Below are 72,089 nucleotides of genomic sequence, written 5' to 3'. Positions count from 1 at the left end.
CATTTACAAGAACACCCAGTTTCCTCTGCACAACTTTAATCTGCAGTCTTTGTTTTACTAATATTCTGCTTTTCTATTCATCTTACTAAAGTGGATAACTGTACATTATTCTCCCTCTGTCATATTTTCTATCCAAATACTTAACCAATCCATATCCCTATTTAAATTCTATGCATATTCTATAGTATTCCCATCCATCTCTGCTTCATCGACAAATGTGGTCACAATGTACTTAGATACTTCTAAATACTTAAGGCTCCAGCACTAATCCCTATGACACCTGGTTAATTGCAGTTGCTTAACCCAAAGATGTAGTTTTCTTGTAAACAACCTGGGTTTTTTTAACCATATTCTGTGCCTTTTCATCTCTCTTTACTCATTTGAGGGCAATAGAAATGTGAATAGACCAAAACAGACAGAATCTGGATTGACCATGTCAAATGGCGGCCTGGATTTTCTAATTAGCAGTGAGCTCGTTATCCTCACCACTCCGTTTTAAACTGAATCCAAAATTATCTTGCTCACATTCTAAAGTGGGAATGTGCTGGAGGAAAATCAGCCGAATTCTCAGTTGCAAGACCATGGTTGACAGCAAGATCATCCACTCATAAATCCCATCATTAGGCGGGATGGAGCATGGTTTGCAAGATGGGCAATACTGCCTGGAATTTGTGATCAGCACAAGCCAGAGTCATCAGACATTTCAAATGGAACTATTGAACCTTTTGCCTTTCCTTGCTTTCACTCCCCAGTAACTGAAGATTATTTCCGAGTCCCGTGGTTGAGTTACAGAACATGGTGACTGGAATCCTCCCCTACCTTCCAAACTGCTGCCTGCACCTTCCTTTCCAAACCTTCCATCGACACCATCTTTAGAGCTACCATCCAATTCTTTGCAAGTTTGCCCTTCAAGTCCAATGAAGTACATTCATAACATTTGGCCTGAAAGCATAGTCAGTTTTCTCAGATGCTTTGAAGTGATTTTATCTTTGACTGTCAGTCAACCAGCTCAGCTCAACTTCCTTCCACTCGCTCTAACCCCCCACCCCCCACTGACACACCACACCTTTCCCACCCAGTGCAGTCATTCTGGAGCCAATCGGTTTCCTTTGCCTGGTTTATGTTTCTTCTTCAAAATATTACCTTGAGGCTAATAATAATTTTAATAACATAGTTTGCTGAGGACACCAAATGCAACCTTTTCATTGCCACCTCAATTCACCAATCAGTTGCAACCCAGTTAGTAGCACTCTTATCTGGGTTGAAAGGATTTTATGTTCAAAACCTCTTAACCAAAAGGTAATCAAAGCTAGCTTCATAGTAAACAAATAAAAGAGTACATGTTGCCAGGCCCTTCTTGATGCTGCCTGACCCACTGAGTTACTACACTTTGTGTTCTGTGCAAGATTCTACCGGTGCCTGATAGATTCCAACCTGAAACAGTCACCTGTCCATGTTGCCCGATCCAAAGTACTCCAGTACTTTATGTTCTATGCAAGATTCCAGTATCTGTTGCTCAGTGTTTCTACAGTCATGTTTGAGAGAGCGGGGGGGGAAGGGGGGAGGGGGGGGGGAGGGGGGGAGGGAGGGGGAGAGGAGAGGGGGGGAGGGGGGGGGAGAGGAGGGGGGAGGAGAGGAGAGGAGAGGGGAGGAGAGGAGAGGAGAGGGGATGAGAGGAGAGGAGGGGGGAGAGGCGAGGGGGGGGAGAGGAGAGGGGGGGGAGAGGCGAGGGGGGGGGGGAGTGGAGAGGGGGGGGAGAGGAGGAGGGGGGGAGAGGAGAGGGGGGGGAGAGGAGAGGGAGGGAGGAGAGGCAGGGAGGGGAGAGGAGAGGATGCGGGGGAGAGGAGAGGAGAGGTGGGAGAGGAGAGGAGAGGGGGGTGAGAGGAGAGGAGAGGGGGGAGGGAGAGGAGAGGGGAAGGGGGGGAGAGGAGAGGGCGGGGGGGGAGAGGAGAGGAGAGGGGAAGGGTGAGAGGACGAGGAGAGGGGAGGGGCCGCGAGGATAGGAGAGGAGGGGGGAGAGGAAGAAGAGAGGGGGGAATGAGGAGAGGAGAGGACGGAGGGGGAGGGACGAGGAGAGGAGAGGGGGGGGGAGGAGAGGAGAGGGGGGGGACGAGGAGAGGAGAGGGGGGGCAGAGGAGAGGAGAGGGGGGGAGAGGAGAGGAGAGGTGAGGAGAGGAGAGGGGGGGGAGAGGAGAGGAGAGGAGGGGAGAGGAGAGGAGAGGAGAGGAGAGGACGAGGAGGGGGGAGAGGAGAGGACGAGGGGGGGAGAGGAGAGGAGAGGAGAGGAGAGGAGAGGAGAGGAACGAGGAGAGGAGAGGAGAGGAGAGGAGAGGAGAGGAGAGGAGAGGAGAGGAGAGGAGAGGAGAGGAGAGGAGAGGAGAGGAGAGGAGAGGAGAGTAGAGGAGAGGAGAGGAGAGGAGAGGAGAGGAGAGGAGAGGAGAGGAGAGGGGAGGAGAGGAGAGGGGGGGGGAGGGGAGGAGGAGAGGGGGAGGAGGAGAGGGGAGGAGGAGAGGGGCGAGGAGGAGAGGGGGAGGAGGAGAGGGACTGGAGGAGAGGGACTGGAGGAGAGGGGGAGGAGGAGAGGGGGAGGAGGAGAGGGGGAGGAGGAGAGGGGGAGGAGGAGAGGGGGAGGAGGAGAGGGGGAGGAGGAGAGGGGGAGGAGGAGAGGGGGAGGAGGAGAGGGGGAGGAGGAGAGGGGGGGAGGGGGAGGAGGGGAGAGAGAGAGAGAAAGGGAGAGAGACAGCGGGGGAGAGAGAGAGAAAGAGAGAGGGATAGGGAGAGAGAGAGGTGGGGAGAGAGGAGGGAGAGAGCGATAGAGAGTGCCTTTTTACTTCAACCCAAACCCCCCAAACAACCATTTGCAGGCAATGCTTTTTTACTTCAAACTAACCATATTTTCATTTTCAAACCACATTAAGGGTACTCACAGCTGTGTAGACATTTGTTCAGTGTCATTCAGAGCTCAGAGTGACCTCCATCTTCATGAGAGACTGATTGAGGCACACCACTTCCTGGTTTTATAGTCCCTCCCCCTCCCTCCAGCAGGGGCAGCAGAGAGAATGGTGAATTTTTTTAAACATTAATTTCTCTCTGATTTTTCATCGATGGGAAAAATACTGTGGTCCAGGAAGGCAGACATGGGCTCTGATCGAGGTGGCCAAAAATGACAGCCATAGGTGGCGGCGTTCTCTCAGAAATCGCAGCACAGTGGGCCAAAAGCGGTCAAGATCAGACTTTTAGTAATATAGATTTATGTTATAACATCGGATGGAAGCTGCATACCAAATCTCGTTGCGCTTATGTGCAATGACAATAAAATATATTATTATTATGTGATTTTTCTGGTCAATATCCTTCTTCAAACTCTGAAGAACATCTTAAGAAGGGCTGTGATCCAAAACGTCACCCATTCCTTTTCTCCAGAGATACTGCCTGACCTGCTGAGTAACTACCACTTTGTGTCCATCTCATTGTTTGGTTAACTGGTTTCATTAACAATTTCCAAAAAAAGCAATAATACTCAACGGCAATAGGAAGGACAATCAAGCTAAGAGAGCTTGAAGGCATTCCTTAACACATTGTGCCTTGTTATTCACTTGTAAATAAACTAAATTGGTGCAGTATCAGATGGTTTTGCCAAATGAATCAATGCTCTGCAGATAACTGCAAATCAATCCATTTATTAAAACTTAACATAGTTGAACAAAGATTCCTTAACCCAGTAGGTAAAATAAATAAACAGGTGACTTGTCTCTGCATGGATACTAATGCTGAAGCAAATATTTTTATTAGCAGCATCAACAGGTTCCTAATAAATACATTTTAATGGGTAGGAAGTACATGTACATCCCATGCATCCCCTGCCCCACCCACCACACAGACACACAAATTACCATCTATAACCCCAAGACCAGCACACAGAATCTGGTGCTCTGATTGAGGTGCACTTTAACTATTACTGTCAACCCAGATTTAAGGCACAGGTCAAACACCTGAAGTCACAAGAAATGTCTTCAATGCCAAGGAAAATCTTCAGATGGTCAAGCATCACTAGCGGACATGCTTAAATGAATGGGCAATTTATGGCAAATGGACTTTAACAAAGGAAAGTAAGAGTCTTCAAGCAAGGTTAAAGAAAAAATCAGAATGTTTCCTTGTGTAGATCGGAATGTTTGCTTGTTTAGAACATAAAGTGCTGGAGTAACTCAGCAGGTCTCCAGCACTGTGCTCTCTACACCAGAGTCCAGCATCTGCAGTTCCAGAATGTGTCCTTAATCTTTAAAGAGATTAAGGAATATGGAGACGCTGAGGAGAAATAGGAAGGAGAAGAGGTGAAATGTCTTTAGTCAGAGGGTGGTGAATCTGTGGAATTCTTTGCCACAGAAGGCTGCAGGGGCCGTCAGTAGATATTTTTAAGGCAGAGGTAGATAGATTTTTGATTAGTACAGGGGTTATGGGGAGAACGCAGGAGAATGGGGTTAAGAGGGAGAGATAAATCAGCCATGGGACGAATGGCCTAATTCTACTCTAATCATTTATGACCAAAGATGTCGGAGTGCATAAATCACAATCTTATAAAGGACAGTTACACCCAATAATAAAAAATGCAATAAAATGTAATAAAAATGAACTGCAGATGCTGGTTTATATCAAAGGTAGACACAAAATGCTGGAGTATTAACGGATGAGGCAACATCTCTGGAGAAAACGGATAGGTGACATTTCGGGTCGGAACCATCTTCGAACATGAAAATATCAGTGTTGATCTTTTGCAATGTTGATCTTCCGAAATCAGAGGAGAGGGTTCCTTTTAGTCGCATCGAAACTAAGAGTGTACCGCCTTCAATGTTGAGGACAAACCTTGGGTACTTAAATTCAGATTCGCCGAATCAAAGCCATAGAGGATGAGGAGTACTGACAGCAAACTGTGATTAAATATATGTTACGGATGTGTGTGTGGTTAGCTCGCCCCTTCAGAAGCCAGTGGCATGCTTCTGACAGAATGATATTGCATCTTATAATTCAGAGGACATTTGGACGATATCAGTCTAAAGAAGGGTCCCGACCCGAAACGTCACCCATCCTTTTTCTCCAGAGATGCTGCCTGACCCGCCGAGTTACTCCAGCACTTTGTGTCGATCACTTATAGCTCCTGGAGTTTCCAATGCCGACACATACCAAATAGCAGTGCTTAGAAGAATACATTCAGAAAGTCTGCCCACATAAAAATCCTTTCCTCTGATGAGTAATCGCATTCTTCGAGTGCAATGGCGAAAGTAGGAAGGACATTTATCAAACGGAGCAGTAGAAACGTGCATTGCGTTCCCCAAATAGTAGTGTATGCCAAGTTAATAGAGACTTACTGGGATGCCACACCTCACAACAAGAAATACTGTAGAAATATCGAGTGAGCGCACGGATCAACTCCCCTTCACCTGAATGATTTCTGCCACCGCGCTATACCACCGCGTTTCTACCGCCACCCTACGAAAAGGTTAACTGCAAGCTGTTTCCAGGTGACTTCTGAGACCATAACGTATTGAACGCGAGTTTGATCAGGAAATGTAACCAATTGTAATTTCTAGGGGGTGGAAGTAGTTCCTTGCAGCATTCTGCGTGTTAACTGAGAATCGGGTACAAGACAAGGAAATAAAACAACGTTATGAAGGGTCGTTGGAGGAAGAGGCAGTTTCATTATGGAGAGATCTCTTGCAATCGTGAAATATGTACGCCAGCGACCAGGTCCCATCTCACATTGGACATGTGTCGCGGGATTATTTACCCCGGAAAGCTATTCTTGGCTGGCTGTAGCTAGATTCTTCATTTGCAAGGTGTACTATAACAAACACTAACCCTTCATAGGACATGTTTAGTACAGAGATACAGCACTTCGGCCCACTGAGTCCACGCCGACCATCGGTTACCGTTCTGTGTGTCCCACTTTCACATTCACTCCCCAAACCAAGAGCAAGTTTTACAGTGACATTGACCATCAAACCCGCCGTCTCTGAGATGTGTGTGGGGGGGGGGGGGGGGGGGGGGGCTCGCTGTCACAGAGAGAACTTGTAAACTCCACACAGATAGCACCCGAGGTCAGGATCTAAGACTCGATGCTGGAATCTTGAGTAAGTGCTGGATCATGTGAGATCATAAGTGATAGGAGTAGAATTAGGCCAATCGACCCATCAAGTCTACTCCGCCATTCAATAATGGCGGATCTATCTCTCCCTCCTAACCCCATTCTCCTGCCTTCTTCCAATAACATATGACACCCGTACTAATCAAGAATCTATCCGCTGGAGTAAACATGCGGGCCAGGCAACATCTCTGGAGCACATGGATAGGCAACGTTTCGGGTTTGAACTCCTCCTCAGACTGATTGTTGTAGTAGGGGAGAGAACTCGGGTCTCTGACACTGAGGTAGCAGCCAAGAGACTGATAATGAAATATCAATGTTCCTATCTTCTTTATCCACAGCTGTGCGCGTTCGCCTTGGGTGCCAAGCGGAGTGGGGTGATGTATTGTATTTTCCACCATCCCATTATTGACAGTCGGCAGCGGACCAGCAGTAAGTGGGGCACGACAAGAACTGAACCTGCAGACTACTTCAATCAAAAGTAAACTCCTCTGCGGTTTTACAATTCTTGACACCTTTTTGCTTATTCACGCCGAGCGCCTGCCTGAATTATTCAGCTTCCCTCGACAGGTCATTAACGTGCATGCCACAAATCTATGCCCCAGTCTGTTTCTCCGATTAGTTGAAATGTAACGCAAACCCCGCTCTGAAGGATGTTTCTCATTGAAACTGACCATGGACAAAGTGGAAATCTAATATTATCATCGCCATGGGTGAATGCTGTATTAACCTGCAGGTTGTGGATCCGCCGGGCTCTAGCTGAGCTGCCGCCGTGGTTCGCGGACATAGAATGATACAGTGTGGAAACAGGCCCTTCGGTCTAACTTGTCCACACCGGCCAACATGTCCCAGCTACACTTGTCCCACCTGCCTGCGCTTGGTCCCTCCAAACCTGTCCTATCCATGTACCTGTCTAACTATTTCTTAAACGTTGGGATAGTTCCAGCCTCAACTTCCTCCTCTGGCAGCTTGTTTCATACACCCACCACCCTCTGTGTGAAAGGTTATCCCTCAGATTCCTATTAAATATTTCCCCCTTCACCTTGAACCCATGTCCTCTGGTCCTCGATTCCCCTGCTGTGGGTAAGAGATTGTGCATCTATACGATTTATTCCGCTCGGATTTTTTTTATAGGAGTTCTGCCTATGAGTCTCGAACGCCCCCCCCCCCCCACCCCCCCAAAAAAATGCCTCGCGTTTTAAAAGAAGTGCACCCAGGATAAACATCTTTGAATAAACGTGCTCCCTCCCATGTTAGAGGGGGTTCTGCTGCCGAACTGAAGAAGTTGTTGCTGTTGCCAGCCGCTATCTGATTTCCAACAGCATCACAAATCAGGAAACTGTTTCATTGCACGGCCGACCGGCGTTTCACTTCAAGAGATTTGCAATTTCAGAGCGAGGTGCGTTTTATTCCGAGTCTGCTCACCCTACATACACTTCGCTCTTGCTCCCTCTGAAAAAAAAGTTTGAAATTCACGCGTCGCGCATTGCCTTCCACGGTTCTCTTTAAACGTGAGATTAATAAAACAAGTATTTTTGACATGTTCGCTACCAGGCAAATACCAGCGAGTTTGAACCCAAAGCATAATGTGGTCGGGTCCCAATTGAACCCATCGCACGGGGTGAATACACGAATATATAAACCCCGGCACACCATTCTACCCAGTAAGTCAATGATCCACAAACAAAAAAGGTTACATTTTGTGTTTATATTAGAATTTAACCTGGTTCCCGGCAACAGGAATCCTAGCATTACAATCATTGAAGTGCTGGCGGCGCAAACCCTCACCTGATGTGCGGGATAACAAGTGTTCCTCCGATGTCAGTCAGTATATCTCCGGGTCCCGGTGAATCCTCCAACCCGTTCCTAGGTCGGACTGCGCTCTAGTGGGATCTACACCTGGTCCCACTTGCGTTCCCGAGGTCCATTCCCGTTCACCGGCAGTCAGCGACAACTTACTGCATATTAACTCGGGCGGGCAGCCGTCTCTCAGCGCCGCGGTTAAAGCATAGTAACAGAAGGTCCTCTGTCCGGCAGCGGGCTCCTCAGGACGATGCTCCCCGAGTGAAAGGCTCCCGTTACATTTCTTAAACGCGGTCCCCGATGTAAAGAGCGCGAGAGAGAGAGAGAGAGAGAGAGAGGAGGCGGATCTAGGATTAGTTTCACAGTCGAAGCTGCGGCAGAAAGCCAAGAGCAGCAAAGGTAGGATGTCCTACAACTTATCTTCCTCCATAGTCTGGTGACCACTTGACAAGGTCCAACTAGCGCTGCATGTTTCCCACTGACTGTTTCTTGTGCGTGTTTCCCCCCCAACCCCCTCCTCCTGTGTCTGCGCGAAGCAGTGAATCAGCAAGACTTCTGTGAATGAGATGGCTGAGGCTGCGGAGAGAAGAGTCTAAATGATGTGACACCGCCACTCAGCGCCGGTACTTAGTACATAACAGCTCAGCGCTGAATCCAAACCACAGCAAGTTACAGCAGCCTAGCGAGATATAACCCATTTTCTGACTCGACCCATACATAACTCGGTTAAGACCATTCTTTGGCTAAGACGAGGCCATTTATAAACATCAAATTAACAAGGGCACTAAACGGTTAATCACATTTACTTAAGCAGCACCCCGATAGCACTAGCATTTCGCGGTAAAATAAAAGACAAGACAAGGAGCAATTGGAATGCAAGAAAATTGCTTGGAATTGCAACTTAACCGGCGTTGACGTTTTACTCCGTCTGTAAGTAAAGAATGAAACGCCCCGGCTTTGCTAATGCCTGAAGGCTGATCGGCTCTTACGAGAGGCAGTCCCACTAGGAGTCGCGTACATTAGCCTGAAAATTGGATCGATCAGGCAAGTCATGCAACATCAATTCAACGCAGCATAGACCGTGAGTACGGCCAGTTCTGGCTTAATTCGCGCCCAGTGCACCGCGCTTCGCTATTTTTTTTCCGTGCAGAATTGGCACTTTTGCCCTTACCGGTACAAATTAGAGCTCAAAAAGGTACGATTTGTGAACGATGTGGAACAGTTGCAAAAAAGCTGCGAGCACATGTCGTTTAGTTTTTTTTATATTGTTTTCCCCCAACATTTAGAAGGAGTCTGCTGCAATTGGGACATCAGTCTGTGCACCTTCAGGCCCGACTGCGAGTAATTTAAAATATATCCAGCGCTCACCAAGTGTGCTTCAACTGGCACTCTCTCCACCAATAATGCTGCCTTCGTAGTCATTGGACATGCTTACAGCTGGTCATGTAGAGTAGATAGGGGCAGAAGACGAGGGCACGCATGCTTGTGCAGAGACACAGTGCACTGCCTGCTCCTCTGAGCAACAGTGTTATGTGGAGGTGGCCCGCCACCCCCCCATCAGTCTGAAGAAGGGTTTCGGCCCGAAACGTTGCCTATTTCCTTCGCTCCATAGGTGCTGCTGCACCCGCCGAGTTTCTCCAGCATTTTTGTGTACCTTCGATTTTCCAGCATCTGCAGTTCCTACTTAAACACAGTGTTATGTGGAGGCTCGTTTTCTAAGGCGGTCATCACTGAGATATGTGACACTCCGTGTAAAAAAAAGTGACCCCATTACAGATATAGATTCGCCCCTCGATCAAGGTTAAGGTCAAGGGCATCCTGACACAGACGGAAGAGTTCAAGTTCAAGTCCAAGTGAGTTTATTGTCACGTGTCCCTGTATAGGACAATTAAATTCTTGCTTTGCTTCAGCACACAGAACATAGTAGGCATTTACTACAAAACAGATAAGTGTGTCCATATACCATAATATAAATATATACACACATGAATAAATAAACTGATAAAGTGCAAATAACAGATAATGGATTATTTATAATCAGAGTTTTGTACGAGCCAGGTTTAATAGCCTGATGGCTGTGGGGAAGCTATTCCTGAACCTGGTTGTTGCAGTCTTCAGGCTCCAGTACCTTCTACCTGAAGGTAGCAGGGAGATGAGTGTGTGGCCAGGATAGTGTGGGTCTTTGATGGTGTGCCAGCCTTTTTGAGGCAGCGACTGCGATAAATCCCCTCAACGGAAGGAAGGTCAGAGCCGATGATGGACTGGGCAGTGTATACTATTTTTGTAGTCTTTTCCTCTCCAGGGCGCTCAAATTTCCGAACCAAGCCACGATGCAACTGGTCAGCATGCTCTCTACTGTTCCTGTAGAAATTAGAGAGAGTCCTCCTTGACAAACCAACTCTCCGTAATCTTCTCAGGAAGTAGAGGCGCTGGTGAGCTTTCTTGATAATTGCATTAGTGTTCTTGGACCAGGAAAGATCTTCAGAGATGTGCACGCCCAGGAATTTGAAGCTCTTGACCCTTTCAACCATCGACCCGTTGATATAAATGGGGCTGTGGGTCCCCCTCCTACTCTTTCCAAAGTCCACAATCAGTTCCTTGGTTTTGCTGGTGTTGAGTACCAGGTTATGGTGCTGGCACCATATGGACAGTTGCTCGATCTCTCTTCTATACTCTGACTCATCCCCATCAGTGATATGTCCCACAACAGTGGTGTCATCAGCGAACTTGATGATGGAGTTTGTACAGCAGGGAGCTGAGCACGCAGCCTTGAGGTGCTCCCGTGCTGATTGTTATCGAGGCTGACACATTTCCACCAATATGAACAGACTGTGGTCTGTGAATGAGGAAGTCGAGGATCCAATTGCAGAGGGATGCACAGAGACCCAGTGCTGCGAGTTTGGTAACCAGCTTGGAGGGGATGATTGTGTTAAATGCCGAACTGTAATCGATGAATAACAGCCTGACATATGAGTTTTTGTTCTTCAAGTGGTCCAGAGCGGAGTGGAGGGCCAGCGATATCGCATCCACCGTTGATCTGTTGTGGCGGTAAGCGCATTGCAGTGGGTCCAGGTTTTTGTCAAGATAGGAGTGGATTTGCTCCATGATCAACCTCTCAAAGCACTTCATCACCACCGGCGTTAGTGCCACTGGTCGATAGTCATTGAGGCACGTCACCTTACTCTTCTTGGGCACTGGTATAATTGATGCCCTTTTAAAGCAAGTGGGGACCTCAGACCTCAGAAGTGAGAGGTTGAAAATGTCCGTAAAAATTCCAGCCAGTTGGTCCGCACAGGTTTTTAGAACACGACCAGGTATACCATCAGGTCCAGGCGCTTTTCGGGGGTTCACCCCTCTGAAGGATTTCCTGACGTCGGCCTCTGTGACTGAGACTGAAATACCTTCACAGCGAATGGGGGCTCGGGAAGACACATCAATATTCTCCCTATCAAAGCGTGCGTAAAATGCATTGAGCTCGTCAGGGAGTGATGTTTCCCGACATTCGAGCTGCCTCCTGGTTTCACCTTGTAGGAGGTGATTGCATTCAGGCCCCGCCACAGCTGCCGAACATCTGTCTCATCCTCCAGTTGGAGCAGAAGTTCCTTTTGACCTTTTTGATGGCCTTACCAAGGTCGTATCTGGACTACTTGTAGGTCAGTATATCATCAGACGTGAGTGCCCTATGTCTGGACTTCGGAAGAGTGCGGATCACAAAGTTCATCCAAGGATTCTGATTAAGAAACACTTGGAAGGTTTTTGTCGGGATGCAGTCCTCTACACATTTCTTTACGAATTCTGTAACGACTGTGGCGTATTCTGTGCGCGATCTGAGGGGTCCAGATCCGAAAGTTCGCCTGTTAACATAGAAACATAGAAACATAGAAATTAGGTGCAGGATTAGGCCATTCGGCCCTTCGAGCCTGCACCGCCATTCAATATGATCATGGCTGATCATCCAACTCAGCATCCCGTACCTGCCTTCTCTCCATACCCTCTGATCCCCTTAGCCACAAGGGCCACATCTAACTCCCTCTTAAATATAGCCAATGAACTGGCCTCGACTACCCTCTGTGGCAGAGAGTTCCAGAGATTCACCACTCTCTGTGTGCAAAAAGTTCTTCTCATCTCGGTTTTAAAGGATTTCCCCCTTATCCTTAAGCTGTGACCCCTTGTCCTGGACTTCCCCAACATCGGGAGCAATCTTCCTGCATCTAGCCTGTCCAACCCCTTAAGAATTTTGTAAGTTTCTATAAGATCCCCTCTCAATCTCCTAAATTCTAGAGAGTATAAACCAAGTCTATCCAGTCTTTCTTCATAAGACAGTCCTGACATCCCAGAAATCAGTCTGGTGAACCTTCTCTGCACTCCCTCTATGGCAATAATGTCCTTCCTCAGATTTGGAGACCAAAACTGTACGCAATACTCCAGGTGTGGTCTCACCAAGACCCTGTACAACTGCAGTAGAACCTCCCTGCTCCTATACTCAAATCCTTTTGCTATGAAAGCTAACATACCATTCGCTTTCTTCACTGCCTGCTGCACCTGCATGCCCACTTTCAATGACTGGTGTACCATGACACCCAGGTCTCGCTGCATCTCCCCTTTTCCTAGTCGGCCACCATTTAGATAATAGTCTGCTTTCCTGTTTTTGCCACCAAAATGGATAACCTCACATTTATCCACATTATACTGCATCTGCCAAACATTTGCCCACTCACCCAGCCTATCCAAGTCACCTTGCAGTCTCCTAGCATCCTTCTCACAGCTAACACTGCCCCCCAGCTTAGTGTCATCTGCAAACTTGGAGATATTGCCTTCAATTCCCTCATCCAGATCATTAATATGTTCATGTATTCCAAATATGCTGCCTGACCCACCGTGTTTCTCCAGCACTTTGTAAACCAACATCTGCAGTTCCTCGCATCGTCTTGGCTCTCAACTGCCTCACATAGGATTCAGACAAGCGTCGCACTCACAAGGACGAAGGAGACGACTTCAATTTTCTGAGGGGCTGGAGATATCCTGGATAAAGGAACTTTTCTGTATTAGTGGATTCTCATGAGCGAAACACAAAGTGATGGGGGAACCCAGAGGATCCGGCAGCATCTCGGGAGGGAATGGATAGGTGACATTTCGGGTCTGGACCTTTCTTCCACCTGAAATGCCATCTGTCCACACTCTCTGCTGTTTGCACCCCCAGCTGCACCTTTCAACACCGAGAGAGCAGTCCCTGAGAACATGTTTCCTCATTTCAGTTCTAAATGGCCTACACTTTATTCTTCAACTATGTCCCCTGTTTCTGGACTCCCCCAACATCGGGAACATGTTTTCTGCTTCTAGCATGTCCAATCCCTTAATAATTTTATATGTTTCTATAAGATTCCCTCATAATGACAGAATGGGCAATATAAACTCTCACAAAAATGTATCTTTCAAAAATAGGTGTGCTAAATAAGAGACCTCAATAGAAGTAAATCTTTCTAGCATTCCTTTAAATCAGATGAGAATTCCAAAATGACACAATATTTCCTCATGTCACCCTGTGAAATATTAATTAATAAATCCCTGATCTAGTTACTGAGGAAGCACGCTAAACTTTTATCCCCAGTAGACTCAAACTCATTGTCATATCTTGAGGGAGACATGGCATTTATTTTTGCATTTCTTTAATGTGTGATAATTGATGAAATTCTTTTTTTTGGTACATGACCCAGGTCAACCAGGTTGAATATTCACCTTGCTGAAAACACTGGGGCGAAATAAGATAACACAAGATTAGGCACTGGGGTACATGTAGCACATGCACAAGTAATCTGCAGATTAATACATTAATCACATGGGTGGAAAACAATCAGTATCCTGTGATACTTTAGCTAATCTCATTTGGAATTGGTATATAGACAGGAGGATTTGGATCTCAGCTGCTTACTTGCCGGGTAGATTTAATACGGTGGCAGATATTAGATCTCGTAAATTCAATGATCACACTGAGTGGATGTTAAAAAGTATTCAACGACATTATTAATAACACCTGATATTGATTTGTTTGCCTTCAGGCTTAATCACCAATTACCAAGATATGTAGCATGGGAGCCAGACCCAGGGGCAGAGGCTATAGATGCATTCTCTTTAGACTGAGGAGGGAATGTTCTTCTATGCTTTCCCTCCATTTTGCCTCGTTGGACGATGCTTGCAAAAAATCATGCAAGACTTTGCTTCGGGTATTTTAGTAGTGCCTAACTGGCCTACACAACCATGGCTCCCTTTACTGTTAGAAGTGCTAACGGAACCACCCATGGTTGTTCATAAACACAATTATTTGCTTATTCATCCCGTCTCTCGGGAACCTCATCTGCTACATCACAGAATCAACCTGTTAATTTGCAGAATCTGAGAAAGGTCTTTCCTGGGGCTCGAATTATCCGAACGGATGGAGGATGTAATCACTGCAGCTTGGTGGAACGGCACTAAGAAGCAGTACATTTCATACATTAAACAATGGGAAGACTTATGTGTCAATACCCATATAAGTTACGTTACGGCAGATATAGCCGATCTGTTGGAATTCCTTTCAACCCTAAATTTTGGCAAAAAATTGAGTTATAGCACTATTACCACTGCTCGTAGTGCTTTGTCATCATATTTGCTGCTGGGATCTGGGCACCATTCTGTCAGTTCTCACCCATTGCTTTCTAAATTTATGAGGGGTATTTTTAACAAAAGCCCTCCTAGGCCCAGATATAGGGAGGTATGGGACATTAATGTAGTATTAAAGCTACTTCGTAGTTGGGCACCAGCGGCATCTTTATCTTTGGTCCAGCTCACCTATAAATTAGTCATGCTCATGTCGCTCGTTTCAGCGCAACGAGCCCAGTCATTACAGAAATTAAGGCTGGATAAGGCAGTTATATCCAATAATAGGGAAACATTTTATATAGATGAGCTAATTAAGCAAAGTAGATCAGGTGCACTAGGGTTTAAATTGGAGCTTTTGGCATATCCACCAGATCACAGGTTGTGTGTCATTACCTATATTAAGGAAGATATAAAGGTTACAAAGGACCTTCGAGGCAGCGAACTGGCTGTCTTCGTCAGTCATAAAAAAACACACAGAAGGGTATCAGTGCAGACCATTTCTAGATGGTTGAGACGGGTATTAGCTTTCGCAGGAGTGGACACTGATGTATTCAAATCTCACTCTACCAGGGCTGCAGCCATGTCGGCAGCAAGAATTATGGAAGTTCCGCTGGACCACATCCTAGCGACAGCAGGATGGGCGAATGAGCGAACTTTGAAACATTTTATAATAAACCAATTACCAGGCCTGGTTTATTTGGTAGCAAAATTTTAAGTTCTGTTAATTAAATCAATTGTTTATCCCTGATGTGAGGGGACCATTATTATTATTTCCATTAAAAGCATGGACATGTTTAAGTTAACATCATGTTTCAATGATGTATGTCTCTTCAGCTATGTCTGGCCAACTGGGCAGTATGTCTGCATGGAATCTGGTTCACTGCATGAAACCACAGAGCTTTGAAGTCTTCACGTAGTCACTCACGTGACTTCGATATAAAATAGGAAGATTTTAGATGAGAATTTACCGTTTGAAGTTTGATCTTTATTTTATGAGAAGTTGAAGTGAGGGATTACGTGCCCTCCATTCCCAACCCTACTTTTCATAAAGATCATTCGGTAGTTCTAAGGTCGTTAATCTTCCTATAGCTTAGGTCAACAACTATTCTTTGGTTTCATACAGCTGCTCTAAAGTTTGACGCGCATGCGGGCTGGCGGGCTCTTCACGTAATCCCTCACTTCAACTTCTCATAAAATAAAGATCAAACTTCAAACGGTAATTTCTCGTTTAATCTTCCTATTAAATGTCTTAGCCAAATCTACAAATCTCAGTTATACGAGTGGCAGCTGCGATTAACCAGAATTGAGTAAAGGTAGTAAAGTAAAGCTTTGCAATTTCAATCTGCAATGTAATTTGGTCTGCGGGGGTTGTTGGAAGGTAAACCAATAACTGGCAAGAACATCTCACTCAATTTTCTAATGTATTTCAGGAAGCTTTGGTCCATGAGATGGAGCAAGTGGTTTTGTTTTGTTTCATTGAGAGAAACAACATGGAAACAGGTCATTTGGTCCACCAAGTCAGCACTGACCAGCGATCACCCATACACTAGTTCCATGTTATCCCAGTTATGCATTTCCTCCAAGTGCTCCCACTAACCCCTCTGCAATCCATCTCTATGATATACTTGACCTCTCCCTCTTGAAGATACCCCCTGTCCTATCCATCCTTCCCCAAACTTCTCTGCACTCTAAATCTATCTATATATCTAAACAGCTACAAGATTAGCGCAGTCACAGATATATTGGAGAGCTCGCAATCCTCAGAAATACCTGCATCAGGTCCATCTGCAACTCCCTGCCCAAGGAGTAGGAAGTAAATTCAGGAGTCATGGAACAGAAGGCTGTTGCCTCGCTGGTGCAATGCTGTGCAGAAAATCACAGCAGGTTACTGATGTCTCCAATGCCAGTTTGGAAAGTGCCAATATTCAGTGCCTTCCAATGCCATTGCCAAAGAGGCTCTGCAGGTATATACGTGGCTGCGGGCATTTTTGCAGGAGCCAAAATGGAATCTCCTCAAAAGTTGCTACCCAGTCAAGTTCATGTAGGGAACCACTAAGAACAAAAATTTAACGATTATGACTTCCCCTGGGAAACCTTCCCTCCCTCTCTCCTTTGCCAGTTATGGTTTGAAGGATATTTTCCCTATCATGAAAGTGTGGCAGTCTAACTACCAGAACGCCATGTTGAGTTGTAAACAGTCTGATATAAAGTCAAACTCTGTCTGTATTCTCTGACATGTCAAACTTGGAGCAAAATAATGTAATCGACGCAACTGACAGAATGATATAGTGGAACACCTGGTTATTTACTTTACAGATTCCAGGACATCCGAGATACCCTCATTCTTTAGTGAATGGGGGCTCCCCTCTCCCATTACAGATGAAGCCCTCACTCATGTCTCCTAGGTCCTCCATAGCTTCGTCTTTGCTCCCCCTCACGCTAGTTCATTGGGACCATTGGATCATTGGGACCTCATTTGTGGAAGGTACGACCTGTACAAAAAGGATGGGCTGCACTTGAACCCGAGGGGGACCAATATCCTGGTGGAGAGATTTGCAAAGGCTACTGAGGAGACTTTAACCTAGAATGGTTGGGGGAGGGACTCAAATAGAGAAAGCTAGTAGACAGTGTGTGAGGCAGGAGGCAGAGAAGGAAAGCACTCAGACCCAACATGTAGGGGGGAAAGAAGAAAACAATAATAAACAGATAATAAGAGGTGGTAGGGGTTTTTAAATGTGTGAGCAGAGAGACAGAGGGGTGTAAAATGGGGGTGGAAGCAATAGGTAGCAAGGTGAAAAGTAAAAGTGTCAGGCAGACAAATCCAGGGCAAAAATCAGAAAGGGCTACTTTTCAACATAATTGTATAAGGGGTAAGAGTGTTGTAAAAACAAGCCTTAAGGCTTTGTGTCTCAATGCAAGGAGCATTCGTAATAAGGTGGATGAGTTGAATGTGCAGATAGCTATTAATGATTATGATATAGTTGGGATCACGGAGACATGGCTCCAGGGTGACCAAGGCTGGGAGTTGAACATCCAGGGATATTCAATATTCAGGAGGGATAGACAGAAAGGAAAAGGAGGTGGGGTAGCGTTGCTAGTTAGAGAGGAGATTAACACAATGGAAAGGAAGGATATTAGCTTGGAGGATGTGGAATCGATATGGGTAGAGCTGCGAAACACTAAGGGGCAGAAAACGGTAGTGGGTGTTGTGTACAGGCCACCTAACAGTAGTAGTGAAGTTGGGGATGGCATCAAACAGGAAATTAGAAATGCGTGCAACAAAGGTAAAACAGTTATAATGGGTGACTTCAATCTACATATAGATTGGGTGAATCAAATTGGCAGGGGTGCTGAGCAAGAGGATTTCTTGTAATGTATGCAGGATAGTTTTCTAAACCAACATGTAGAGGAACCAACGAGAGAGCAGGCTATTCTAGACTGGGTATTGAGTAATGAGGAAGGGTTAGTTAGCAGTCTTGTTGTGCGTGCCCCCTTGGGCAAGAGTGACCATAATATGGTTGAGTTCTTGGTTCTTGGTTTCTTGGTCCTCCAAAATATTCCAAATAGAAATTAAACTGGAGGTGGTACCTCATGGTGGTACCCCATCTCCCCCCTCCCCCACCCCTCTCTCCTCCCCCTCTCCATCTCCCTCTCCTCACCCCTCTCCCGCTCCTCCCCCTCCTCCTCCCACCCCCATCCCTCTCTCCTCCAACCCCCTTCCCTCTCTACCCCACCCCCTTCCCTCTCTCCCTCTGCCCCCTTCCCCCTACCCCTCTGTCCCTCTTCCACCTATCCACTACCCCTCCCTCCCCACTCTTCCACTTCTCTCCGACTTACACCACTCCTCTCCCTCTCCCTCCCCATCCCTCCCCGCTCAACCCCACCACTTCCCCTACCCCTCTGTCCCTCTTCCACCACACCCCCTACCCCTCTGTCCCTCCCTCCCTATCCACTCTTCCACTTCTTTCCCCCTCCTCTCTCCCTCCCCACTCTCTCCCCTCTCCCCCTCCCTCCACACTCTTCCCCCTCCCTCATTCTTCATTAGGATGGAGAGTGACATTGTTAATTCAGAAACAATGGTTCTGATTTTAAAGAAAGGTAACTTTGAGGGTATGAGACGTGAATTGGCCAAGTTTGACTGGCAATTAATTCTTAAAGGGTTGACAGTGGATATGCAATGGAAGGAATTTAAAGACTGCATGGATGAACTATAAAAATTGTTCATCCCAGTTTGGCAAAAGAATGAATCAGGGAAGTTAGTGCATCCGTGGATAACAAGGGAAATCAGGGATAGTATCAAAGCAAAAGATGAAGCGTACAAATTAGCCAGAAAAAGCATCCTACCAGAGGACTGGGAGAAATTCAGAGACCAGCAGAGGAGGACAAAGGGCTTAATCAGGAAAGGGAAAATAGATTATGAAAGAAAACTGGCAGGGAACATAAAAACTGACTGCAAAAGTTTTTATAGATATGTGAAGAGAAAGAGACTAGTTAAAACAAATGTAGGTCCCTTGCAGTCAGAAACAGGTGAATTGATCATGGGGACAAGGAGATGGCGGACCAATTGAATAACTACTTTGGTTCTGTCTTCACTAAGGAAGACATAAATAATCTGCCGGAAATAGTAGGGGACAAAGAAGATGGAGGAACAGAGTGAAATCCAGGTTAGTCGGGAAGTGGTTTGGGGTAAATTGAATGGATTAAAGGCCGATAAATCCCCAGGGACAGATAGGCTGCATCCCAGAGTAAATAAGGAAGTAGCTCCAGAAATAGTGGATGCATTAGTGATAGTTTTTCAAAACTCTTTAGATTCTGGAGTAGTTCCTGAGGATTGGAGGGTAGCTAATGTAATCCCACTTTTTAAAAAGGGAGGGATAGAGAAAACGGGGAATTACAGACCAGTAATTCGGTAGTGGCGAAACTGCTAGAGTCAGTTATTAAAGATGGGATAGCAGCACATTTGGAAAGTGATGAAATTATTGGACAAAGTCAGCATGGATTTACGAAAGGTAAATCATGTCTGACGAAACTTATAGAATTTTTTGAGGATGTAACTAGTAGAGTGTATAGGGGAGAACCAGTGGATGTGTTATATCTGGATTTTCAGAAGGCTTTCGACAAGGTCCCACATGAGAGATTAGTATACAAACTTAAAGCACACGGTATTGGGGGTTCAGTATTGATGTGGATAGAGAACTGGCTGGCAGACAGGAAGCAAAGAGTAGGAGTAAACGGGTCCTTTTCACAATGGCAGGCAGTGACTAGTGGGGTACTGCAAGGTTCAGTGCTGGGACTCCAGCTATTTACAGTATATATTAATGATTTGGACGAGGGAATTGAATGCAACATCTCCAAGGTTGCGGATGACACTATCCTGGGGACAGTGTTAGCTGTGAGGAGGATGCTAGGAGGCTGCAAGGTGACTTGGGTAGGCTGGGTGAGTGGGCAAATGTATGGCAGATGCAGTATAATGTGGATAAATGTGAGGTTATCCACTTTGGTGGCAAAAACAGGAAAGCAGACTATTATGTAAATGGTGGCCGATTAGGAAAAGGGGAGATGCAATGAGACCTGGATGTCATGGTACACCAGTCATTGAAAGTAAGCATGCAGGTGCAGCAGGCAGTGAAGAAAGCGAATGGTATGTTAGCATTCATAGCAAAAGGATTTGAGTATAGGAGCAGGGAGGTTCTACTGCAGTTGTACATGGTCTTGGTGAGACCACACCAGGAGTATTGCGTACAGTTTTGGTCTCCAAATCTGAGGAAGGACATTATTGCCATAGAGGGAGTGCAGAGAAGGTTCACCAGACTTATTCCTGGGATGTCAGGACTTTCATATGAAGAAATACTGAATAGACTCGGCTTGTACTCGCTAGAATTTAGGAGATTGAGGGGGGATCTTATAGAAACTTACAAAATTCTTAAGGGGTTATACAGGCTAGATGCAGGAAGATTCATCCCGATGTGTTCAATAAGGAACTGCAGATGCTGGAAAATCGAAGGTACACAAAAGTGCTGGAGAAACTCAGCGGGTGCAGCAGCATCTATGGAGCGAAGGAAATAGGCAACGTTTTGGGCCGAAACCCTTCTTCAGACTGTTCCCGATGTTGGGGAAGTTCAGGATAAGGGGTCACAGCTTAAGGACAGAGGGGAAATCCATTAAGACTGAGATGAGAAAAAAAAAATTCACACCGAGAGTGGTGAATCTCTGGAACTCTCTGCCACAGAAGGTAGTTGAGGCCAGTTCATTGGCTATATTTAAGAGGGAGTTAGATGTGGCCCTTGTGGCTAAAGGGATCAGGGGGTAAGGAGAGAAGGCAGGTACGGGGTACTGAGTTGGATGATCAGCCATGATCATATTGAATGGCGGTGCAGGCTCGAAGGGCCAAATGGCCTACTCCTGCACCTATTTTCTATGTATCTATGTATCTATAGTTGCAACAGAGACAGAGTCCCCCTAGTCACCTTTCACCCCATCAGCCGTCGCATACAATACAGTCCTCTGACATTTTCGCAACCTCCAACAGGATCCCAACACTAGTCACATCTTCCCATCTCCACCTCTTTGGGCTTTTCGCAGAGACTGTTCCCTCTGCAACTCCTGGATCAACTCATCCCTTCCCACACAAACCATCCCCTCCTGAGGTAGCTTCCCCTGCAACCGCAGGAGATGCAACACATGTTGCTATACCCCCTCCCTTGGCTCTGTCCAGTGACCCTTACAGTCCTTTCAGGTTAGAAAGAGGTTCACTTGCACCCACTCCAACCTCTTCTACTGTATCTGTTGTTCAAGACGTGGACTTGCACATCAGCGAGACCAAACGTAGACTGGGCGATTATTTCACTGAACACATTTGCTCAGTCCACCTGAATCTACCAGATTTCCCCTTTGCTAATCACTTTAATTCTCCTTCCCATTCTCACACATACCTTTCTGTCCTAGGTCTCCTCCTTTGTCAGAATTAGGCTAAATGCAAATTTTAGGAACAGTATCTCATATTTCGCTTGGGCAGCTTGCAGCCCGGTTGTATGAATATTGATTTCTCGAACTTCAAGTAACCCCAGCATTCCCTCTCTATCCCTTTCCCACCCAAGTCGCACCAGCTTCTCGTTTTCACCCAACAAATAGCTAGTAGTGGCTGGTTTCCTTTATCTTCGTTACTTTTTTGCATATCGTTCATTCATTGCTCTTTATCTCTCCACATCATCATCTATATCTCCTGTTCCCCTTTTCCTAGACTTATCTGAAGAAGGGTCTCGACCCGAAACGCCACTCATCCCTTCTCTCCAGGGATGCTGCCTGTCCCTATGAGTTACTCAAGCTTTCTCTATCTTCGGTTTAATCCCGCATCTGCAGTTCCTTCCTACAACTTTGGAATGGACTCTTTTTGATGGTCCACGCTGACCATCAATCACCAGTTCACACTTAAATGTTATGCCACTTTCGCATGCACTCCCTGTACACTCGGGCCAATTCACAACAACTAATTAACCTACAAACCCATATGTCTTTGTGATGTGGATGGAAACTGGAGCATCCGGTGGAAGCCCATGTGATCACAGGGAAAATGTGCAAATTCCACACAAACTGCACCCATGGTCAGGATCGAACCCAGGTGTCTGCAGCTATGAGGCAGCAGCTCTACGAGCTATGCTGCTGTGGTTCTGTTGTGACCTCTGCTCCAGAGACCCATATCCAATGATCTGTGTGGAGTTTGCATGTTCTCAGTGTGGCTGCATGGGTCCACCACTCCATTTCATTGGTGTTCTGGTTTATTCTGACCTTTCAAAGGCATGTTGGGTAGTTGGATGTTTAATTGGCTGCTGTATATTGCCTTGGGATATAAACGAATGCTTGCTGATGAACATGGGAGAGGGAATAAAATGCAAGGAATTAAGTAGGTGAATAGGATTGGTGGGAATACTTTGATTATTGGTTTCGACACATTCCTATATGGTAAGAAAATATTGATGTTAAGTATGAAAGTACAAAATGTTCATAGTCATTGTTCCCACGCTGTGATTGTTCTCAAAATGAATAACTGGAGACCACTGACCACAGGCACCGAGTATTTTTTTTTTTATAAATCCATTTGTGCTGCTATTTTAGTTGGAATGTAGGCTTGGGACTGCCATGCAGTCCATATTCCTGCTTAGAGGTATGGTGTACAGGGACTAGATTAATATAATTATGAGCATCCTGGCTAAAGAAATCTGAGCTAGATCAGTAGAGGACCAGTTACATCACTTAATATGATATTTTTATTATGCGCTGATATTCATAGTATACACAAACTACACAACATACACAGAATAGCAGTCATGCAAGGCAGCACAGTGGCACTGCAGGTACTTCACAGCACCAAAAACACAGATTTCATACTGACTTTGGTTACAATCTGTGTGGGGTTTGCACCTTCTGATTGTAGGGGCTTCCTCCAGGTCCTCCCACATCCCAAAGAACTGCAGGTTTGTAGGTTAATTAGCCTCTAAATTGCCGTTTGTGTGTAGGGAGTGGATGCGATAATGGGATAATAGAACTAGGGTGAACAAGTGATCAATGGTTCACGAAGGGCAAATATCAACACTGCATTTTTCAATCAATTTCTGCAACATTTTGCAGCAGACTCGGGTGAATATGTGCTGTTCTGTTTGTTATGTTGTATAGTGCTTTGTGCACTCTATCAGTCACAACGTGGCATTTAGTCCTTTTCATTTTTCATACAATTTCAATTTATGAAATCTTAAATAAAAGCAAAAGAAATCTCTGAAAAAAATCTCCCATCATTCATTCCCTGTCGGACCACATTCCTGCCAGATTCCATCTCCTTCCCGAATACAAAATCAATTCATTTCAGCCAGGAGTGTAATCCTGGAGAAGTAACGACAGCCGAGGATGTTCATCACATCTTCGTCCTCTGACCCTGTGGTTAAGCATCTTGGTATTAGATACCTCAGCTGATAGAAACAACTTCTCAAAGCTACTTCAATTCCCTTCGAACATTGATTTGTTTCAATAAGGTCATATCTCATTTGTCAAACTCCACAATAAAAAAAATAGACTACTATAGATGGGACATTTTGGTCAGAATGAGCAAGTTGGCCAGAGGGGCCCATTTCCATGCTGTTTGACTGACTCCAACTGGTCCCTTTGTCTCCATAGAGGATGACACCCTCATCCCAGAAATCAATCAACAAAGGCAAGTACAGCTTTGTGCTTGTTCAAATCTGCCAAAGCAAAACATTGTCAGCCTTTCAAAGTTTCAAGGTCAGTTTATTGTAACATGTACCAATTAAGGTGCAGTGAACTTTGAGTTACCATACAGCCATACTAAGTGAAAAGCAACAAGACACACAACCATATAAAAGTTAACTTAAACATCCATTACAGTAGATTCCATATTCCTCACTGTGATGGAAGGCAATAAAGTTCAAACTTCTTCCTCTTTGTTCTCCCGCAGTAGGGGCAGTCAAACCATCTGCAGTCTGGGCGATTGCAGCCTCCAGCAGCCGATGATCAAAGCCTTGTCAAGATGATCGAAACTCCTGCGTCAGGGCGGTTGAAACTCTCTCCGCGGCATGGAGCTCCCGGGAAAGCCTCACCAGAGACCGTGGGCTACACGATGTTAAAGTCCACAAGCCCCGCTGTTGGAACTTCGATCCCCGGCAAAGGGATCGCAAGCTCCGTGATGTCAAAGTCCCACAGACCCTGTTGTTTGGAGTACCGGGTCGGTCTCCAGGAAAGGCCGCCAACTCCACGATGTTAGGCTGCAGTGGGGACGGAGATACGATATGGGAAAAAATCCCCAAACCACCCACCCCCCCCCCCACACATAAAACAAACCAAGGAAAACTAAAACATACTTTTAACACATACTAAAAATAACAAAAAGAAGAAAGGACAGACAGACTGTTAGCGAGGCAGCCACTGCTGGTGGTGCCACCCATAACATAGAATGAAATATTTTGTCACCTAAAATAAGATCACAGAGTTAGGGCAAAAGCAAACATGTTTTGGCGACAGGCGACTTCGTGCATCCATGCTTCGTTTGCTCCACTGTGAAATCTCCTCATGGTATGTCTACTTTGAAGAAGTTCTCCTCCTCTCTCCAATGAGAGTTCTGCAAAATGTTCTCTCGCTGCTCCCCCCCCCCCGTGATTCCTCACCCATTCCTTCTTTTCAGAGATGCTGCCTGTCCTGCCGAGTTACTCCAGCATTTTCTGTCTAACATAGAGAGCACATAACATGCACAGCAGATTTTCACAGTCCTGTGCATGTGCAGATAAACTACCATCTTCACATACTCTAAGTCCCTTACATTAAAACCTAATATCCCATTTCCTATCATAATTGCATGCTATATTTTTATGTTATCTTACCAGCAATCCAAGATCCATTTGCACAGCTAACCTGCTGATTTATTACTATTTTAAAATAGATAATTTGTTTTTCTCTTTCAAGGTAAAGTGGATAACTTCAGATTTTCCCACATTGTCTACTAGTTTCCTGATACCCAACATATATCCTTCTCACATCAGTCAACCTGGATATCTTATTTTGTTTCATCCAAGTCATTGACATGGATTGGAAACAGATGAATTCCCAATGTTAATTTGCATGATATCCCACTAGCAACCCACCCAACACACAGCTCTTCATTGTGCAGGAAGGACACTGGACTATTCCTGGACTCAGTTTTCAGAGTTTCATTCTGTCGCCAAAACATATTTGCTTTTGCCCTAACTCTCTGACCTTTTTTTACGTGACAAAATATTTAATTCTACGTTATGAAAGGCTGAAAATGTGTTGTTTTGGCAGATTTGAACAATATCTCTCTTCCGTGATGGGCAGCTATAATGTAAGTTGAAATTCAATAGATTTGCAGTATTGCCATGAGATTTTCATGCAAGTACCTATGTGAATGTCACATTATTATAAATATGACTGTACTAGTAATAAGCTATTTTTCACCTTCAGTGGAGGTCTCCCACTGTAAGATTTTGGAAAAACAACGGAAGTAAAAAGTGCTGATGCAAGGTCTTCAATTTGAATTATTAACTCTTTTTCTGTCTCCATGGAAAAAGCCTGACCTACTGAGCTTTCCCAGCTCTCTGTTTCTATGTCAATGTGACAGCTGCTGCCTTATCCCATTACCAAAGTAGTTTTATTTCCTCACAGGGCATGTGTCTGGTACAAACCAGTTATAAGTTTCTTCATTTGCAGGGTGTTTGTGAAAGCTTGTTACACCATTCAGTCAAAACACAACTAGCACTGCCAACCAGTTTATTTGAGCACACGCAAGTCTTATAGAGAGACACAAAATCCTGGAGTAACTCAGCAGGACAGGCAGCATCGCTGGAGAGAAGGAATGTGTGACGTTTCGGGTTGAGACCCTTCACCTATTCCTTCTCTCCAGAGATGTTGCCTGCCGGCTGAGTTACTCCAGCATTTTGTGTCTATCTTTGGTGTACACTAGCATCTGCAGTTCCTTCCCACACAAGTCTTATAGATGCAGTGTGTCAGGACAATTTAAAATCCCAGCTTGTACACTAATGGGCCTGTTCCACATTCACGACCTAATTCACGACCTCTGCCGAGATTGCCCTTGACTCAAACTTGCAGCATGGTCGTCACAAGGTCGTAGGAGGTCGTAGTAAGTCATAAGAGGTCATAGGTAGGTTGTGATGCTTGTCTTAAGTACTCGTGGCATCAAGTAGGTCGGGGCATTTTTCTAGCCTGATGAAAAATGTCCACGAGTATAAAAGGTTGTGAATTAGGTCATGAAAGTGGGACAGGCCCTTTAGAATGCAGCACCTCATAGACGTTTTGTCAAACAATCTTAAAAACATTGCTTTTTGTTCAATCAAAAATTAGATCCCTGCCCTTGATCAATACCCTGATCATATTGAAACAGTCCTTTGACACAATTAATAAGTTAGGGTTAAATTCTAGAAATCATTCTATCCAGATGCATCAAAGCTTGGTATAGCAATTGCACTGCCCAAGACAAGAAATTGCCAAAATTGAGTGAGTGACAGTACTGGGCCTGTACTCACTGGAGTTTAGAAAGATGAGGGGGGACCTCATTGAAACTTATCAAATAGTGAAAGACTTAGATAGCATGGATGTGAAGAGGATGTTTGCAATAATTGGAGAGTCTAGGACTGGAGGCCAAGGCCTCAGAATAAAAGGATGTGCAGGAGGTGTGGAGGAATTTCTTTAGTCAGAGGGTGGTGAATTTGTGGAATTCATTGTCACAGTAGGCTGTGGAGGGCAGGCCAATGGATATCTTTAAGGTGGAGATTGATAGATTCTTGGATAGTGTACAAAACAAAGCTTTTCACTGTACCTTGGTACACATGATAATAATCCTTTTTTTTTTTAAATCATGACTATTGGGGTTCGGTAACACTATCAAAATCAAAATTATTCGTTTGTACCACCTGGCTAAAGGGTAAGGAGAGGCAAAATGATTATTGCAAATGAAGAAATACAAGGGAGTGAGACAAATGTGCACCCTGAAAATGCTTTTGATGAAGGTGGCATAAACCTTTGATCAGTATGTGCAGTCAATGCAATTTTGAACCGTGAGGAACTGGGTTCAGGTTCCAACCTTCAGGGCACTTTAACTGTCAGTCTCAATTTCATTGTCCTATCTGGGACACATGACAATAAACTCTCTTGACTTTTGACATGACTTGACTTGCTTTCCCTCACCTTACAATGAAAGGTGAATGGAAGAAATTGGTTGCAAGGCAAACAAGTGTCCTCCAAATTGTCTACCGCAAAATTTAGAGAAATCGCTTAGCGCGAGACCCAATTGCATGGTGGCCAAATCTGGTGTATCATCAATTTGCAAGAAGACAATGAAAAATTTCAAAATTTAATACAGATTTAATCATTAGCTTTTAATATGTTGTTCAGTAACATTAAGCGATTGTAGTTGGCATGTGTGAAGATTATAATTCCAAAGCCTCCTAAATTCTATTGATTACTAGACTAAGTGGGACCCGTTGGGTCCCAGCATCACACGGGAGGTCTGGTCACCAACACAATATTACACCTCTCCACCAATTCCAATATTGCTCGCCAGTGGGGGGGCTGTCTGTTGTACAAGTATGCGTGTTGCGGGCCGAAGGTACTGGTTTCCAGAGGGCTAGTATAGACATTGTGGGCCGAATGGATTCTTGGGCTGGCATCCAACTGTTGCAACGATTTTAAAAGTCAAGCCAAGGCAAACAATAGGGCTGCAGCCACCTGCCAACCAAAATTCATTTTGTGAACATAAACTTTTAAAAAAGGCGAGGCAAACTTTACAGCCGCATTGAGGGGACTCACCGTGGAGTAGACGTGCTTTCAGTGTTATTCGCAGCTCAGAGAGCCGTGACCCTCTCGCTTCCTGGGTCTGGTAGAGACTGAGTGAGGCACTACACTTCCGGGCTTTATAGTCCCTCTCCCTGCCGCCAGCGGGGGCAGCAGAGAGAATGGGGAATTTAAAAAAAACATTAATATCTCTCTGATTTTTCATCGATGGGTAAAATCCTCTGGTCTCAGAGATGCGGAGGGTGGCTCTGAGCGAGGTGGCCAAAAATGATGGCCGTTGGTGGCGGCGTTCTCTCGGAAATCGCAGCACAGTGGGCCAAAAGCGGTCAAGATCAGACTTTTAGTAATATAGATTAAAAACACACTTTCAATTTCTTGCTATTTTTTTTTATCTTGCAGACTGAAGGGTCTCGAACCAAAACGTCACCATTCCTTCTCTCAAGAGATGCTTCCTGTCTCGCTGAGTTACTCTAGCATTTTGTGTCTATCTTCAGCATTTTGTGTCTATCTTCAGCACTTGTGTTTGTTTATTATCCATAGGCAGAGTCATACAGCATGGAAACAGACCCTTCAGTCCAACTTACCCATGCCAACCAAGATGCCCCATCCACATGAGTCCCACCTCCCTCTTTCCTATCCATATATCTGTCCAAATGTATTTTAAATGTTGTGATAGTACTTGCATCAACTACCTCCTCGGGCAGGCCGTTCCATATTCCCAACACCCTCTGTGAAAAAGTTGCCTCTCGGGTTCAGATTACATTTTTTCCCTCTCACCTTAAACCTAGGGCCTCTGGTACTCAAAGAAAACAAATAGATAGTCAGCTCTTCTTCACCACTATCTCATGAAGAGATGAGCATGCATGCACATTGAAACAGAACTGTGATGGGTCATCTGCAGTGCTTGAGTGTAAAAACCCATAAGCAGTTGCAACAGCTTCCACTGAACTTCCACTCTGGCTGATCGCCAATCTATACCATTCACTGAGGCAAATGCTATCTCCAAACTCACTCACCCCTCATTCATGGAAACGCCTCACCCTCCCAACTACTCCACTACCAGGATGCCCAAGTACCTTTGCTTTATTTGTGTGAAAAGTAATTAATTGCTAGTCAGGTTGAATCTATTGTCATATACAAAAGTACGGGGAGGTACAGGTATAATGTACTTCCTACTTGCAGCAGCAGCAGCAGCAGCACCACAGGGAGGTAGACTCAGACAACAAACCGAAGCATGTATCACACAAGACAGTGAAAACAAACACTGCACACAAAAAAATAAAAAAATTGTACAAAACACAATTGGGGTGAAAAATAACAAGTTCACATTAGTGTACCATACTCATTAGTGCTAATACTCTCCATCCACAAACTGGTAATAATTCTCCTGCGAGGTGAAGATGAATAAAAGAAAATCAATAAATTTCTTAATCCAGGACACTAAAGCAGTCAGGACAGCATTAGATCAATCTCCCAGCCTCATCAGTTTTTACCATCGTAAGTGCATCACCACAGGTATCAATCAGCCACATTATTTTTTCTGCTGGATAATCATAAGAGTTCGAGCTATACAGCACAGAAATAGGCCCTTCAACCTAACTCACCCATGCAGACCAAGTTGCTTAACCAAGCTAATCCCGCTTACCCATTCCTGGCTCGCATCCCTCCAAATCCTTCCTATACATGAATCTGCCCAAATATATTTTAAGTGCCATAATCCACCCATCTCTACCACTTCTTCTGGCAGCTTGCTCCATGTGTGAATCAGGCTCTGAAAAAAATTGCCCCTCAGATCCTTTTTCAATCATCCCCTGCTCCCCTCACCTTAAACATATGGTATTTTAGATTCCCCTACTCTAGAGAAGACTATTCACCTTAGTTATGCCCCTCAGCTTCCTACATTCCAGAGAAAGACCCAGCCTATCCTCAAAACACAAACCCTCCAGACCCATTAACATTGAAAATTGTTCACACTTTTCAGTTTATTGACATCCTTTCTTCAACAGGACAACTGAAGCTGTGCACAGTTCTCCAAACGCAGCTTCATCATCCTGTACAGCTGCAATGTTACTTCTAGCTCCTGTACTCGAAACCCTGGCCAATTAAGCCAAATATGCCAAACCACCACCTTTACTGCAAAATGAATGCAGCTAGTTTTGAGGCCCAGTTTATTGTGTTGTTATTGAGAAAACAAATGCAGAAAATAAAGAGTCAGATAGGATGTGCGTGTTGCAAATTATGCGGCAAAGAAGCACTGACTATGGTACAAGTAGAACTACTCAGTGATTAAGACTAATAGGACAGGTGAAGCAGCATCTATGGAGAGAAAGAATAGGCGACGTTTCGGGTCGAGACCCTTCTTCAGACTTCTGCTGGCGTTTGAGGCAGCAGAAGGTATGTATTGCCCGCCAGGCGTTGTAGCCAGTTCAATGTGCTGTTGTCGAGGGCTGTGAGGTCTACCTCTCCACCGGGGGGGGGGGGGGGGGGGCGGAGGACAGCGCAGTTGAAAATGACGTGCTGCGCTGTTTGCCGGTCTGCTGCACACACGCAGGCTGCTGATGAACGCAGCCCCCAGTGATGCATGTTGGCATTGAACTGGCTGACTCCTGTATAGAGCCGGTTCGGGGCGACCCACTCTTTGCGGGGCAGGTCCGAGCCGGGTGGGGCTGTGGTGTTCGGTGGAACAGTGAATTGCAGAGGTCATGCAGTCTGTCCCCAGCTAGTGTGTTTATTTTAAGTCAAAATTGTGCAAAGGGTTCGCATCTGAGCTGTTGGCTACAAGTGGTAGATAAAATGTTGGTATACTGTATCTTTAACTTCACTTGTTTTCTTTCCCCTCTACCACTGACTAAAGGGAGAAAAGCTCAAGGTTAGAAATATGACAGGAGGGAGGAATGTAATTAGGTGATACATGCTTAAACTACCTGTAGCTTGCAAAGCAGAGGAGATTGTGGGAGGAGAGGAACGTGGGATGCAAGAGGGAGGAATGGTTGTGTGAATGCTTTCATCTTCCATCATTTCAGCCCTAATGCTGACATGACCTCAATATTAACTGCACAGAAGATGACAGGCACCATCTCCTCCATACAGCTTCAATCATGTGTCGCTAATGCAGAAAGAGTTTAATTATAAAGCATGTATGCTGTTGTACCAAAGTAATTATGCTGCTTCACACTTTTCATTGCGAGAAAAACTGTACACAGGATAAATATCTCTATGTGCGTTGAACTAATTAAACTGCACTCAACACAAACCAAGTGCACTGTACTTTAGTGTCAGGCACCTGACCTGTGTCTCTCTCCAAAATGCCTCTTATCATCTCTAATTACTAACCTTGTTGACCTAAAGTAAGGAAAGTGACAATTGTTTAATGTGATTGAGCGATTTTTTCATTTGTCCTTTTTACCAGTGTGTGCAAACTAAACTAAGATGTGGGTGTGAGGTTCACATCAAATATGCATAAACCGCCAAATGATAGGTCTGATAAACATGTTAATAGTTGTGCAGAGACTTTGCATTAAGCAGTGTGAAGCCGCAGGTTATGGAATTGAAGGCAAATTCTGACTCGACTATTCATGTAATATCAAGTAAAATGAGGGGGGACCTCATTAAAACTTACCAAGTAGCAAAAGGCCTGGATAGAGTGGATGTGGAGAGGAAGTTTCCACTAGTGGGAGAGACTGCGACTAGAGGTCATAGTCTCAGAATGAAAGGGACGTACCTTTAGAAAGACGAGGAACAACTTTAATCGGGGGGGGGGGGGGTCAATCTGCGGAATTCATTGCCACAGAAGGCTGTGGAGACCAAGTCAATGGATAGGTTTTAAGGTGGAGATTGATGGATTCTTGATTAGTAAGGGTGTTGGGGGTTATGGGGAGAAGGCGAGAAGAATAGGGTCGAGAGGGAAAGATAGATTAGCCATTGAATGGCAGGAATAGACTTGATGGGCTGAATGGCCTAATTCTGCTGCTACAACTTATAAAATTATAATTGAAAATATTTCCAGTAATGCATTTGGTACTTTGCTCCTGACATTGTCAAGACTCTCTTGGTTCTTTGCAAATAGACCACAATTCTCCATTCCCCCACTTCGAGGTGCAGCATCCTCTCTTCCATTGCATTCTTTAATAACTTTTGGCTTATGCCCAGAGCACACATTAAATCCCACATTCACAATGCCCTCCCTTTTAATAATTTGCAGGTTACGGTTGAAGTAATGTAGCCTAGCTTATGTGGTGCTTGCCATTCATGATCTTGGCCTATTGCAGGGGCATGCAGCCAAGGAACAGTGCCATTAACACAAGCTACAGGCACCTAACACTGTCGCACTATGCTAAATGAGCAGGCAAATTAATTTTATATACACCCTGCATTTGGAACCAACAGGAGGGGGTGGGTAATTGAGAATTGCAATCTCCACGCAAATTTTACAGACTTTATATTTAGGCACCTTATTGTCTTGACATAGAATAGGTTTGAGCCACAAATCCTCAACACGTCTGATGATCCTTTGAAGGATTGACACTAAAATGGCAAAATCATTCAAGAGACATGATCAGAATAGAGATGAGAAAATAGAAACATAAAATCACAGCTGTATACTACGAGCTGAAATTGTTTTTCATTGCCAAAATTTAGTCCAGAATGCGTAAGTACAATGTGCTAAACATCATTGAACCTGCATCAGGTGCAGAGGAATCAAGACAAGATGGTCAGTATTCCTAGCAGTGTGTAGTGAAGGCCTTTAAGCTCTGATGTTAAAGAATAACATTAGAACAAGTGGAAAATATAAACGTGAAATGGCATAATACAAAAGCATTAGCAATGTGAATGTTCCACATGCTCGAGTGTAATTTCAACTTTGAACAATAACAGATGTTGGCAAATTAACAGCAATCTTTTCAAGAAAATTGGGCGAGATGTACTATGGATACTAATTTGTACTACCATTTTAATGATCAATTCAATCTCATCTGTTTCTTTCCTTGTAATAAATGTTAAGAAGACCCCCTTTGCACAAACTGTCTTTCAGCGTCTGTATTTCACCCTGCATCTTTCCCTTTGACTTGATTGTATTTATGTAGATCATGTACACTATGACCCAATTCGATTGGATATCGTGCAAAACAAAGTTTTTCACTGTACCTTAGTACACAGAGTCATACAGCATTGAAACAGGCCCTTCAGTCCAACTTGCCCACTGACCAACCAACATATCCAATCTACATTAGTCCAACCTGCCTGCGTTTGGCCAATATCCCTCTAAACCTGGCCTATCCATGTACCCGTCTAAATGTTTAAAGATGCAATAGCATGTGACCATAAAGCTAAACCAAATCAATTAAGCACAACAGTTTTAACATCATTTACTGATGGCCCAACTTTATGCTTCATACCCCACCCTATTCATCAGTCTACACTCCACCATCTCCGGTGTCTTTTGGAAACATGACAATGCCTACAGAACACACATTGTGCTGCAGTTATACAATTGCAGTTTCACATGTGAAAACAAAATCTGTTCCAGACCCGACCGCATACTGCATGACAACCCTCCAACTAAATGTTGTCAATGACAAGACTGTTAAAATTGTTTTTTTCTTTTGAGTTTCAGGATGGCAGAGGTTGCTTAATTAATCCATGAATATTGCCTGTGTCCATTCCTTCAAAATATTGAAACTTTTCCGTGAGCATTCTTTCCCTTTCGAGCCCCTGATCCACTTGGATTGACACAAGCATTGATATGCATCCCACCAGAAAATTCAATGCAAACTATTCACGGCAACATGGATACTATAGCAACTGCCTCCCCTGACCTTGCAGTACATTTTCCAAGCAAGCAACAAAACCTATCAACAATTCTCTCAGCCACAATCTTCAACCTGCATGTACACCCTGCAGGTTCCAAATCCAAGAGCAAAAACCATACGATACCTGCGATCAGCGTTAAAACATTTGCATGGTATGCTCCTCTTCACCCTTGTTGCATGCATCATCAAATTTTCTCTATTTTTCCATTGGCTGCACTCTGGAGGTATGAATGAGGTAATAATTACACAAGCAAGTTTGTGTGTTTGCACCACCCCTGCATGAGTGTAAAATTACTGATACTATAGTGCAGAAACAATCAATCATAAGGTCATACGTGATAGAAGCAAAATTAGGCCATTTGGCCCATCAAGGACGGCACAGTGGTGCAGTGGTAGTGTTGCTGCCTTACAGCACTTGCAGCGCCAGAGACCCAGGTTCGATCCCGACTACGGGTACTGTCCGTATGGAGTTTGTACTTTCTCCCCGTGACCACATGGGCTTTCTCCAAAATGTTTGGTTTCCTACCGTGCTCCAATGACGTACAGGTATGTAGGTTAATTGGATTGGTGAATGTGTAATGGGATAGTGTTAGGGTGCAGGGATCACTGATCGGTGCGGACTCGGTGGGCCAAACGGCCTGTTTCTGCGCTGTAATGTAATTAAAGTGAAGGCAAATCTACTGTATTTTCATTTATATGCCGTCGACGTACACATAAAGGAAACCCCCAATGATGAAGGGGAGATGTAAAGTTTGTATTTGTCATCAATATTAGGATTGAAAATAGTTTGTTATCCATGTTAAATTGATTAAAAGTTAAATTTATTAGTATTGTAAATAGTTTGTATTGACCCCAACGTTGAAGGGGGAGATGTGATGTAATTAAAGTGAAGGGGAGATGTGATGTAATTAAAGTGAAGGGGAGATGTGATGTAATTAAAGTGAAGGGGGAGATGTGATGTAATTAAAGTGAAGGGGGAGATGTGATGTATATGCAATGTAAATGCCAGTGCCGCTTGAGGCCAAGAGCAGAAGCTGGCAAATGTGTCTGTGCCTCGTGACTGAGGTCAGGTGACCTTCTAGAAGTTTCCTGGATGTGCAGATTAAATCCTTCTTACAAGATGTCGGATGTGTATTCATTGTGCTAGTCACAACAAGGTCTTACAGGAGACATTACATGGTGTCAGAGGAAAAAACTAATGAAAAGAATGTCTGGACTCAAGCCACCGGGACCACTCTCCGTGCAAGGGAACTTGGCCAAGAATTATAAGGACTGGATAAGGGCATTCCAGCTGTACGAGACTGCAACCAAACTGATGAGTAAGCCAGATAAGATTCAGTGTGCAACATTTCTGCACGCAGCAGGGCCGGCCGCTCAGCAGATTTAAGAGAACTTTCAGGAGGAATGTGACAAAATACAACCGCTGAAGAATAAGTTTCAGACATACTGTGAACCAAAAAAAGAACTTAACTGTCTCAAGATACATCTTAATACACGTAATCAGTGGCGAGGGGAGACCTTCTCCAGCTACCTGACTGCAGTGAAGTCTTTAGCTAATGATTGCGAGTTTGGCATTATCCATGACTCGTTGCTGCGAGACAGAATCGGCTGCAGCATCACCAGCCAGCCGCTCCGGGAAAAACTACTACAATGCGATGATTTAACGCTGGAAAAATTCAGTGGCATGTGTCTGATAGCCGAAGCATCAGCCGAACACATGAAGCAGATTGCCCCAACCGCCATCGACACCGAAGAGACTGTTAATTACGTGAAATGGGACAGTGCCGGTCGGCCATGGGGCCGAGGCAGGGAATCGCGACCCAGACAACCACAGACAGAAATCCGTGATTCTGGTAAGGAGACCATCTGTCGGTCATGCACCCGCGGGGATAAAGGCAACTACTGCCCTGCTCAGTACATGAGATATTATACCTGCCGAGAGAATGGACATCTTTCCAGATCCCCCGACTGCCTGGTAAATAGAGTGCCCAACAGCCGCCCACGCCCCCGACAACATGACCGGCTAATCAGACAAAAGGCCGGGGACTGGAGCCATGACATCCGCAACGTCAAGTTCCAGTTGAACACTTCACCACTGCCTGAGACAGTGGATGACGATGTTGATGTATTCTACATTAACGCTGTGACTGACACTGTGATTGAGTCGACGTGTGAATGGGGACAGATGTGCAGCATCAACAATGTGAACATTGAGTTCAAACTTGACTCTGGAGCTCAAGTGGACATCCTGCCAGAGCACTTGTTCAGAAAGACTGGTCTTGCCTTACTGAACACGAACGTGACACTGAGGTCATACTCTGGACACACAATGAAGCCTGTAGGGCAGGCAAAGGAGAACGTCAAAGTAGGTAAGAAATAATATAGGGTGGTCTTTCAAATAGTGAGGGGGAATGTGAAACCCATATTTGGGAAACTAACATGTGAAAAGTTAGGGCTTCTTGTGCGAAAGAAGGCAGTTGATGGCGTGAGTGCGACCCCTTCATACACTGCGAGGATCATTGAGGAAAACCGTGAGATTTTCCAAGAGCTGGGAAGGCTAAAAAGACATAAGTACAACATAGCCCTGCAAGAGAACGTGCAACCTAAGCAAAACCCAGACTCCAGCGCATGCGAATGCACCTGCTATGGTACGACCTGGAAATACGGTGGAAGCTGGGACGTGAAATGTTTGTCCCCAATGCCCTGAGCCGGCTGCCCAGTGCAAACACGCCTGCGGAAGAGCATACCGCACTGCCGAACGTGATACATGCTGTAGAAGCCATCTTACGCATGCCTTGCGCAGTTCAAAGCTGAAACTAAAAAAGATCGAACCCTAACACTGTTGAACGAGTATATAAGAAAGGGTTGGCCTAGTAACAGGCATGATCTGCCCTCGGACTTGACTCCGTTTCATACATACCATGACGAGCTGGTTGAAGTCAATGGATTAGTCTTAAGGGAAAACCGAATCGTAGTCCCCCAAAGCATGCAGAGGCAGATGCTGAACGCGCTACATGAATCACATCTGGGAGTAGTGAAACTTAAACAACGAGCTCCCAATTTATTTGCGTGGCGAGGAATGAATGCACAGATTGAGGACACAGTGGGAACTTGCTCGATATGCCAGGCGACTAGGAAAGCACAAGCAAGTGAGCCGCTCCAACCACACATGCTTTTGGCCTCAAGGGGCGCTGGCATTTACATTACATATACATCACATCTCCCCCTTCACTTTAATTACTTCATATCTCTATTACGCTGTATCTCTAAACTAAAAAGCTAAACGTTTACTTCGTCATTCAATCACAGCTGATCTATCTCTCCCTCCTAACTCAATTTTCCTGCCTTCTCCCCATAACCCCTGACACCCATACTAACCTAGAATCAATCTATCACTGCATTAAAAATATCCAGGCTTCCACAGCCTTCTGTGGCAAATTCCACAGATGCACCACCTTCTGATTAAAGAATTTCCTTCTCATCATAAAGGAATGTCCTCTATCTCTTTAGGTCGCTTCCAACACCATCACTAAACATTGAGAAACATGATTGCATCGTATCCATTTATTATATACATCTTCTGCTTCTTCTTAGGCCTCCTTCGGTCATGGATGACCATGGGTGTCTCCATGGTGCTATTCCCTATATGGAGGATGCCTATGCGTGACTTTGTTTAATGTGGGGAGACTGGTGCACAGACAGCCACCCCATGGTCCTTGACAGATTTGGATCAGGATCCAGTGGCATTTAGATTATTTTTTTTATAATATTGATAAGCCCACTTTAATGTATCCCAAGTCTTTCCATTGAAACAGAGCACTTGCCAAGTTCAATTTTCCGAACGTTCCTCTTAGACAAGGCTCTGCTAAAGCTTAACAGCTTCAGAGGTAAATTAAAAGCAAAAACTGCAAATTTGAAAAGAAAAATGTGCTGGCAACGCTAGACAGCAGTGCTGGCAACGCTAGGCTGCAGTGAAGAAGCGAATGGTATGTTAGCATTCATAGCAAAAGGATTTGAGTATAAGAGCAGGGAAGTTCTACTGCAGTTGTACAGGGTCCGCAAGAAATGCAACACCTGTCACCTGTCACTTCACCTCCCCCCTCGACTCCATTCAAGGACCCAAGCAGTCGTTCCAGGTGCGACAAAGGTTCACCTGTATCTCCTCCAACCTCATCTACTGCATTCCGCTGCTCTAGATGTCAGCTGATTTACATCGGGGAGACTAAGCGGAGGTTGGGCGATCGTTTCGCCGAACACCTCCGCTCAGTCCGCAATAACCTACCTGAACTTCCGGTGGCTCAGCACTTCAACTCCCCCTCCCATTCCCAATCCGACCTCTCTGTCCTGGGTCTCCTCCATTGCCAGAGTGAGCAACACCGGAAATTGGATGAACAGCACCTCATATTCCGCCTGGGTTGCTTGCGTCCGGATGGCATGAACGTTGAATTCTCCCAGTTTTGCTAGCCCTTGCTGTCTCCTCCCCTTCCTTAACACTCGAGCTGTCTCCTCCCATCCCCCCGCCCTCGGGCTCCTCCTCCTCCCTTTTTCCTTCCTTCTCCCCCCCACCCCCCATCAGTCTGAAGAAGGGTTTCGGCCCGAAACGTCGTCTATTTCCTTCGCTCCATAGATGCTGCTGCACCCGCTGAGTTTCTCCAGCATTTTTGTGTACCTTCGATCTTCCAGCATCTGCAGTTCCTTCTTGAACAGGTAGTTGAGGCCAGTTCATTGGCTATATTTAAGAGGGAGTTAGATGTGGCCCTTGTGGCTAAAGGGATCAGGGGGTATGGAGAGAAGGCAGGTACAGGATACTGAGTTGGATGATCAGCCATGATCATATTGAATGGCGGTGCTGGCTCGAAGGGCCGAATGGCCTACTCCTGCACCTATTTTCTATGTTTCTATATTTCGAGACTGGTCAGGCAGCAGCATCTGCAGAAATAAATAATTAACCTTTCAGTTTAGGAAGCCTTCAAGGGTCTGAAATATTAACTGTTTTGTCTTTCCACACGTTGCCTGCCCTGTTGGATAGTTCCTGCAATTTTAGAATGTTTTTAAAGGAATAACCATTTTAAACAATGATGAAGGTAGACAAAAGTGCTGGAGAAACTCAGCGGGTGCAGCAGCATCTATGGAGCGAAGGAAATAGGAACGTTTTGGGCCGAAACCCTTCTTCGGACAATGATGGTTTCAAACAATGACGATTTCCTTCCATGATAGTTGGAAGGCACCAATTTGCTAACACGCCTCAACTAATTTCAAGTTTGCGATAATTTGTCTTTAATACCTGCTGTCAGTTTTGTAGATCACAATGCACAGGCAATTGTCTTGCACCCCGGTTATATGTGCAGCACCAGGGGTTCTTTTACTTTTACTCTTAAAAAAGTAAAAGTATCCTACCTCTCTGTACCGCCCCTCATTCCAATCGTCCATCAGTAAAACTGAACCTTTTGTGAAAAATGTTCCAATCCTTGGAAATAAAGCAGCTTCATGTGTTTCCTGGTACTATTCCACCTACTTACTTTAAATGGCTCATTATTGCAGTTCATTGCTGACAATTGGTGTTATTGATTCTGCCATTTCCATTGGACAAGCAGCTTTGAGGGTGTTGAAGAAACATCTTATGCAGCTTCAGAAAACAATAAAATGAGGAGTTTACCAGCTTGCTTAATAAGTGTTTAAAACATTAAACAATGCTCAATCGACTACTTAACGTCAAAGCAGTAATTGCTCGGCTATACCAGTTAAAATGTAATCTATTAAATGATCATTTTTTAACTACCTGAAACCAGCTGTATATTGCATGCAAAAGTAATCCTGGTCTCCTTATCATTTTGTAATGGTTATCATTGAAGTTTACTGTGCACCTTAATGTTGCTGCTATTATGGACATGTAATTTAGGATATTAAAAATATGCATTGCAGGAGATAAAATGGATATCATTATTTCACAGCAAAGAATATTCCAGTAAAAATAAATTCAATTAACTTTGCACTCAAATTTTAGTTTAATCAGATTTGCCCAATATGCAAAATATGTTCTTGATTTAGTAGCACATTTAATGCAAGGTACGGATTTTGCTCATAATTGGTTATTAAATTGCATTCAAATTAGTGGGAAATAACAAAGACTACAATATAATGGCCCTAGGATGCTCCAGTTAACAGATAACCAAACTCTCTGCTGTCCTGCCCATTGGCATTGGTTTATTATTGCTGGGATACAATGAAAACTTTGTTTAGCATGTTATCAGGCAAATCATGCCATACACAAATACACCAGGTAGTGCAAAAAGAGAAAACTAAACAATGCAAAATGAAATGTTACAGCTAAAAAGTGCAGATTCTTTTTTAAATGCAAGGTTTACAAAGAGGTAGACTAGAAGATCAGGTAAGTCATTCCGAGCATACAAGAAGCCCATTGAAGAGTCATAGAGTCAGAGTGATACAGTGTGGAAACAGTATAACTTGCCCACACCGGCAAACATGTCCCAGCCACACTAGTCCCACCTGCCCACATTTGGTCCATATCCCTCCAAACCTGTCCTATCCACCTACCTGTCCAACTGTTTCTTAAATGGTGGAATAATCCCAGCCTCAACTACCTCATCTGGCAGCTTGTTCCATACACCCACTATCCTTTGTGAAAAAGTTATTCCTCGGATTCCTATTAAATCTTTTCCCCTTCCACTTCAATCTGCATCCTCTGGTCCTCGATTCACCTACTCTGAGCAAACTGTGCATCTACCCTATCCATTCTCATGATTTTATACATCTCAATAAGATCACCCCTCCTACGCTCCAAGGAATAGGGTCGCAGCCGACTCAACCTCTCCCATAGCTCAGACCTTCTAGCTCTGGCAACATCCTTGTAAAATCTTCTCTGTACACTTCCCAGCTTGATAGCATCTTCCCTATAAAAGCCCTATTCCACGGGTACGAGTTCATTCCAAGAGTTCTCCCGAATTTAAAAAAATCAAACTCGTGGTAAGCATGGAAAATGAACGTAGCGGGTACGTCGGAGCTCGGGGACGTCTCTTAGCTGCTCGTAACGCGAACGGCAGGTACTCGGGAAGACTCGCTAACGGCAGGTAAGCACGGGAAGATTCGTGAAGATTTTTCAACATGTTGAAAAATGTAAACGAGAGCCTCGCGTACCGATGAGTGGCCATTACTGTAACTCTCCGAGTTCGAATCAGGGCAAACTCAGGAGAGCTCTTGGAATGAACTCGTACCATGAGACAGGGCTTTTACATGGTCTGCTACTTCACGTTCATAAGTCATAGGAGTAGAATTCAGCCATTCAGCCATTCAATCATGGCTGATCTCTTTCCCTCTCAACCCTGTTCTCTGCCTTTTGCTGGGGTGGTAGGGGTCCTTCATGATCTTGCTGGATCTGGATCTGCACCTCTTGATGTATAGGTCCTGCAGGGGTGGGGGGGGGGGGGGAGGTGTAGTTCCCATGGTGCGTTCAGCCAACTGCACTACTCTCTGAGGGAATGATGGGCATGGTGGTTAGTGATTATGTTTGCTGCTTTTCTAAGACAGCATGAAAAATAGATGGGGTCATCGAGATTTTGGCTGGTTTATGTAATGGGGGGGTGGGGGGGGGGGGTAATGTGATGGATAATTAAAACGTTCTAGACAATAGGTGCAGGAATAGACCATTCGGCCCTTTGAGCCAGCACCGCCATTCAAAGTGATCATGGCTGATCATCTCCAATCAGTACCCCGTTCCTTCCTTCTCCCCATATCCCCTGAAATCGCTATCTTTAAGAACCCTATCTAGCTCTCTCTTGAAAGTGTCCAGAGAACTGGCCTTCACCGCCCTCTGAGGCAGAAAATTCCACAAACTCACAACTCTGTGTGAAAAAGTGTTTCCTCATCTCAAAATGGCCTACCCCTTATTCTTAAACTGTGGCCCATGGCTCTGTATTCCCCCAACATCGGGAACATGTTTCCTGTCTCCAGCATGTCCAAACCCTTTATAATAGTAAGTTTAAATGAGAACTTACCAGTTTGAAGTTTGATCTTTATTTTATGAGGAGTAACGATGAGGGATCACGTGAAGAGCACGCATGCGCGACATTCTTCAAAGCAGCGGTGTGGAATCACAGAACACAGTAATTGAAATAAACATAGTAAAGATAAGAACTAGGATACTAGTTGACCTTTATAATTGAGGGTGGGAGCGGAGTGCACGTAATCCCTCATCGTAACTCCTCATAAAATAAAGATCAAACTTCAAACTGGTAAGTTCTCGTTTAATCTTACTATTTTACTTCGGAGTCACGTGAGTGACTACGTGAAGATTTTAAAGCTCTGTGATTTCAAGCCGTGTAACAATCCATGCTTCACTCACTGCCAGTCATCCAAGGGAGGAAGTATGTTATCGTAATCAAACATGAATCAGTTTAAAAAAAAACAATAACAATATTTATTTTAAACAAAGAAAATAACACTCCCCCGGGCTTAAATTATATATTTGCAGAATTTTAAATCCTTTCTGCAAATAATGCAGGTTTAGCAATCGGCTTATTATAGAACGTTTGGAAAGTTATTTCCGTGGGCCACCCCGCTGTTGCCAGGATATGGTCCAATGGCACGTCCATATTCCTAGCCGCCGATGTTGCTGCTGCCCTGGTGGAGTGAGATGTGAAAATGTCAGTATCCACCCCAGCAGCTCCCAATACCTGTCTGGTCTGAGCCATCTTGAGATGGTTTGTACTGACACCTGACCATGTGGCTTTTTGTAGCTGACCCATAGTGCCTTTTCTCTCCCTCGGGATTCTTTGGTTGTGTTGAGATATAGCAGCAAATGTGACATGACACATAAATGGGGGTCAGGTGGGTACGCCCGGAATTCCACTGTTGGTCCTGAAGTTCCCCATCTGCTCCGCTTGACCAGCTCCCAGATAGTAAATGTAACTTGGTCAGCTGATATGACCATGTTGTCCAGTCTGAGAAGGTGTAGGGACTGGACCCTTTGGGCTGAGACAGAGTCAGGGATCTGGCTGGTGACCATCCCCTTAGAAATGACAGGACGACACTGACGTCCCAGATCTGGGTGTACCTTGGTCTAGAGGAGTTGGTATTAAAGATGCCTTTCATTAGTTTGGCCACCAGCGGATGTGATCCTATGGACTTGTCCTGGTGCCTGCCATAAATAGGCTGACAGAGCACTCCTAGCACAATTAATTGTACTGTAACTCAGACCTTCATCGTAGTGAAGGCTGGACAGGAACTCCAGTACGTTCGTTATGGTTGCTGTTCTATATGTCGCCCCAGTTCTTGAACAGTACGCTTCCCACTTCCTGATGATGGAGAGGTACTGTTTCTTGGTGGATTGTCGGTGAGATGCTGTCATCATGTCCATGGTCCTATGTGACAGTCCCAGGTCCAATAACGGTCTTTTTAAATTCTGCAACCCAACAGATTTATCCTGTCATGGCACGGATGACTCTCGCCTGTGACATGGTGGACCAAAGATCTGGTCTCCTGGGAATGGTCATGGGTGGTTCAGTGACCATGTCAAGGACCACAGGGAACTATGGCTGTGTAGGCCAGTCGGATACTACCAAAATGCCTGAAGCAGAGTCCATCGGTATTTTGCATAGGACCCGACTGATGAGGCAGAAGGGGGGAAAGGCATAGAAAAATAATTGTCCCCAATTCAGCGAGAACGCGTCCATCGCTGCTGCCTCAGGGTCTGGTTCCCAAGCGACATATGTTAATACCTGGTGATTCAGTCGGGATGCGAAGAGATCGATATCTGGTGTTCCATATTGCTTTGTAATTTCAGCAAATACTTTGGGGTTTAACGTCCATTCGGTGTTATCTTTGAATTTTCGTTACCTGGTGTTTGCCACTGTATTAAGCTTACCAGGTAGGTAAGTTGCTGATAGCCAGATATGTCTGTCGACACACCATTGCCAGATTGTGTTGACCAGATTATCACATGATATCGATTTTATCCCGCCCATATGATTAATATAGGCCACCACTGTGGTATTGTCAATTTGTACGCGGACATGCAAATGGTGCATAGCTGAATAGTAAGCTTTTAGCCCATAAAACGCACCCAACATTTCCAATGATAGCCCTCCATGCTTCCAAAAACAGGTGTAACCTTCCCCCCGTTAGTAAAGGCCCTGCACCTTTTATGTTCTGGAAAGAACCAGACCCACCTACCTCCATTGTTACCGGTAGAATATTCATTTCTTGGGTTTCCGGCTCTTCATCGGTCGAGGTGTTGCTGTGTGGGGGTGGCGCATCTTCCATGGGGTCCGCTCTGGGCCCTGTCCTAAAAAAGACCTCCGGAGATCATATGCGGGCCCCATGCTTTCACCAGTACCATGATATAGACGCCAACTGGTGGATGCGTAGGGGTGCTGCCATCTGGGTTGCATGGCCTTGCTCGTTCTGGGGCCTGCCCTCATGAGTCCAAGTGCTTTAGACTCCTCATCCAGATCTTTTACCTGCTTCGGCAGGTCTTTACCAAATAGCAGGATTTGAGGTTGTGAGGTCGGCGTTTTGCACAACCCTGCAAATTTGGGATTGAGGGCAGGTCTTATGGCTTCTTTCCGTAGGTTGTTGATCTCGTACTGTGTGTTACACAATAGAGCCAGGGTGTCTTGTTGGTTGTTGGTCATTTCGACACCATCCACGGAACGAGCGTATGATGTTATGGCTGACGTCAGGAGCTTCAGTATTTTTTTGGAGTTTTAGTTCTTGGGTTCGTATGCCCAACCCAATGTACCCCCAGATTTGGTTATTGACGGCTGGTACATTGAGCGAAATACAATTCTCCGGGGGCGTGTATAATTCCAACGCCTCATTGACTACCTGTTCTTGGAGTGGGTTGAAGGACAGGTAGTCAATACTAGCCGCCAGTTTTGGCTGCAACGGCTGTCCCGCTCGCGGTGTTACAGCGTAGCGGTTTACCACTCCCAGCAGCTCTTCCTGTTCCTGCACCCCAGCATACTGCTGTTGTCTTCAGCCAACAACCCCTCTTCTTGACCAGCCCAGCCCTGGTCACCAACGCTCCCCTCTGCTGAGGGAGATGCGATGGCCAGTGCTGGATATTGCACTGTTGCGGGTATGCATGCACTCCCTTGGCGGGCTTGCCCCATCTCCCGGAGCAAGTCCCGCTGGAGCATTTGCTCCATCAACCGCTCCATGCGGGACAAACGGTCACCTTTGCCGCTCTCGGGCAGTGTGTCTTCCGTGCCGGACTCATCGGAGTCTAGCGGCCGGACCAACTTCTGCTTTGCCTTGCCTCCAACCCGCTGCGATGGTTCGTGCTGAGCAGCTTGCGGCATTGGGCTCGGCTCTGCAGAAATTTCGTTGGTGACTGTGCGGTCGAGTGCGGTCCAGGTGCCGCCGGTCGCCCCCCACTGCTGGAACCCTCCTGGGCCATCACCAGGGCCGGCCTTAAGCCGATTTGACCGATTGCTCCCAATTGGGCCCCGCGCCTAAGGGAGGCCCCGCACTAATGTTCCGTATTTCGTACGGAAATACGAATTCTCTTTGTTAAATAAAGTTTTTTTTAAATTCGCCATCCGGATTTTTTTTTTAAAGGAACATGTATAACCAAACATCTTCTAGCAGAGCTCCACTATAGGATCTTTGTGTATAACAGCCACTGCACGGCCATCAGACACAAACGATTTGTTAACTAGTACTTTTAGCACTTCTTAACAGCAAGTACTTAACACGTTGTTATACAATGTCATCAATGCATCCATCAGCTTTCCTCAGTAAATGTTATTGTGTTTTGAACAAGTATTAATGACGCCGTGTTCCTTTGAATAAAATTCACGCGCCGTCATAAATACTTGTTTAAAACACAATTACATTTACTGAGGAATGTAGATCGATGACACGTTGAGAATTTCTTTAAACTCACTATCATGAGTGAGGTGGGGCTTCTTCCTGGTGTGCAGGTTAGTCATTCACCTACCGACCCACGTTGTGTCTCTCTGTGTTTTGCTCTCTCCCTCCCTCCCTCTTTCTCTCGCGCTCTCTCTCCCGCTCCCCATCTCTTCTCTCTCTAGCGTTTTGCGGTAGACAAAAATGCTGGAGAAACCCAGCGGGTGAGGCAGCCACCTTGCCCGCTGAGTTCCTCCAGCACTCTGTGTTTTTTGTTTGGCTCTGAAGTTGAAGGTGGCTCAACGGGATAGGCATGGGCTCTGGGGAGAGGGTTGCGTTTCTGGTCGAGACCCTTCTTCAGACAATCACAAGTACTCTCACCGACGAGAGTTCAGTTTAGTCTGAAGAAGGGTCTTCTCTCCAGAGTCGCTGCATTGCCTGTCCTGCTGAGTTTCTCCAGCTTTATGTCTATCTTCAATTTCAGAGAAATACAATTTTTCACGGGGGGGCTTATAACGTCTCGAAACCCCTCTGGGACCCTCTGAACACCTCTAAACCCGCTCTAAACCCCCTCTAGCCCCCCTAAACACACCTGAACCCATCTGAAGCCCTCTAAACATCTCTAAACCGTTTAAACCCCTCTAAACTAGGAGGCTGCAAGGTGACTTGGATAGGCTGGGTGAGTGGGCAAATGCATGGCAGATGCAGTATAATGTGGATAAATGTGAGGTTATCCACTTTGGTGGCAAAAACAGGAGAGTAGACTGTTATCTGAATTGTGGCCGATTAGGAAAAGGGGAGATGCAACGAGACCTGGGTGTCATGGTGCACCAGTCATTGAAAGTAGGCACGCAGGTGCAGCAGGCAGTGAAGAAAGCAAATGGTATGTTAGCATTCATAGCAAAATGATTTGAGTATAGGAGCAGGGAGGTTGTACTGCAGTTGTACATGGTCTTGGTGAGACCACACCTGGAGTATTGCGTACAGTTTTGGGCTCATAATCTGAGGAAGGACATTCTTGCCATAGAGGGAGTACAGAGAAGCTTCACCAAACCGATTCCTGGGATGTCAGGACTTTCATATGATGAAAGACTGGATGGACTCGGCTTGTACTCGCTAGAATTTCGAAGATTGAGGGGGGATCTTGTAGAAACTTACAACATTCTTAAGGGGTTGGACAGGCTAGATGCAGGAAGATTGTTCCCGATGTTGGAGAAGTCCAGAACAAGGGGTCACAGCTTAAGGATAAAGGGGAAATCTTTTAGGACTGAGATGTGAAACACGTTTTTTACACAGAGAGTGGTGAATCTCTGGAATTCTCTGCCACAGAATGTAGTTGAGCCCAGTTCATTGGCTATATTTACGAGGGAGCTAGATGTGGCCCCTGTGGCTAAAGGGATCAGGGGTATGGAGAGAAAGCAGATACATGATACTGAGTTGGATGATCAGCCATGATCATATTGAATGGCTGTGCAGGCTCGAAGGGCCGAATGGCCTACTCCTGCACCTATTTTCTATAGAGAAAAATGCTCACGGCAGACCAAACGTGTTAAACAGAAATTGGTCAGATATTGAGCTTTACACAGTGAGAAATCATGTGAAATAATCACTGAATTTAATTTAAAATGAATGTACCTGCATGTTATACTGTTTATTTGGAGATACAACCAGATAATCTGGTTGATACAACCAGATTAGTTTGGAGATACAACCAGATAGTTTACTGAGTTCGCACCGACCAGCGATTTTTGTTTTCCTATTTGACAATTTTATTTGGCGGCCAATCAAACGCTGTCTCTAAGGGGGTTGCATCCAATCACCAACCAGCTTGCCTTAAAATTCCCGTCCAATCAACAAATAGGTCTCCTCCCGTCCAATCAGCCGCTGTCTCCAAGGGCATTGTGTCCAATCACATAATTAGCAGCTACGGTAAATGTTGGAAGCCAGCGGAGCTACTGACAGTCAAATGGGAGGGAGCAGGAGAGATTCACACAGTGTATAATCCATAGCACCTAGTGTACAATTTCATAATATATACTAATTAACTGGGCTGACCTTGGCTGGGAATCTGGGGTTCACCAAAATTGTTCCCAATTGGGCCCCGCACCCCCTAAGGCCGGCCCTGGCCTTCACAGTCGGACGGGGTGCGACCTTCTTTGTTTTCCTGCCCTTGTCCATGTTCTCTAAAAAACAGAGCACAACAAGGGTTTCACAAATTACGACCTCAGAATAAGTTTTACTTACCTGGAGGTCCCGTTTTAAACTCTGTTGCGGGAGAGCTCGTTCTCCCGCCCGTCGCTGAGACGCTATGTCGCGCATGCGTGCTGGCGGGTTCTTCACGTAGTCACTCACGTGACTCCGAAGTAAAATCATATATGTTTCAATAAGATAACCTCTCATCCTTCTAAATTCCAGAGTATACAAGCCCAGCCACTCCATCCTCTCAGCATATGACAGTCCTGCCATCCCGGGAATTAACCTTGTAAACCTGCGCTGCACTCCCTCAATAGCAAGAATGACCTCCCTCAAATTAGGGGACCAAAACTGCATACAGTTCTGTTCAAAACAAGTTCATATTATTTTGGAACAAGATAAACAGGATTTGGAAATCACGCTAGAGTAATTGAAATTTCACTCTTAATGCGGCCAGAATATCAAACAAGTTCAAACGACACACCTGTCACCCAGTTCTGTTCCTCTCCTCCAATTTCTCCTTCTGGTCATTATTGACAACTACCTCCTCTGGATTCTCAATGTCCCCATCCACCCACTATCCCTTTGGTTCAACATTTCACTCCTCATCCTCTTTTAACATCAGATTCCACTCTCTGCCGCCCTTTGGTTTCCCCACTTATCACCTCCACCCCTTGGATCACATCCACCTTTTTCTTCTCCACCGTGGGCGCAGCAGTAGAGTTGCTGCTTCACAGCGAATGCAGCGCCGCAGACCCGGGTTCAATCCAAACTATGGATGTTGTCTGTACGGAGTTGGTACGTTCTCCCCGTAACCTGCGTGGGTTTTCTCAGAGATCTTCGGTTTCCTCACACACTCCAAAGACGTACAGGTATGTAGGCAAATTGGCTTGGTAAATGTAAAAATTGTCCCTAGTGTGTGTAGGATAGTGTTAATGTGCGGGTATCGCTGGTCGGCGTGGATCCGGTTGGCTGAAGGGCTTGTTCCCACCCTGTTTCTCTAAACAAACTCACCTGCCCCTAACTGCCCTAGAGTCATAGAGAATCAAAATGATACAGTGTGGAAACAGGCCCTTCGGCCCAATTTGCCCACACCAGCAAACATGTCCCAGCTGCACTATTTCCACCTGCCAGCATTTGGTCCATATCCCTCCATCTGGAACAATCTTTCACTTGCCAGCCTCTTTCTATACCTATCCCTCCTTTGTGCCCAGGGCAGCATCTCTTGCAGCCAACAGAGGGAGCAGAAGGCAAGACCCCCACCTTAATCTACCCGCCATTGCTCTGTGTCTGCTCTTACCACCTCCCTCCATCCTCTTCTCCAGTCTCTGGCCCTAGGGGGAAAAGGCATGGAACAGCTCAGGCACTTTGCCTTCCATTCCAGCCTCTGGCCACATGCCGATGTAGCCATAAGGAACTACAGATGCTGGTTTAGAAAGAAATACACAAAATACTGGAGTAACTCAGCACATCAGGCAGTGTCTCTGGATAACATGGATGTGCAGTGTTTCAGTTAAGGACCTTTCTTCAGACTTCAGTCAGTTTTTGCTCAAGTGAAAGGCAAAATATTTAGTCACAAACAGTTTGAAGTGAAAATTGTGTCCCAAGAGATTCATTTTAAGGAACTAGCAAGCTCCATTGCAGCAACAACTTTCATTTAGGTAATGGGTCAGACTATAATACAACCTACCAATGTGTTTCAAAAATATGCTGCTGAGATAGTTGGACAGATGTTGGTACATTTTCTTTAAAGAATTACATAGGAAAAGAGAAACATGGAGAAGCGGAGAGGATTAATGGAGGGAGTTTCAAAGCAAAGGATCCAAGGTGATTAAGGCAGATCTACTCATGTTCAAGTGGTGGATATTGGAAAGTGTGGGAACGGGAATGAACATTTGTAAACCTTGCATCTGTCACAAAAAATAAACAAAGAAATGATGAACTGGTAATTAAAATTGATCTTGGATGACTTGCTGAATGCATTACCAAGTTGTCTGTTGATCTAAAAAAGGTTGCCATTTATCACTTTGCTGTTTGTTGGAGAATGCCGCACTTTGAAAGTATCCAAATTTGAAGAAAGTTGAAAAAAAAAAGGTATTTGGTGGAAATCCAAAATGGCAACCGAAAAGTCAATGGATGCTGTGAAGGCCAAGCAGCATCTGAGGAGGGCAAAAATAAATGGAATGTTTCAAGTCAATGAGTCTTCCAAAATAAAGATTCTCAACAAATAATTGACCTGAAATAAAAACTGCACAGATTTTGCGCGATCTGCTGACTAGCTGCAGTATTTTCTGTTTTTATTTACTTTGTTCAAGGCCGCTTCCACAATTGAGGATCCAAAAAGAGTTAGTCAAACCACTAAGGCGGATTATAATTATAGAAACATAGAAAATAGGTGCAGGAGTAGGCCATTCGGCCCTTCGAGCCTGCACCGTCATTCAATATGATCATGGCTGATCATACAACTCAGTATCCTGTACCTGCCTTCTCTCCATACCCTCTGATCCCTTTAGCCACAAGGGCCACATCTAACTCCCTCTTAAACATGCCTCAACTACCTTCTGTGGCAGAGAATTCCAGAGATTCACCACTCTCTGTGTGAAAAATGTTTTCCTCATCTCGGTCCTAAAAGATTTCCCCCTTATCCTTAAACTGTGACCCCTTGTTCTGGACTTCCTCAACATCGGAAACAACCTTCCTGCATCTAGCCTGTCTAACCCCTTAAGAATTTTGTAAGTTTCTATAAGATCCCCCCTCAATCTTCTAAATTCTAGCGAGTACAAACCAAGTCTATCCAATCTTTCTTCATATGAAAGTCCTGACATCCCAGGAATCAGTCTGGTGAACCTTCTCTGTACTGCCTCTATGGCAAGAATGTCTTTCCTCAGATTAGGAGACCAAAACTGTACGCAATACTCCAGGTGTGGCCTCACCAAGACCCTGTACAACTGCAGTAGAACCTCCCTGCTCCAATACTCAAATCCTTTTGCTATGAGAGCAGAGTACATTTTTTTGTTGGTTCCAATAATTTTCATGCCTTATTATTTATGTCCATTGAAAGTATTCATGGAAAAAATATAAAACCTGAAACAAGAATAATATTTAATTATATGCGATGTAAATGACAGTGCCTCTTGAGGCCAGGAGTAGATGCTGCGAGTGTGCCTGTTCCTCGTGACTGAGGTCGTGACCTTCTAGAAGTTTCTGTTAGTTGTGGAAGTAAACTCTTCTTACAAGATGTCGTCGGTGTCGGACGTGTATTCATTGTGCTAGCCACACCAGGATCTTACAGAAGACATTACATGGTGTCAGAGTAAAACTAGAGGGACTCAAGCCACCAGGACATTCTCCATGCAAGAAGAAGAAGAAGTATGAGCGACTGCGGGCTGAAAAAGAAGAAAATAAAAAGAAAGCTCGGAGCCGAGGACGGTCAACCCTTCCCAATGCTTGGTCAAAGGAAAGAGAGAAAAAAAAGTTTGAAAAAAAAAGCAGGTCAAAGTCCAAGTCAAAGAACAAGACGAAAGAAGCAAGAAGAAGAGCAAGAAACACAGGTGTGGCAGCCCAAAGAGTAAGTGTGCAGACTCGCCTCACCTCGAAAACAGCGGAGGGCCCAGAGCCAATCAGCCTCACGAGCCTCCACCACGCCCCACAGCTCCTCACACTTACCCAGCATGTCTAAAAGCCCCGTTCTGAAGGCTGGCCAATCGAGGCTACCGCGAGGGGAAGCTCACACACCCACGTGACAGATAATCGGGTGGGGGAGACGGAGTGGAGGTCCCCCCCCCCGTGATGGCCAGAGATCGCCAGGGGGGATCCGGATCACCTGCGTGGAAAAGGCGTCACTATTCCCCGAGTCCTCGCGATCGACGGAGGAATCGCAGGTCTCCATAGATGGCCTCTCCCAGAAGGAATAATGGTCACCACGGCCACCTTCCCATCACGCAGCTCCGCACCCTCACCCGCGCGGTGATAACGACAGCCGCCGCCATGTTCAATAAATTCAAGGAGCCCTGCGGAGCGCGCAGCATGACCTGAGCAGCAGTTTAAAAACGCCGATCTGCACAGCTAGTTCCGACTCAGCTCCTAGAGGGAGCAGCTTGGGAACCCCGAGTCGGGGCAAAGCTAAAGCCAAGTCTGTGAGACAAGTCCTGTCGGATGATTCGGGACAAGAGGATTCTGTCCGCACATCTATGGCAGATGTGATTGGCCGTTCGTCTCAATTGAAACATCTGATGGATCAGATGGCGGCACAAAATATGTTACGGAGGCATGCATGGGCAGTTCGAGACATAAGCCTGTAGCGACACCCGCTTTAGGGTTGCAATATTCCTCCCACTCCGATGCAGGGAGTGTCGGAGATGGTGGCACAAAATATGCTCCGTGCTACGGAGGCATACACAGGCAGTTCAAGTCATACGCCTGTGGCAACGCCTGGTTCAGGGTTACAGTATTTCCCCCACCATGTCGAGGGGAGTGTCGGAGATCAGTATGGAGCTGACTCCGAACATGAGTATGTGTCGGAATCCCAAGCTTTAATGCATGATGTACGAGAGTCGTATAAGGAAGAGCTGCCTGCTCTTGCCTCTAAATTTGCTGTTCCCTCGGGGACGGGCAAGCCACTTCAAGAGGAGTTGGCCAGTGACATCAGCTACCTAACATCACACTAGCTGAAGGAGATGTGGTCAGACAGGGTCTGCAAATGGAACTTCGCTGAAGCTCTAACAAGCAGGTCGACCCGGATTTAGAGACGCTGGCACGTAAGGTCTCTTTATTAACCTCTGTAAAACTCTGAAATGGAGCATTCTGTCGGCCCAGGTTTGGGTTTGCTGGCAGCATGGGCTGTCTAGTATATTTTCCCTGTCTCTGGGAAAGATCAGGTTGATGCAGAGACATTGGCAGGGTGCCTTGCATAGTAACCTCTGTAAGTTCCAAGTAGGAACAGCTTGGTTACCCTGGTTCAGGGTACACCATCATGGAACTGGCTGGCCATATGGGGCATATTGACCAGGGTAGCACTGCCTCAACATCTGTGATTGAGGTTATCAGGCTGCTAAGTAGAATCAAGTAGTTGAAGTCTCCCTCAAAACATGTTTACATTCCTGCTCAGTTAGTGGAGTTCATTGGAAACATCATTGCCATCCTCTCTGGGATAGGTAGCTACCAGGAGGAAGCTGGTCTGGCATATAATATTTTAATCTGACCTGCAGGTTGATGTTGTGAATCAAAAATGTATTTATTATAACCCGTAGGCTCTCAATACCAGTATTCCTGATTGAGCGACAGGTTGAAGAGATTGTGTTGCGCACTCTGCCGACTCAAACAAGTGGTTTCAGTCAGAGGACTGCGAAGCAATTCCTGATTCAGGTTTCCATTATGCTAAATTCCACTCTGAGTAAGAACGCTGAGAATTCGTGATGACTCTTATAGTCAAGCGTTGACAGGAAACTCTTATTCCCACATCAAGGGGAGACTGTATTTTCAGCTCTTGTCATAAGGTTCTGATTATATCTTATCAGCAAAATGTATGAATAACTAGATAATGCATCTTCCACGGCAAGAGAAGACAAATCAAATTCCATCCGCATGGTCAATAGAGGAACAGTAGTTCCAAGTGTAATCAGTGACATCTCACGGAGGATGAGTGGTCTGCCCAAGAACTAGAGGGGTATATTTCTGATACTTCTCAAGATTACAGAAACATGGAGCATGCCGAATCAGGTTAGGATTTGGCTAATCTGATCGTGTGTTTGGTTACCCAGTTTAAGATGGATGATTGGCTTTCAGCAATTTAACTGATTCAGTGAATCGATCTTGAAGATGCATACTTTGCCATATCTATACACATGAGGCACCGATTATCTGGTGTTTTAATAACAAAGCCAGTGGTGGAAGCTAACGCTGCCTTACTCAGAACAAAGGGCATTGTGTCATCGACTATTAGATAATATGCAAAATTTGCAGCTGATAAAACTTAGGGGTTATCAGTAGATACCTCTTGCGAGAATAAGAATGAGGCAACATGGAATTTAATTGTGCCAATTTTGCCTATTCATTCAGGCCATGGTAAGGTGGCTGAAGCAACTCCTATTTACTCGGTCACGGGTGATGACTGGAGCAGCCTGTCCTCTCGGGCAACTAGCTCTGCACAATTGTATGGGAAGTTTGTGAACAGAATATGTTAGTTACTTTTAAACTGAAGTAACAAGGTTTGTGTGACTTTCAGTTTGAACCTAGAGAAGTGTTTATGTGATAGCACAATTGACATTGCTTGTGCTGCTTTGTCATGCTCTATAGTACCATAAGTGGGACAATAAATGATTGGTTATTCACCCGCTGTTCACTAATGTTATGCAGGGTGTCGCTTATATGACCACTCTAATAGCCTACACTCATTGTAGTGTGCGATGTATATCAGTAAACTATTATGCAAATATTCTTCTACTGTATTCCTAATGGTAGAAGTCCTTTTAAGATGATTATGCTTTCAGCAACTGATCTCAGCACAAAGAACACAGTCTGTACTCAATCTCTCGCTCGGTCTCTGGGTCATAACTGACATTAGGGTAGCTTGTTATGGGAATGATCTCATAAGCAAAATGGGCATGATTGCGTACATTTGAAGTTGACAGCATACCCACCAGAGCAGAGATTAGGGGTGTCATTAGGTATACAAGTGCATTGAGCTTGCTAGTACCTATGAGGTGAAAGATAGGTTCTTTATTGTTATTAATCTCAAGATATTGCTGATGGCTCATTAGCAGACAATAGAATGGATAGTTCCCTTTCATCATACAGCAAGAGGCTTACATAGTGCGTGTTAATAAATTATAAAATTTGGTTGAATATGTCTGGATATTTGCAGATAGAATTCTGCAGAGTGTTGCATGAGTTATTGTCTAACTCAAAGTCAATTGGGACCACGGTCCGGTTAAGAACAATGGCCATGTATGCAAGTTAGCATCAAGGTATTAATAACCCATGTTTTTCTACCATTAATGGTTTATCTGTTTAAGTGTTTCACACAGATTGGGTTACTGCATGAAACCACGGAGCTTTGAAGTCTTCACGTATTCACTCACGTGACTTTGAAATAAAATAGAAAGATTAAGCGAGAACTTACTGTTTGAAGTTTGATCTTTATTTTATGAGAAGTTGAAGTGAGGGAATACGTGCCCTCCACTCCCAACCCTACTTCTCATAAAGATCGTTCGGTAGTTCTAAGGCTGTTAATCTTTCTATAGCTTAGGTTCAGCAACTAGTCTGTGGTTTCATACAGCTGCTCTGAAGATTGACGTGCATGCGGCTGGTGGGCTCGTCACGTATTCCCTCACTTCAACTTCTCATGAAATAAAGATCAAACTTCAAAAGGTAAGTTCTCAGTTTAATCTTTCTATTTTTAATTGCCATATTCTCTTTTGCTTAAGTTTGTGCAGGATGGACATCTCATAGATTAATAATATGTATAAGCTCAAAGGGCTTGCCATCTTTCATCCCTATCACATGTATTGTGTACTGGGCAGGGAAGTGGTTTAGGGCCTGGCCTGTATCACCATCATTTTCAAAGAAGTGGGTGTGTCTGATGACCAAACGAGTTACTCAGGTTAACCGGGGTCAGAACACTTCATTGCATTGCTCCCATAGTTATTGGTTGCACTGCCAGGATAGGTTGTGCTTTCAAATCTCAGTTGAAAAAGCAATACTCCTCGTTGTTGCTTGTACTCTATAACCTTTCGTTCAGATGTTTTCAGCTCACTCTTTTCTTTGTTTCTGCAATGGTTTTGAACTTCAGATTCTTGATGGGTTCGGAGAATGCTGCTTTTCCTCAAGCGCTCTCTGATGAAGCTATTCTGTCCTGTCCCTGTCGGTAAGTACATTTATGACCTCTTTCTCAATTCGCCTAACACGCTGCACCAGAAGAGAGTACATACAACTAAGTCTTGTAATCTACGTCAAAAGGATTCAGGATGATCTTTACAGCATGAATGGCTTTCTTTACACATGCCTCACTTTTCCTTATCTCGGTTGTTGATCTCTGTGTTTGCTTCCGCGATTGATACCAGAAGTCATGTCTGCGAGGCTGAGAGTTGCAGAGAGAAAGTGTGCCCTTTGTGATGAAGTTCGAACCCATCTCTGAAAAGCACTGTGATTTTCCAAGATGCCAGAGAGCCCAACACAACTACCACCACCTTGAGATTTACCATGCTTCATGATCGTCTCCTCAATCATTTTGTCAACAGCACATCGGTTTCCTGGTATGAACAACCTAGTGACACTTTCGAGGAAAGCCAGGGCACCGGGATGTGATTCTTTGATGTTTGCCAAGAACACAGCAAGGTGCCAGCCACCTGCCACTTTTGCGGGCTGGAAGAGTCTGTGTACCACGTGTACATGGAGTACGTGAGGCTGCAGCCACTGTTTGAATACCTAACTTATTGGTGCTCCACTCCCTTTCCTGCTGGACATATACAGGAAGAGATGTATCAGCAGAGCCATCTCCATCATCAAAGACACCTACCACCCATCGCATCACATATTCTCCATCCTGCCATCTGGGAAGAGGTACAGGAGCATTAGCTGCAAAACCAGCAGGATGCTCCTCAGCTTCTTCCCGCAGGCTATAAGACTGATAAACAGACTTTGCCCCCTGCCAAAGTATCGCGCACCAACCACCAACCTGGACACACTGCAGCAGAGCCACTGTCGTGCCGCTGCCGATCAGAACGCCTGTTGATGTTTAGTAGAGAGTAGAGTGTTTAATTTGTTCATGATGTATGTATTTTTATTTCTATTTATTTTTTACTGCACACTGAATGGACACTGGTTGAGCAACGTTTTTTTGTTTCCTCTGGGTATGTGAGTACCCAGGAAAATGACAATAAAGATATACTACTACTACTACTACTACTAAAGGGGCTGCTCCTTGCCTTCTGGCTGCATTTCCTCATCATCAGTTGGGTTGCTCCTGGGCCTGGCCAAGCTGGTCATCCGCGAGTCAAGGCGCCAGGTGGTGGAGGGCTCTACCCGAGCCGGCTGCCTGCCCCTTTTATGGGGATACGTCCATGCCCGGGTGCGGTTAGAAAGGGAATACGCCCTGTCTACGGGCACCCTGGGGGAGTTCCGTGACCGCTGGGCACCGCAGGATGTAGAATGTATCCTCAATAAGGATTGTATCATAATTGTATAATAGTTTACTATGGATATATGTTTGTATTGTATTATGGTGGTGGGCTCTGGCTTGTTTTATTGTAGCGTAAATATTATTTTTTAATAATTGAATAAATATTTTGAAAAAAGAAAGAAAAAAAAAAAGAACACAGCAAGGTAGGCCAGATAGCATGGTAATTATGACCACCAAAGGTGAAGTAGAGATTGGGCATAAGAAACAGATAGTGCAAGTCAACAGAAAGTTGTTCTCTTTCACAGACCCAATCAATGAGAGAGCAATCCACACAAAATCCATGTACGACAAGCAAAATTGTGCAGTCTTCCCGAGAGATCCTTTTCGAACATCAGCTTTGAAGCTCTCATACGACTCCATCATTGTGTTGAGATCTGCATTGGCCATGACTTCAGCAAGTTCCTGCTTTGTTGGCGATCGGATTAGCTCTTGAAAGATGTCCTTTGATTCCTCTGGTATACCAGACAGCACCTTTTCCAGCCATAGACAGGAATTCTTCAAGAAGGAGCCTCTCCAAGCACTCCACCATCGTCTTGTGGCAGTGCAGACTTCTGTCGTAGTTTTTTCTTGTCATAACACCTTTCATAGAACCAGTAGACATGAGTCCCGATTCCATGAGGACATCCTGAAGTCCGGATCCTTCCATTTTCTTTCCAAGCATTTTGAAGTATGCACAAATGACATGAAATGTACCAATCAACACAATGTGTTTCTTGTACTTTGCAGGATGACTCCATATGAGAGGATATGCCATCATGCAGACACCCAAGTCGAATGTTGTAATGACATATTCTTGGCCAACCTCATGACTTGCTTCTTCAGCATTCTTGAACTGTACTATATTCCGTGATGGGATGATTGATCACAGGATAGTAGTCAATTATGGTCACATTTGAAGGCACCTCACCTGATGCTGAGACAAATCCAGCCCAAGCTGGAAGCTCTTGACCTTTCTCACTACTCGCTTTCTAGGACAGCATCCATACCACATATTTTCTTGTACACTGTTTGAATGCTTCATCCCCATCATCACACTTCCAGTGCTGCACACAAAAATCTGGATTTGCTTTCCGGTTGACATTGGATGATGAAGAGGGCCACACGAAAGAGGGCAAAGTGTTAAAAAAACACAATTTTGACATAGATTGAAATAAGGGGTTAAAAACCATAGTCCAAATTAGTTTTTTTCTTGGGAACATTATTTTTCCGACAGAAGAGATACCAATGAACAAAATGACACCCAAGAAGTATGATCATAAGAGGGGTGCATGGTAGGCCCCTCTGGCCCTCAGACTATGTGTTATTATGTAGGATACAAAAGAGTAAAAACATTGCTTTGAAAGTTAAGTTGGATGAAGTACATGCCAGCAACAGAAATCGAAAGAGCAACAAAAGTTTTTTTTTGAAGGGGGAGTCCACCTGTCTCTGAGATGAGGTGGAGAGTCAACCCAGGGTAGAGCCCCGGACAGAGCCCTGTAGCCCAGAATAGAGCCCTGTAGCCCAGTATAGACCCTGTAGCCCAGGATAAAGCCCTGTAGCCCAGGATAGAGTCCTGTAGCCCATGATAGAGCCATGTAGCCTAGGATAGAGCCCTGTAGCCCAGGACAGAGCCATGTAGCCCAGTATAGACCCTGTAGCCCAGTATAGACCCTGTAGCCCAGGATAGAGCCCTGTAGCCCATTATAGACCCTGTAGCCCAGTATAGACCCTGTAGCCCAGGATAAAGCCCTGTAGCCCAGGACAGAGTCCTGTAGCCCAGTATAGACCCTGTAGCCCAGTATAGACCCTGTAGCCCAGGATAGAGCCCTGTAGCCCATTATAGACCCTGTAGCCCAGTATAGACCCTGTAGCCCAGGGTAGAACCCTGTAGCCCAGGATACACCCCTGTAGCGGGGGATAGGCCACCTGTTGCCAGACGCGGCAGGAAACCTAGACAGAGGAGCCACTCTCTGAGACGTGAGAAACCGAGATGGAGGAGCCAGTCTCCCAGAAGCAAGAAATCGTCTCCCAGACGGGGCCAGTCCCCCAGACGACACGATGCACCGAGATACAGCAAGAGGCAGCGAGACAGAACCCTAGAGTTTGTAGGTTTTGTTAAAGTGGAAAACAGCAGAAGTCTTAATTGATTCTAATGTAAAACTTTATGTGGATATTAAAGTTCATAAGCAGAATTTAAATCAAATGCAAAAGAGTATTGAAGGAAAATATATGGGAAATGTAGAAATGTTCTGCTGAATTAAATGAAGCCAAATCTAAATGGCTTTAATAGTACTGTATTTTCAGTTATATGCCGTGGACGTACACGTAAATGAAACCCCAAAGTTGAAGGGGGAGATGTAACATTTGTATTTGTCATCAATACTAGTATTGAAAATAGTTTGTTATCCACATTAAATTGATTAAAGGTTAAATTTATTAGTATTGAAAAATTTGTGACCCCAACATTGAAGGGGGAGATGTAATGTAAATGCCAGTGCCCCTTGAGGCCAAGAGTAGAAGATGGTGAGTGTGCCTGTGCCTCGTAACTGAGGTCAAGTGACCTTCTAGAAGTTTCTGTTAGTTGTGGAAATAAACTCTTCTTACAAGATGTTGTTGGTGTCGGATGTGTATTCATTGTGCAAGTCACAACAGGATCTTACAGAAGACATTACAGTGTACATGAATCTTGTGTGGATGGCGTCATTGGATGTTGAAAAGTAAGCGAGTGAAACCAGAGGAAAAGTTCATTTTGAAAAGGAACATTTTATATGAAGAGTACATCTGATGACAGAAATATTAACTCTAATCGTGTGCTCGGATGAGGGAAAGGTTTGGATAGAGTGGATGTGGAGAGGATGTTTCCACGAGTGGGAGAGACTAGAACTAGAGGTCATAGCCTCAGAATTAAAGGATTTTATTTTAGGAAGGAGATGTGGAGTAATTACTTTAGTCAGAGGGTGTTGAATCTGTGGAATTCTTCAGGCAGAGATAGATAATGGATATATTTAAGGCAGAGATAGATAGATTATTGTTTAAGAAAGAACTGCAGATGCTGGAAAAATCAAAGGTAGACACAATTACTAGAGAAACTCAGCGGGTGAGGATAGGAATAGGCGAGGTTTCGTGTTGAGACGCTTCTTCAGACTGATGAGGGGGGGCGGGAAAAAGAAAGGAAGAGGCGGAGACAGTAGGCTGTGGGAGAGCTGTGAAGGGGAGGGGAAGGAGGGAGAAAGCAAGCACTACCTTAAATTAGGGAAGTTAATGTTCATACCGTTGGGGTGTAAAGCACCCAAGCGAAATATGAGGTGCTGCTCCTCCAATTTGCTTTGGGACTCACTCTGGCCGTGGAGGAGACCCAGGACAGAAAGGTCGGATTTGGAATGGGAGGTAGAGTAGAAGTGCTGAGCCACCGGGAGATCAAGTTGGTTATTGCGAACTGAGTGGAGGTGTTGGGCGAAATGATCGCCAAGCCTGCGCTTGGTTTCACCGATGTAGAGCAGTTGACACTGGAACAGCGGATGCAATAGATGAGTTTGGAGGAGGTGCAGGTGAACCTCTGCCTCACTTGGAAAGACTGCTTGAGTCCTTGGATGGAGTTGAGGGGGAAGGTAAAGCGACAAGTGTAGCATTTCCTGCGGTTGGAAGCGAAAGGGACGAATTGACCAGGGAGTTACGGAGGGAACGATCTCTGCGGAAAGCCGAACGGCGAGGAGATGGGAAGATGTGGCCAGTGGTGGGATCCTGTTGGAGGTGATGAAAATGTCGGAGGATTATATGTTGTATGCGACGGCTGGTAGGGTGGAAGATGAGGACAAGGGGGACTCTGTCCTTGTTACGAGTGGGGGGATGGGGAGTGAGAGCGGAGCTACGGGATATAGAGGAGACCCTGGTGAGGAGCCTCGTCTATAGTCGAAGAGGGGAACCCCCGTTCCCTAAAGATTGAGGACATCCCCGATGCCCTGGTTTGGAACACCTCATCCTGGGTGCAGATGCGGCATAGATGGAGGAATTGGGAGTAGGGGATAGAGTCCTTACAGGAAGCAGGGTGGGAAGATGTGTAGTCCAGATAGCCATGGGAGTCAGTGGGTTTGTAGTAGATGTCGGTCAGTAGTCTGTTACCTGCGATGGAGATAGTGAGGTCAAGAAACGGTAGGGAGATATCGGAAATGGTCCAGGTGAATTTGAGTGCCGGATGGAAGTTAGCGGTGAAATGAATGAAGTCCGTAAGTTCTGCATGGGTGCAGGAGGTAGCACCAATGCAGTCATCAATGTAGCGGAGGTAGAGTTCGAGGAAAGGGCCACAGTACGCGTCCAACAAGGATTGTTCAACATACCCTACAAAGAGGCAGGCATAGCTGGGGCCCATGCGTGTGCCCATAGCTACGCCTTGGATTTGGAAGAAATGGGAGGAGTCAAAGGAAAAGTTGTTGAGGGTATGGTCCAGTTCCGCTAGGCAGAGGAGAGTATTAGTATACGGAGATTGGTTGGTTCTGCAGTCAAGGAAGAAATAGAGCGCTTCAGACCCTCCTGGTGGGGGATGGAGGTGTAGAGTGACTGGACATTCATGGTGAAGATGAGGGAGTGGGGGCTTGGAATACGAAATTCATGAAGGAGACGAAGAGCATGTGTGGTGTCTTGGACATAGGTAGGGAGGGATTTGACCAAGAGGGATAGGATGGAGTCGAGGTATGTGGAAATAAGTTTGGTGGGACAAGAACAAGCAGAAACAATGGGTCTGCTAGGACAGTCAGGTTTGTGGATTTTTGGGAGAAAGCAAAATCGGGCCGTGCGGGGCTGGGGAACGATGAGTTTGGAGGCTTGGGAGAGCAGGCAGCCAGAAGCAATTAAGCCAGTGATGGTGTTTGAGATAATGGCCTGGTGCTCGTCTGTGGTGTCATGGCCCAAGGATAAGTAGGAGGAGGTGTCTGAGTTAGAACCGGGCCTCAGACCGGTAGAGGTCAGCGCGCCAGACTACCACGGCACCTATCTTGTCAGCAGGATTGATCACCCTGTCGGGGTTGTTGCAGAGTGAGCAGAGGGCTGTACATTCAGGGGGGAAGAAGCTAGAGTGAGAAAGGGGAATGGAAAGGTTGAGAAGGTTGATGATTCTTGATTAGTTCAGGTGTCAGAAGTTATGGGGAGAAAGCAGGAGGATGGGGTTAGGAGAAACAGATCAGCCATGATTGAATGACGGCATAGATTTGATGGGCCGAATGGCATAATTCTGTGCCTATCACTTATGATCTTATGAAACAAATGGCAGGTGAAGAAATGTGTTCAATGCAAAAAAAACATGGTATTTTACTAGAGTTAAGAAAAGGTGAAATTCGGCTGTCAACTATATTAGGAAGCTCCAAAATAAGTGAATAGAAGTTAACACTAACCATGTCATATGCCCATGTGAAATTGTTGGGTAAGCTGGTATATGAGATATGATAGAGGCTAATGAGGGATGATGTATGACATGGAAAGCTCTGTTGCTTTAGGCAATTTTCTCTGTAACCCTTCAAGGAAGAATTTGATTCCTTGAATGATCATCTTCCTTTGATAAAGGGAGGAGAGGTGGAGAGAAAGTCAGAACAAAATCACATTTAAAAATAAAATCCGTACAGAAATAGTTTTATTTTGGCATTAATGCATCTTGAGCAGGATAGGAAATATTAAATTATTTATGAGGGATAATACGCTTCAGGTCTTTAAGATTGCTTGTATTAAGGGAGGAAGGAATGCAAACACTCTGAAATGCTCATTCTCATGTGTGTGAGTGTGTGTAATAGTGTGTGTGTATGTATGTGAGTGAGTGTGTATGTGAGTGAGTGTGTGCAAGAGTGTGTAGGTGAGTGTGTAGGTGAGTGTGTGTAAGAGTGTGTGTATGTGAGTGTGTGAGTGAGTGTGTGTGTATGAGTGTGGATTGTTTCCATGGATTGTCACCTTGTCGTGGTGGAGAAGCTTGTGTGGACCTGAGACCCTGAGAGCGATGCCGTCTGGAGCTAAGCTCCTGGTAGGGCCACCCAAGGCGGTAAGGTCGAGGGGGAGGTCTCTGACAAAGAGAAATCCAACCAAGACCTCAACGATGGAACAGGCAGTGGATGATGGCTGACCTTAGTGGGGGCGTCACAGCGGCTGGGAAGGCGGATGAAGACTGCAGCAAAAAAGGGTATCCAGTCTTCTTGGACTTCATGCCACTGGATCCTGACCCAGATCTGTCAAGGACCATGGGGTGGCTGTCTGTGCACCAGTCTCCCCACGTTAAACAAAGTCACGCACAGGTGTCCTTGTTTCGGGTGACCGCCGATGATGATCCAAAAAACAATCTGCATTCAGCTCCCACCTTGGAAGGAAGCGTGCTTGCTTGGATATTGCAGTCAAGCACAAATGGGCCTGAAGGTGAAATACAAATTGTTTCTTTGGATCAAAATCTAGATGAAATAACGCGAGTCAAGCAGCATTTGGGACGAACCTCGTAATATGAAGTAACATTTAATATATTCCATTATTTTAGCTTTGTAAATCACAATGGAACAATTCAGCACCAATTTTATCTTCAAATTTGATCATGATATTGCATCCCAAATGCAAAAATGGGCAACGACTTCCAGCATTTTACATAATCTTAAATTGTTTATCACTGAAAGAAGACACGATAGATTTTTCCTATTCTTCCTTTAAAATAACTAATAATTTATGTCGGCTACCAGCAATCTTCCCTTAATTGGAAGGAGTGAGGCTGCTCATTCATAATATTCAGATCCAGTCACAACTTGCGTGTCAGGATTATATAGTTTTGCCTACTGGATTCATGCAGAGATTGTGTCATCAACCAAAGTGCAACATGAATTTCACAGCAGCACTTCAACTGTGGAGGAAGGAACTGCAGATGCTGGTTTATACCAAAGAAAGGCACAAAAACCAGGAGTAACTCAGTGGGTCAGGAGCATCTCTGAAGAAAAATAATAATTCATATTTTGGGTTGGAATCCTTCTTCTGACTCTTCAACTTCCACTGTGGAGTTGAACACGCCAATTTATGGTTTATCCTTCCTTCAAATGCATGAACACATGTTGGTGAAGTACCACATGAAAGGCTGGTCCAGAAGTTTAATTTAAAATTTAGTTTAGTTTATTGTGACATGTACAGAGGTAAAGTGTAAAGCTTTTTGTTGCATGCTATCCAGTCAGCAGAAAGACTAGTCATGATTGCAATTGAGCCGTCCACAGTGTACAAATACAGGATAGAAGGAATAACATATAGTGCAAAGTCCAGTAAAGTCTGATTAAAGTTAATTCAAGGGTCTTTAATGAGGTAAACGATAGCTCGGAACCACACTCGAATTGTTGATAGGATGGTTTCATTTCCTGATGACAGCTGGGAAGAAACTGTTCCCGAATCCACAAATATGCTTTTCACACTTCTTCACCTTAACCTGATGTGTGAGTGGAGAAAGAAAATGACTGGGTGAAACACTTCTTCGACAGTGTGAAGTGCTGGTGTGGGTCAATGGAAGGGAGGTTGGTTTGTTTGATGGTCTGGGCTGTGGAAGGCAGGAAACAGAGGGTGGTAACAATTGCTGCACCAAAGGGCTTAATATTAATAAATTTGGATAGAAATCCAGATGGCATGTTAATAAGTTTGTGGATGAAGATGTGCAAATTGTGAAGCTAGAGGAAGGAATGTAGGGGGAAGAAAAGGAGGGGGAGAAATGGGTGCAAGTCCAGGTGGAGCACAGGGAAGGGAGTGGGGTGGGGGGACAGTTTGTTGTTTATTGATATATAGGAGTCCACACTTGGAACAGCAGATACAGTAGATGGGGTTGGAGGAGGTGCAAGTGAACCTGTGCCTCATCTGAAAAGACTGTCAGGCTCCTTGGACAGAGTCGAGGGAGGAGGTATAGGAACAGGTGTTGCATCTCCTGCAGTTGCAGGGGAAAGTAAACATAGAAAATAGGTGCAGGAGGAGGTCATTTGACCCTGCACCGGGGAGGGGGTGGTTTGGGTGGGATGGGATGAGTTAACCAGGAAGTTACAGAGGGAACGGTCTCAGAGGAAAGGGGTGATGGGAAGATATATATATATATAAGCTCCACTTCTGCTTTGACAGTTCCACGTCTCTCTTACCACTGTCAATATCTCCTAGTGCCCTGGAGTGAGATCATATTATTTCTTCCTTCTACAGCTGTTAAGGTCTCCAGAGCAGTGACTGAAATTCCTGAAGACACACTATTCTGCACAAGGCCAACTTTTGGCTCCCCTGTGATAGAATCCCTGTGAAGAACAACCACCCCCTCCCCTGTAGGCAGTGGGCCGAACATCAAAAATGTGTCTAGAAATAGGTTTTCGTGACCCAAGTCACCAAACTACATGACATTTTCCACAGATTTAGATGAAATATAATTGAGAAGTAAGTCATAACTCGTCATTGCCAAAAGTTGCACATTAATTAATTAAACTAATTAGAAAATGAGATCGGGAAAATAAGCGCCATCTATTGGCCAATGCCCTTATTACACCATGAGCAGCCCATTTCCGTGTTGCAGTCCATTTAAACTATATATTATTATACCAATATATATATATATATATAACCTGTTAATATGAATGTCATCATATATAATTAAGTATAATTATATTATATAAAAATAATATGATGAATATAATTGTGAGTGTTTTTTTTAATGACACTGTCGTAGAGGTCCTGCTCGTGAACCAGCCTAATTAATGGGTTAGGGCAGTTCTTGTGGGTTCCTCCCTTTACTGAACCCCACTGACTGCCAGTGTGCAGAGTGGGGGTGACGGCCATAGTGGGACTGGGGCAGTGCCAGGCAGGCATGTTCCAGTCGCTTTAATAGGAAATTAAATGAGACTGCAGCAGATGTCCCAGGTTTTAAGGGCTCATGAACCTGCCTAATTAAAGGGTCAGGACAAATCCTCTAGGTTTCCCCATTTACTGAACCCCGCTGACTGCCAAAGTGGGGAGAGAGTGGGGGTAACGGCCATAGTGGGACCTGGGCAGTGTCAGACCTGTAAGAGACCTGTCTTATTTCTGATGTAAATGTCACATCCTGGCCAAGAATCGAATGCTCTGATGTTTACTCGATGAATATTCATTTTAAGCTACAATGAGCCTTCACCTTAAACCTATGTCCTCTGGTCCTCTATTTACCTACTCTGGGCAAGAGACTGTGCTGCTGCCCGATCTATTCCCCTCATGATCTTATACACCTCTATAAGATCACACCTCATCCTCCTGTGCTCCAAGGAATAAAGTCTCATCCTACTCAACATCTGCCTATACCTCAGAACCTCTAGTCCTGGCAACATCCCCCTAATAATATATAATATTTGTTCTTATATATTTCAAGGCCATGCATGCTGGCGACCATTAAATCAAACATTTGTTTTCTTCCTTCAGAATCCCTGTTGGACAATTACTTATTTATTTGTTTTCTAATCTCTAGTCGCAATGTGATAAATATAAAATGCACACTACCACACAAAGAGCATCGATACAATTAGTTTGGCTGATGATTAGTTTAATCCATCCATTTCGTAGCTAAAGGGATTAGGCCTGGATCATGTCTGGATTTTGCTTTTCACAGATGCCGGATGTCTGGGGTGCAAAGCAACTCCGCACGTTGGTCAGGACAAGTTCAATTAACATCTGCAGAGAGTAGACTGCTCATGGCATCAGTCTGTTCGTAACACTGAATATATAAATTTATGAGAGGCATACAGTAGATGGGATATGGTAAAAAGTCAAAGGTCAGAGGGCAGAAATTTAAGGTCAGAGGGGGAAAGCTTAAAGGCGATGTGCGGGGCACTTTGTTTTACATGGTGTGTGATGGGTGCCCTGAACGCACTTTCAGATTTGGTGGTGGAGACAGATATGATAGTGGGACTTAAGATGCTTTTAGTTAGGTTGGACAGGTTGAGTTAGTGGACAAATGCACGGCAGATGCAGTATAATGTAGATAAATGTCAGGCTATCCACTTTGGCAGCAGGAACAAGGTGCAACGAGACCTGGGTGGCCTTGTGCACCAGTCACTGTAAGTAAACATGCAGGTACAGCAGGCAGTGAAGAAAGCTAATGGCATGCTGGCCTTCATAACGAGAGGATTTGAGTATAGGAGTAATGTCCTTCTGCAGTTGCACAGGGCCCTGGTGAGATCAAACCTGGAGTATTGTGTTCAGTTTTGGTCTCCTAATTTGTGGAAGGACATCCTTGCTATTGAGGGAGTGCTGAGTAGGTTCACGAGATTAATCCCCACTGTCCCGGGACTGTCACATGAGGAAAGATTGGAAAGAATGGGCTTGTATTCACTGGTTTAGAAGGATGAGAGGCAATCTTATAGAAACATATAAAATTATAAAAAGGACTGGTCAAGCTAGATGCAAGAAAATAGTTCCCAATGTTGGGGGAGTCCAGAACCAGGGGCCACAGTCTAAGAATAAAGGGGAAACAATTTAAAACTGAGATGAGAAAAAACGTTTTCACCCAGAGCGTTGAGAATTTGTGGAATTCTCTACCATGGCAGTGGAGGCCAATTCACTGGTTGAATTGAAAAGAGAGTTAGAGAGAGCTTTTGCGGCTAGCGGAATTAAGGGGTATGGGGAGAAGGCAGGCATGGGTTACTGATTGTAGATGATCAGCCATGATCACAATGAATGGTGGTGCTGGCTTGAAGGGCCGAATGGCCTCCTCCTGCACCTATTTTCTACGTTTCTATGAAGAAGCCAACCAAGCTCCTAAGACTCCAGTTTGAACTTAGTTGGCACCTCACCACATACAAATCTCATTTCTAAATAACATCTAAAGTACTCTCTCTGCATCTGAGCCAATAGCTATAATTGTTAAATTGAATTACTATTTATTTTTGACCCGTTTCGATTCGAAACGTTGCCTATTTCCTTCGCTCCGTAGATGCTACCTCACCCGCTGAGTTTCTCTTGCATTTTTGACTACCTTCGATTTTCCCGCATCTGCAGTTCCTTCTTAAACTATTTATTTTCATTTCATTCTTCTTCTGACCTCAGCACTAGTGTTCCTCACAAATATTCTCCGCTCCACAGAAGTTAATACATGCAAGAGCATGGTACTTGTTCATGATCCCTTTAAGCAGCTAATGTGGTTGGGGTGACATGAAAGGTGCAGCATCTGGAATAGATTTCAATACTCCAGATGGGGTCCTAACTTAGCAAGGAAGGTATGCAGGACTGTATGCCAAGAGCCTTCTTCACCACCCTTTCTATTGAAGGCATTACTTTCCAGGAGGCACGGTGGCGCAGAGGTATTGTTGTTGCCTTATAGTACTTACAGCGGCGGAGACCCAGGTTCTACAGCACTACAGGTGCTGTCTGTTAGTAGTTTGTACATTTTTTCCCCGTGACTGTGTGGGTTTTCCCCATGACCGCGTACAGGTATGTAGATAAATTGGCTTCGTATAAATGTAAATTGTCCTTAGTGTATGTAGGATAGTGTTAATGTGCGGGGATTGCAGGTCGGTGCGGACTCAGTGGGTCGAAGTGCCTGCTTCCGTGCTGTATCTCTAAAACTGAAAACTAAAACTAATAACTTTCAAGGAACGATGTACTTGTATCTGTGGATCCCTCTGTTCTACAATACTTCCCAGCGCCTGACCATTCACAGTGAAGGTCCTGCCCTCTAGAAACCAGCTCCCACTGTTGTGCTCTCTGTGCCAAAATCCATTCTTGATGATGTTTCTTCATTAGATAATTTGGTGCTATATTTGAAGCAAGCATGCAAGAGATTTATAGTTTCCTTTTTGGCAAATGCCTCATCACACTTATTTGTAATGCCTTGGAAAGCTGTCTTAGGCTGTGGGCCGAGGAGCTTTATTCCAGTGTTTCGTGACCCAAGTCGCAGAACTACATGAAATTTTCACATATTGTGTAACAATATTATATGAATCACCCCTGAAGCTCGTCATGAACAAGACTTGCACATTTTTTTATTAAATTAGAGAAAAAACTGAAAAAATTCGGGTATTTTTCATCCAATCAAAGCACGTTTAACATTGAGTTGTATGCCAGTTGGCCAATCACGCGCTTTGCTTCAGGCTAGCACACAACATGGCTGAGAGGACTTCACTGATGCCTGTTTTACTGGAGATTCCGATGAAGGTTCTTTCTAGTTCTGTGGAATACATGTCGTGGAAACTTACAGCAGGGTAATTGAATTTAGTGAGAAAAGCATTAAGAAGTCTGAAAAATGTGCAGCTAGTGGATAGAAGTGGAAGAAAGTCTTGAAAGCAAAGTCCCTGCTGAGATGCTGCAACACAAAGTTGTGAAACTAGTGAAACTTTGTGAATCAACTCAAACTGAAAGGTAAGATCTAAAGTCTAAATTTATGAAAATTAATCTGTATGGACTTTAATTAATTTAATTGCACCCTTTTATAATGTGAAAAAATGAGATTTGGAGGCTGTACTTTCACTCATTCATTCATTCACTCACTCACCCACTCACTCACTCACATTCATTCATTCACTCATTCATTCCTCCATTCATTCACTCATTCATTCACTCACTCATTCATTCACCAATTCACTCACTCATTCTGTACATAGTGCCGTCCGTAGCAGCTGTTTCCAGGCCCCGACCACGGGAGAAAAACGGAGGAATATTCATTGCACTTTATAGGCTGCCATTGGAGTGAGAAATGGTCAGAAATGACTGATGTTTATGTAGAAATGACTGATGTTTATGTAGAAATGAATTGGTGTATGTGAACTTGAACTTGAACTAATTTATCTATGGTAGTAACAGTGTTATTCTCAATACCATTAAGAAGAGGTTGAAATGTTCTGAATTGAAGTCCATGCAGACTTAATGACTATGAGATGTTTTTTTTGTAGCCTCTGCCTGACCCTTATACTTAATTATATATGATTACAGTCACATTTACAAGTCATATATATATATATAGGTATAATAATATATAGTTTAAATGGACTGCAACACGGAAATAGGCTGCCCATGGTGTAATCTGGGTATTGGCCACTAGATTGCACTTACTTTCCAGATCTCATTTTTTAATTAGTTTAATTAATTAATGTGCAACGTTTGGCAATGACGAGTTATGACATCCTTCTCAATTATATTTCATCTAAATCTGTGGAAAATTTCATGTAGTTCGGTGACTTGGGTCACGAAAACTGATTTTTAGACACATTTTTGATGCTCGGCCCACAGCCTACCTCTAGTTTACTTTGCACAGTATTTATTAAACCTGTAACTGACAGTAAAATGATTCTCATGACAAAACGTAAATAGTCAAATGATGTGATCACAGCAGGCAAAACAAAACAGAAAATAATTTAACTTGCTGATTTGGTGCCGAGTAAAGCTACTAAAAGAATTGCCCATGCATAATTTTAGGCAACTCTTGTGCTGTTTGATTTTTAAGGATTGCAGGTTCATTAAATTCAAGCAGGATGTAACAAACTAGCTAGATATGTGATATCTCAACACTAGAACCTGCAGTTTGCATACTCTGCACTCTTCGGCATTAGTTTAGTTTAGTTTAGTGATACAGCGCGGAAACAGGCCCTTTGGCCCACCAAGTCCGCACCGACCAGCGATCCCCGCACATTAACACTATCCTGCACACACTAGGGACAATTTTTACATTTACCAAGCCAATTAACTTACATAACTGTACATCTTTGGAGTGTGGGAGGAAACTGAAGATCTCGGAGAAAACCCAGAGGTCACAGGCAGAATGTACAAACTCCGTACAGACAACACCCGTAGTCGGGATCGAACCCGGGTCTCCGGCGTTGCATTCGCTGTATTGCAGCAACTCTACCGCTGCACCACCGTGGCTGCCCATAATATCCAAATATCAATTCACAGTCCCATTAGCTATGAGGTTTGATCATGACAAAGTTTAAATGCACAGGGTCCCATTTACTGCATAAACAAATCGTTTTAAGTTACAAAATAAAGAGCAAAATTTATAAATCCACATTCCAAAGAGCCATAACAAATCTATGTTTTGATGTTTATGTCTGGGGATATAACTATATAACCATATAACAATTACAACACGGAAACCGGCCATCTCGACCCTTCTAGTCCATGCCGAACACGTATTCTCCCCTAGTCACATATACCTGCGCTCAGACCATAACCCTCCATTCCTTTCCCGTCCATATAACTATCCAATTTATTTTTAAATGATAAAAACGAACCTGCCTCCACCACCTTCACTGGAAGCTCATTCCACACAGCCACCACTCTCTGAGTAAAGAAGTTCCCCCTCATGTTACCCCTAAACTTCAGTCCCTTAATTCTCAAGTCATGTCCCCTTGTTTGAAACTTCCCTACTCTAAGTGGGAAAAGTTTATCCACGTTAACTCTGTCTATCCCTCTCATCATTTTAAAGACCTCTATCAAATCCCCCCTTAACCTTCTGCGCTCCAAAGAATAAAGCCCTAACTTGTTCAACCTTTCTCTGTAACTTAGTTGCTGAAACCCAGGCAACATTCTAGTAAATCTCCTCTGTACTCTCTCTATTTTGTTGACATCCTTCCTATAATTAGGCGACCAAAATTGTACACCATACTCCAGAATTGGCCTCACCAATGCCTTGTACAATTTTAACATTACATCCCAACTTCTATACTCAATGCTCTGATTTATAAAGGCCAGCACACCAAAAGCTTTCTTTACCACCCTATCTACATGAGATTCCACTTTCAGCGAACTGTGCACAGTTATTCCCAGATCCCTCTGTTCACCTGCATTCTTCAATTCCCTACCATTTACCATGTACGTCCTATTTTGATTTGTCCTGCCAAGATGTAGCACCTCACACTTATCAGCATTAAACTCCATCTGCCATCTTTCAGCCCACTCTTCCAACTGGCATAAATCTTTCTGTAGACTTTGAAAATCTACTTCATTATCCACAACCCCACCTATCTTAGTATCATCTGCATACTTACTAATCCAATTTACCACACCATCATCCAGATTATTGATGTACATGACAAACAACAGTGAACCCAACACAGATCCCTGTGGCACCCCACTAGTCACTGGCCTCCAACCTGACAAATGACCATCCACCATTACTCTCTGGCATCTCCCATTCAGCCACTGTTGAATCCATCTTGCTACTCCACCATTAATACCCAAC

At 44.7% G+C, this 72,089-nt stretch overlaps 1 protein-coding gene and 1 long non-coding RNA gene across 2 annotated transcripts in view; one reads left to right on the top strand and one right to left on the bottom strand.

Moving 5' to 3' along the window:
* The window catches only part of sntg1 (syntrophin gamma 1), a 487,473-nt gene extending 478,972 nt beyond the window's left edge, over window positions 1-8,501 (bottom strand). The window contains exon 1 of the mRNA XM_033019712.1: window positions 7,925-8,501. The gene's annotated coding sequence lies outside the window, so the exon portion shown is untranslated. The remainder of the gene's footprint in view (window positions 1-7,924) is intronic.
* Window positions 8,502-30,453: 21,952 nt separating this feature from the next.
* Window positions 30,454-54,350, top strand: LOC116972245. Its single transcript, XR_004411746.1, has 4 exons — window positions 30,454-30,569; window positions 35,253-35,256; window positions 43,958-43,965; window positions 54,340-54,350. It is a non-coding gene; the product is annotated as an uncharacterized LOC116972245 (long non-coding RNA).
* The last annotated feature ends 17,739 nt before the right edge of the window (window positions 54,351-72,089 follow it).

Source organism: Amblyraja radiata, chromosome 4 (assembly GCF_010909765.2).
Source record: "Amblyraja radiata isolate CabotCenter1 chromosome 4, sAmbRad1.1.pri, whole genome shotgun sequence".
Classification (NCBI taxonomy): Eukaryota; Metazoa; Chordata; class Chondrichthyes; order Rajiformes; family Rajidae; genus Amblyraja; species Amblyraja radiata.
The sequence above is the reverse complement of the archived record's forward strand: the minus strand, read 5'-3'. Positions and strand labels throughout refer to the sequence as shown.